General features: G+C 39.4%; 1 protein-coding gene across 2 annotated transcripts; it reads right to left on the bottom strand.

Moving 5' to 3' along the window:
• LOC109849927 lies at positions 7717-39083 on the bottom strand. Of its 2 annotated transcripts, none has more exons than XM_020419806.1 (11): positions 38814-39083; positions 38537-38694; positions 34816-35503; positions 34598-34682; positions 28551-28638; positions 20242-20426; positions 9221-9353; positions 8987-9123; positions 8390-8464; positions 8055-8171; positions 7717-7978 (listed from the first exon to the last, which is right to left on the bottom strand). In XM_020419806.1, the coding sequence occupies exons 1-11, from the start codon at positions 38855-38857 to the stop codon at positions 7937-7939; spliced, it is 1752 nt and encodes a 583-aa protein (XP_020275395.1). In that variant the 5' UTR covers positions 38858-39083; the 3' UTR covers positions 7717-7936. The 2 variants fall into 2 exon arrangements, with proteins under 2 accessions (XP_020275395.1, XP_020275394.1); XM_020419805.1 differs by having other exon boundaries at positions 7717-7955.

Below are 66565 nucleotides of genomic sequence, written 5' to 3'. Positions count from 1 at the left end.
GACCCGGGCCCGGGCCCGGACCCGGGTTTTGCCCGGGTTTCCGGGCCCGGGCCGGGCCCGGGCCCGGGCACGACCGGGCCGGGCCGGGCCCGGGCTCCGGGCTTTTTGGACACCCCTAGTTGTGATGCTTGGTTAGAGACTCTCCAAATGTGGGGTCTTTTCCTCCATTTCCAGCCTCTTTATGCATAATCTCCTTTTCCTCTATATTGTCTGTTGGCTTGTAAAGAGTTCACTTATTCACTCATCACATGTAATCGGTATTCCAGATGAACACAAGGTCCATCTTCTCTGTGCATTGCATCCATCTCACACAAATCTCAATTGCCACATATGAATAGGCGATCGTGAACCTTAATGAGTGCAGTGGTTTCTTAATTGCAAATAGACACCACGTAGTATCACCTGGTTGCAGTGGCGTAGCCAGGATTTATTTTGCCCTGGACGAAAAAATAATCCTGGCTGGCAATGAATCCCAAGGCGCAAACATCGGCGAAGGAGATGCCTCGTCCTCCTGCTCCTCCGTCATCCGAGTCGGCACAAAACCTAGCTTTGAGCGGGGAAGCGAGAAGAAGCTCCTCGAGCTCGACCGTCAAGGGGCTCCCCTCGTCGGAGTCGACGACAGGCCTCTAGAAGTCGACGACGGGACTCCTCGATTTTACTTTCTTGCCCTGTGTAGCTACCCAGGGCAAGCCCCATGTGGCTCCGCCACTGCCCGGTTGCAAATGGATCCCATGTAGCTCTATTTGTGCGAATAGAACCTCCTCCCTCCCCCTGAATTTATTACTCCTGCAATTGTTTAAAATAAAATTTGCGGAGAATAGACCTCTTATTATTCTATTGGTGAGCAGAGATCCCTAATTGGTAACTTTTGCGAGAGTTTGATAAGTTCATTAATAGGTGTATTTGCCCTGAAGTATATACTATAGGGGGGCTTATTCACACAAATTGAACTACATGATGTTTATTTGCGATTGGGTGCTACTATAGAGGGTCAATTTGCAATTGACTCTAGCTAAAGTAACTACAACTTTCAAAACTCTAACTACTTGTGAATTGTATATAGGTGATTTTTTTAAAAAAAAAGACCATTTTCAAAAAATAATTAGAAAAAACGATCTTTTTGCTAAATAATTAGCAAAATCGATCTCTTTTTGGCTCACTCATTAAAACTAGCCAAAAAGAGTTCGATTTTTGAAAATTTTGATGTTTAGAATACATGAGAATATTAGTCACGTGTGTTATTCCCATGTGTTTAGCGAGCGTTAATAAAGTACATGGGACTAGTAGTCCCATGTGAATAACAAAGACTACCTAGTGCGAAATCTATATACACGGGACTGTCAGTCCTGTGTATTAAACAGTGTCAGTCTTGTGTATTAAACAGAGACACCCATGGGGTTGCCAGACAAGTACACGGGACTACTAGCCCAATGTATTTGTCAAGGTATAACTATATCCAACCGTGCCAAAAAATTAGGGCACAATCACATCTCTCTTGTTCTCGTTCTCTCTCTCTCTCTCTCTCTCAACTCTCTCTCAAGATCTCTCTCTCTCTCTCTCTCTCTCTCTCAAGATCTCTCTCCCCCCCCCCCCCCCCCCTCTCTCTCTTTCTCTCTCTCAACTCTCTCTCGATCTCTCTTCCATGCCCCCATTCATCCTCTCCCACCAATTTGCATGGAGAGCCAAGTTATATAGAGAGCAAGAGTTCCTCCCATATGCTTTGAGATTGTGGAGATGCATGTGCCAGATCACATGCTTAGATAGTTCACTTTGGCACTGTACATTCCACAAGAAGTTAAAAGAACAGAGAAAAATGCCGAGAAAGGTGGGCATTAGATAAACTGGGCAAATGCACATCATCACTACATACACAGAAGGACTGATCAACATTTTAGTATTGTGGAGCAGATTGATCCTTCTCAGCAGATATCAGATTATACCAGGTGATATTGGGGAATACTAGAATGTGGATAATAATTCAGACCACGGCTCCACTCAATGAACACTAAAAACACGCCCTACAAAAAAATACGTGCAAAGGGGTGTAGATGAGAAAGAACTTGTAATTAATTTACTATGAAGTCCACTTATTTTGTATTATTACAATTTGCTTATATATGTAACTTTTTGACTTAATTACATATAGATGTTATTGATAATATTAAGGGCATTGCAAATGAGGGTCTAGCATTTTCTATCGCGGGAATAGATCCAGAGTACATGCATCTCTGTATCAGTGGATGGTGCAAATGGTTCGTAGAGCTTTGAATCGAACTTTTGAGGAAATTCATAATGGTCTCGAGGTGATGGCACAAGAGGATCTCTTATACACTTACCGACCAAATAGATGCTGACGAGATCGATCTTGTATGAATGATAATTAAGCTAGATCGTCACAATGACACATGCAACTGGAGAGTGAGCTCGTGCAAGCTCAAGTCCGTGAAGGACGACGACAATCTGAGCGGGCACGAAAAGGGAGACAAAGGGGAAGGGGTGGACTTCTAGGTTGTATGTGATATATTTATGAATTTTCTATATGGACTCTATTTAAGTTATCGATATAGGTTATTTGTAAATAAATAAACTTGATATATTTGGATTTGTTGTAATATTTTGGTATATGGATATAATATGTGTTGTCGTGAAATGTTATCTATTGTGTTTTGTTGTGATGTTTTTGTTGGATAGCGGATTCCTAATCTATTTTGGTAACATGAGATTATTAGGATTCCTAATCTATTTTGGTAACATGAGGTTATTAGGATTCCTAATTTATTTTGGCAATAGGTTATTAGGATTCCTAATTTGATTTGGCTTTTGGTTTAGAATTCCTAGTATGTTTATGATTTTAGGATTTCTATATATATGGAACAATTGGAAGAGAGAATTTGGAGAAGCAAATTGGGGATATTTGAAGCATAGAAAAGAGGTATTTTCTGAGCTATTTGTTTAGGGTTTTGTTTGGAGAGATTAAGAGCTTGTTGGTGAGATTAGTTTGTTCCTTCGAGTGAGTTGTAATCTCAGTTTGTACTCTTTCTCTATTAGTGAAAACCCCATCCCCTTTCTTGCCCCGTGGACGTAGGCAACCGCCGAACCACGTTAAAATTGGTATTTTGTTTGTGCATTGATATTTAGTTCATTTGGCTCTCTTGGATTGGCGTTTGGTTTGGTTCCTCGACACAGCTTTTGGCACAACAATTTGGTATCATAGCTCAGGCTACGCTTAGGCTATTTGGAGGAGTAGATCGATTTGGGAAGCTCGTCTAGGGTTTCAGTTTGTGAGAAAGGTGGGATCTTTTCGGTAAAGCTTCTTTCTTTTCTCAGTTTTGGATCTATTCTTCGTTTGTTTTCGCATTGGTTGTTGGTGTGTTGAGGATTATGGCCGAGAAAGAGGGAGTTGAGGGTAGTTCTTCAGGTGTGAAGACTGTCCAAAGTTTGAGTATCCACTCGATGAAGATTGACGTGGAGAAGTTCAATGGCACTAATAATTTTGGACTTTGGCGATGCGAAGTCTTGAATGCGCTCAATACGTAGAATTTGGAAGATACGTTGGAGTTGGACGGGAAACTGGACGACATTGATGATAAGGTTTGGAAAAAGTTGAATCGGACAACATATGGTGTGATTAGGTCTTGTCTCACTCAAGATCTAAAATATGATGTGATGAATGAGACTTCCGCGAAGAAGATTTGGGAGGTCCTAGAGAGCAAGTAATTGACGAAGAGCGTTGAAAACCGCTTGCATTTGAAGAGGAGATTTTATCGCTTCCAATTGAAGAAGGGGACATCCATTAGTGATCACATGAACCACTACACGAAGCTTCTTGCAGATTTGGCGAATGTAGATATCATTGTTGAAAATGAGGACAAGGCGTTGCTATTGTTGAGTTCCTTGCCCGACGAGGAATATGAGACGTTTGTCCTTACTCTTATTAATGAGAATGCATCTCTTTCATATAGTAAGGTCACCGCTGCATTAGTGAATTACCAACTCAGGAAGAAGGACAATGAGACTTTTATTGAGCCGGTAGCGGGGGCATTGGTTGCAAGAGCAAAGGGTCCAAACCGAGGTAGAAGGTCACATTCTAGAGGAGCACATCTTGGAATTCGTAGGAATCAGTGTGCTTTTTATAAAGAAGATGGACATTGGAAAGCTGAATGCTCGTAGGAATCAGTGTGCTTTTTATAAAGAAGATGGACATTGGAAAGCTGAATGCCCAAAGTTGAATGATTAAATCGGGAAGAATAAGGGGAAAGCTATACAAGCTTCAGAGGTGAATATTGTTAAGACTAGTGGCAACAATTCAGATTCGAATTCTTCAGGCTACTCATTATCTGTACTGCCGTCAGTTTGTGTTGCCTACTCTACAGAGTGGATGTTGGATTCGGGCGCTACATACCATATTTGTCCTAGGAGGGATTGGTTCTCCAGCTTTTAGGAGTTGGAAAGAGAAGATTTCGTGCTTATGGGGAATGATCATAAATGCTCTATTGGTGGTATCGGTACCGTTCGAATCAGGATGAGTGACGAGGTGATTCAGGAGTTAGTTAGAGTGAGGTTCGTTCCTCAGTTGAAGAAGAACATCATTTCACTTGGAGCTTTGGAGGCAGCAGGCTATAGGGTGACCTTAGCGGATGCACGCTCAAAGGTTACATTTGGGGTCCATGATTGTGATGAAGGACGTCAGAAAGAGTAACTTATACTATTTGCTTGGGAGCACGATGATTGATAGAGCTTTGACGACTTTATTGGATTTGGCTAGATTGTGTCGTTGTTTGGTGCTGGGGTATTTGATTGGTGATGTCGTGCATAGGTTGTTGAGGAGTGCTTTGACCTGTAGATGGAAGTCCTTTGAGCACATTGGGATGAGCAAGACCGAGGTGGAGTTTGGCACTCCTATCCATCGAGCGAGGAGTCTTTTAGGAGGTGTTTAGTTAGGCATTTGGGGGCCTTCCAAGGAGGCATCATTGGGAGGTAATCATTTTGTAGTTTCCGTAGTTGGTGATTGTTCTAGACATTATTGGATCGCGACCAGTTCTCGTTGGTGTAAAGTCCTAGAAGTCAACAATAATTAGAAGTAGTGTATTGGCAGAAGGGTAACTCGTTGTTCTAGCTTTGGTAGGGGTCCTTTCTTGCGTTTGTGTCGAGCTCACGGCAATAGGAGACACTTCATTGGTATGGAGACTTTAGGGCGACAATATGAGATGACAGTTTCGATGGGTTCCTTTCTGGAGGAGGATCGGCGTTGGTTGTCAAGCATTGATTCTGAAGCTTCGACATATTTGGGTCATCTTAGTCATAGGTCGCCGACTGCTGTATTAGGAGTTATTAGATCTGGTGGAGCTGCTTCAGATTTTGGTCGACGTCGGATATTTGGTTACCCAGTATTTGGTCACATCGAGGATGTGAGATTTGATCCGATTGCGCGTTTGGGGTTCGGAGGCTCAGTTGATTATCGTTTGGGAGCTTCTGATTTTGTTCTGAGCAGGTATGTCACTTTTGACTCTCGGCAGGTGGAGAGTATTGATCAGATCGTTTGGATATCACAGCAGGTGGAGAGTGATACTACTCCACGTTGGGTGGAGATTACTCCACATACTTCAGATCATACTGCGTCATTTGGGATTCCAGCTGAGGTGACACAGGTTGGGGATCATTTGATTTCGGATGCAGATGATGGATTGGTTTTGGATTCGGTTGCAGCTGGTGGACATGATTTGGATACGGCCATTGGTTCACCTCAGATGGAGGTGTTTGATTTGTATCAGTTTGGGGCCGCTATCAGTTGCAGATCCGTTGGCGATATTGGGGAAGAGTTGCAGACTTTTCTATTTGATTGAGAGCCTTTGGAGGCCGTTTGGATGAACTACGTGAATGCTTGATTCCTTGGGCAAGAGGATACGTAGGCAGTCTTTATGATGCAGCCGATTTAGTGAGTAGATACCGACGTTTGGGTAAGTGATCGCACTCCCGTTTGGGTCTCGACTTGTTGTGGATTGAGTCCGTTGTTGTTGATCGTTTTACTTTGTACTGGACGCAACAAGTGAGGCATTTGGTTTGGTCGGTGTCGGCTCAGTTTTGGAAAAACTTCGTCGAGGTGAAGAATTGTTGGATAGCGGATTCCTAATCTATTTTGGTAACATGAGGTTATTAGGATTCCTAATCTATTTTGGTAATAGGTTATTAGGATTCCTAATTTGATTTGGCTTTTGGTTTAGAATTCCTAGTATGTTTATGATTTTAGGATTTCTATATATATGGAACAATTGAAAGAGAGAATTTGGAGAAGCAAATTGGGGATATTTGAAGCACAGAAAAGAGGTATTTTCTGAGCTATTTGTTTAGGGTTTTGTTTGGAGAGATTAAGAGCTTGTTGGTGAGATTAGTTTGTTCCTTGGAGTGAGTTGTAATCTCAGTTTGTACTCTTTCTCTATTAGTGAAAACCACATCCCCTTTCTTGCCCCGTGGACGTAGGTAATCGCCGAACCACGTTAAAATTGGTATTTTGTTTGTGCATTGATATTTAGTTTGTTTGGCTCTCTTGGATTGGCGTTTGGTTTGGTTTCTCGACACAGCTTTTGGCACAACAGTTTTGGATTGATTAGATGTGTATTAAGTTATGTTTATCTTTATATATATATATATAATATATATATTTATATATATATAATATAAGTATAAATATATATATATATATATACTATATATATACTATATTAATAGAGATGAACGAGAGATGAGAAGAGAGCAGAGAGAGAGAGATGAGAAATAATGGGTACTGCTTAGTGTGGGTGCACAATCCGCTCCACTCATTCAAATGGGGACCACATCTCACATGTGCTTAGAGGCTGAGATACTGCCCACACCATTTGAATGAGTGGAGCGCAGATTATGTCATCTCACTACCAAAGCATAAATTTTGTCTTGGTTACCAAACGCACCGATTTTCTCAATATATATATTATACCGTATAATATATATATATATATAGTATATACAATGATATATATTATATAATATAGTACAAGGTGAATTTGAATATTTTTATGCACAAGAAATATTGTATTTATGCAGGAAATAAGTTAAAACATATGCGTGCATGTTTTGAGCTGTCTGTGTTGAGAAAACACATGGGAGTACTAGTCTTGAGTTTTTTCGACTTTGTTTAAATGCTAATTAGCGCTTGCTAAACGCACAGGACTAATAATCCCGTGTGTTTTAAACATCAAATTTTGCAAAACCGACTTTTTTTTTTGCCAGTCTTGGTGAGCTGACAAAAAAAATCGATTTTGCTAATTATTTAATAAAAATGTTATTTTTATTAATTATTTATTAAAAAGGGTCTATTTTTAAAAGTTCTCCTCGTATATATCACCCTCTATCTGAGGTGTCTTGATAGAATCTCTATTCGCCGCATATTTCATATGCCAGTTCAATAGGATTGAGTCTCCATTTTCTTGCTAGGGTCCATCATAGTCTAGCAGTTGTTGGGAGAAAGGAGACAAAAGAAAATGCACATCCTCTCCAACCAAAGAAATATTCTATAAACTGACAATCATTTATATTCCTCTCCTAATAGGTTAAATCTACCTATCACAATAATGGGATAAGTTAGGAGCTGCAATAACTGCAATCTACGAAATGCTTGAATATAAGTTTCTGCATTGAGGATAAGAAATTTCTTAAGCAGAAAGTGCAGATCAGCCCTGATCAAACCCAAACAAAATATCCACCTTGCATCATCAAGTTTCATATTAAAATTTGTCTATGTACATTTTCCTTCGCGAAATTATGTACAGGTTTGCTAAAGGAACACAAATCTCAGCATGATGTGTGCTGATGACAACAAATATGGCAATTTAGCAATAGAAAGTGCAGATAAACATCAACCGAAACAAATTGTTAGGGATAGTTATCATCCTCTCCAGTATCCTCAGGCTAACCTCCTTTGTCTAGCGTTGCCCATATGGGAAACCTGCACAATTATGGAAATTATGTATCTAAATACAAATATCTTGGCTAAATTTGATGGAAGTGTTCTCGTGACTTACAATGTGAGATTTCCATTCTCCTTTGCTCTGCTCAACTCTAGCTGGAGAATTAGGCGGGCTGCGTACATGACGGAATATGTGTACGAGGACAGCAGCATCAAGAGCAGCATATTCCATCTGCAAATAAATTATCAAACCCAATATAATTTGTTAACTATTATGAACTATCAATGATTTCTGAAGGACATTAAAATTCTCTCCAATCATTTTTGAAGCTATCTTGCTGATTGTCTTGACAAGTATGAAATTATATGAATTTGTTCAACAAGCTATAGCAATGGATGAACATGTTATGGAACGTGGCATCTTGAAACCAATCATTTGCATTAGCTTACCTGATTCTGACTTAGGGGTCGTTGCTCCCAATTACTATTCCTTCTTGTCTTGTTCAAACCAGCACCCAATATTTTCTGGTTAATGACCAAATAGCACAAAATGAGCTAATGTCTTGACATATAAAATCTAATCAATCATCGGAACTTCCATGGAGAAAATCATTAGTGAATGAAATCAAAAAGAAAAAGAATAGGGTAAATTTCACAAAACCACCCTTAAATTCGTCACAGAACAAAGCTAACGGAGCTACTTCTACCTTTCATAGTTCCATTCTAACTTTAGGGGGGTACTGTGAAGCTTCCTTTTAAGTGTGGGCATTTTTTGAGACAGCTCCCTTAACTTACAAAATGTCACAAACCCCTTAAGTTTTGTCAGAAAATCCACCTAAACTAACACCATTGAGGGGGTTTTCTGAAAGAACGGTTGAAGTTGAAGGCTGTCTTCTGAGAACCCCAAAACATGGGGTTTCGTGACATTTTGAAAGTTAAGGGGGTTATTTGAGAAATGCCCACACTTATGCAGGATCTTGTGAAATTTAGCCCCAAAAAATAATCATGTATACTGCATAAAAATAAGGATATTATAATTCAGATTACCTGAGCTAAACCAGAGAGACCACCGCTACGCTCATTGAAAAGTTTTTGAATGTCAAGCAGCATTTCATAGTACCTAAAACACTCAAGCTCTCCATAAGAATGAGATAACTGATGAAGATCACATTGCAAGTTGTAACCTGTATGAGCAAAGTTTTCACAGCCATCATTCAACAGATTCCACTTTCATTTATCAGAGGGGGAAAAAGATATGTGACTGCAATTTGAAGTATCTACCAAGCTTCAGAATGTTGGGTGAGCATAAGATTCGGCTGAAACAGTTATTTAATGCTTTTGGTTCGTCTTGATACAACTTTATCAAGTCAAAAATGAAAGCTCGGTTCTCAGATGCAACCTGCATAATGGATACCTGTAACACAATTTGTGCAAGAGCAAGTTAAACAACCATAGGATTTAGCTACTATAATTAAAGCTGACAACAATTTTCATTTATTCCCTGTACTTACAAGAGATTGTACTAGCCCTGATAATTGCAATATAGTGCACCAGAAGAATCAGACTATCAGCAAATATCTAAACTGCAACTGCTAATGTATTACATAAGAGACATCGACAGAGATACCAGCACAGATGTCAACATGGCACTACTTAGGAAAATTTTGTAGCATAATAGAAAGTAAACCTTGTATAGGTTTCCCATGCTAGTTCAGTTTATATCATGCAAACTCAACAAGTCTTTTTTTATGTTGTTTTCTTGCTAACCTCCTGCATTGATAGAATTAATAGCACATGGCCACAATTTAGTTATTACTTTCTCACATCTGATTGTGATTAAGAAAAATTATCATAATTCAGTGTCACTAAAATCAAACTAGTCCTTTCTCACCTAATGCTCCAGTTTTAATACTCTGTCCTTCGGGCTTAATTGAAGAAACTCTCACCTGATGGGCAGTTCAAGTGACCATCAGACAAAGGTCACTGCAGCATTGTATTTTTGGTATAAACATATGTATATAAAGGCTAAAGGTAGGTCAAATATAATGATACTCCCAAAGAATTCCAATAACAAAATTTCAATCATTTAGAGATTTTAGCCTTCCTCTCAGTTCTTATTATGAGGTAACCAACAATAGAGAGGAATATCAAATTGGAGAAAGGCAGTATTGATGCTTGAAGAATACATTGTTCCCATTTCTGAAAGCACCTTTGCTGTCCTGAGAATATAAACTTATACCCTTCAATTCTCACCACAACTTCCAAGTCTGGTGCAAGGGAAATGGCTTTATTACTATCAAAATAATCCATATTCAAATCCCAACTGCCATGCATTAAAATCGTATTTTTGAAATATACTATGGCATAAAATAGTTCAAGCTTCAGCAACGAAAAGTCCATTTAAACTCTGAGGATATAGAGTACAAAATTATAATTTCTCGAGTCTCACCACAACTTCAGGGTTATGGTTCGGCGGAAGGTACTTTAGGAGATGTGATACGATCCTCATGAAATATGGGTATTTTTTACTATATTTTCTTAACAGTCATAAAGCCACGTGTAACTAAAAGTTAGAGCAGCAACAATGCCTTGAACCAAAGTTTTGGGTCGTTTGCACAAATACTTCTCTTCCATTGAAAACTAGTAAGGGTAATTTCCTATTGTAAAGTAGTGCATCTTCTGGTTTCTATCCATCTTGATTTACACTTGTTTTTTGTCCTTGTTTCTTCATTAACTGCAACATAATTCTTGTGAAATTTGAGTATTTTGACTAAATTTTATCTTGACTAAATATTTTTGATAGTCACAAACGCCACGTGTAGCTAATAGCTAGAGCAACAACAACAACGCGTTTAACCAAACTTTTGTGTTACTTGCACTAATAAATCTCTTCATTCAAAGCTAATGCGGCAATTTCTTGGGCTAAATTGGTTTCCATCCGTCTCAATTTACACTTTGATGGGTATTACTGTGATCAAGTAGAGCATCCTCGGTTTCCATCTGCCTTGATTTACACCTACTTCAGTCCTTATTTCTTCATTAATTGCATTCTGATAGCTCCTCGCAAATGACATACTTATTAGTCTTTATTGTGCATGTTCAAACCATCTCAATTGATTCTCCCTCACTTTGTCAATAATTGGAGTTACCTCTTAACTTCTGACAGATGCAGAATTTTTTTTAATTAAGTTTAATGCAATGTTGCCTATCCTTATTAGTATCCTGACCTATAAATCATTGTGGTATTATAGCCCTATTATAAAATTCTTCCTACAATCTGATGGGTATTACTGTAATCACATAATAATTCAGAAGGAATTCACAACGTTAATCAATTTTTTAATCCTAAGAATCAAGTTCTCCTCGATTTTCCTATCACGATGAATGGTCACCCTAAGCAGTAAAATTAACAATTTCCATGTACTTATCAGCTATCAAGATGCAAAACATGCTCACTATCTAATACATATCTACTAAAATTACCATTTGCAATCATCATAGTCTAAATTATATTGTCTTGCTCAGTACCTCTTACAGTTCTACTAAGATTACTAGTTCCAATCATCATAGTCTCAACTTATCTCCATCACCAGACATAATATCGGGAGCAAACAACATAACTGCGAGACCTCATTTCAGTAGTGCCTAATAAGTTCCTCACATAAACTAATGCAAAGAGATAATTACTTAATATCAAAACCCATGGTAGGTTAATGAACTTCGTCTGGCCTCCAATTGTGTAGGCATTCATATTGCTTAACCGTACAAATCTCAAACTACATGAATAATCATACTAGATGCTCCCCTTCAGACCCTTCCTCCACCTTACAACTACTGCATTGTCTCACTAGATCCCTATCATAAGCTTTTCTTAATGTGATTAAAAACCATAAGATCTCTTTTTTCTCCTATATCTTTCTATCATCTCAGTAAATGAATATATCTCATGATTTCATTCTCGATAAAAAAAATGAAGACATGTTTCTCTTCTTAGTCTTCAGCCAAAGGTTCATCTTTCGTCTCATAAACTTGATTCATGAAGGTGTGTCCAGATTTGTATTTTATTTATTCTATAGATATATCAAAGTACTTATCCATCATTTATTGCCTTCTTATAATCTATAATTTTGTGGAATAAGTTTGCTATTTTTCTTAGTTCTCCCCCCAAAGCACTTCCAAACTTCGAAAGGAATGTCAACCAGTAGCCCTCCCATTTTCCATTTTCTTTAAAAACATATTTAGCTTCACTTGAATAGACAAGAGGGAAGGGAGAGGGATGATTGAACTAAACCTAAGGGGAGAGGATGCTGACGGAGAGTGCGTGATGGAACTAATTGTGTTTGGATAGACAACTAGGGGATGGAGAGGGAGTGAGTGTGATGAAACTAATTAGTATTTGTTTAGAATAGAACATGGAAAGAGAAGGGAGGAAATATGACCAATTAACTCAAAATCCAATCCCTCCCCTTACACTCACTTTAGGAGGGTTAAGAAAGTGGGTGAATTTGCTACTTTTTAGCCATCCATTCTCCTTTCCTTACTAATTAAAAACTGTAACCAAACCCAAAATTTGGATGATTAGCACTGAAACCATCCAATTCCTTCCCCTCCCCTCATCAAAAAACCTGTCCAAACTCACTGTAAGCGTTTAAAAAAAGAAAAGAAAATAAAGGCAGTTCCTATTAACGATTGGGCAGTCTAGTTCTAATTGTACCTTAAATTTCAACGGAGATTCTCATCATTTAAGAAAACTTTACCTATCTTTAATATATAGTAACTTTGTCTCTCCCATTTCCCATGTTCTGTAAAGTACGTATCCTTTATTTACTGAACATCTTCTTAGTATCTATAATTTCGTTACGCTCTTAGTTCCTCCCCCCAAAAGTGCTTCCAAACTACATAAGGAATACCATCTTCTTAATACCTATAATTTCGTTACACTCTTATTTTGTTATAGCTCTTCTGTTTTTTCATTTTCTTTAAGGGCCTGTTTGGTAATCAGGATTTCATTTCAAATACTGTATTTGGCCCAATTTTATTGTTTGGATCCAAAAGAATTTGAATACTAGATATTGGCCCAAATACATTAACATTTTAAACCTATAGCAAGCCCATAATTCTAAATCCCAACCAGGGGGCTGTCATTTGCAATTCCATCGTTTCTTCTCTCTCCACTTCCGCTCTCGTGATCTGCCCCCGCCCGCTCTCGCGATCTCTCTCCCTCCCCACTTCTGCTCTCAACCGCCGCCGACGGCGACGACGACGTGGATCGGCTCTCTCCCTCCCCACTTCTGCTCTCAACCGCCGCCGACGGCGACGACGACGTGGATCGGCTCTCGCGATCTCTCTCCCTCCCCACTTCCGCTCTCAACCGGCGGTGGTGACGACGACGAGGAGATCCAGTTTTACCTGTAAGCCCTAATTTCACCTCCGGCGACGACGACGATCATCGATAATGGTGAGAACTTGATCCTCTATCTCTAGTTCCACCGAAACCCTAAATTCTAGATTCAAACTCTATTCTCTCGATTGATTTCTCTACCGAGCTCCGTCCCAGTGAAAATTACAATTACAAATCTACTAAATGAGAGATCCGAGTGATGTAGCAGGTCCAATCTCTTCTTTGGTTACAAAATTTAACTCCAAAAAGCAGTTGTCAGTGAAAAGGCTTACGTTCCCTTTAGTAATTGCTTTGAGAGGTTGTGATATGTTCATGTTATATTCATTTAATATTGTCGATGAATTACCCTGTCTATTAAGTTTATTTGATTTATTGCCTCTCCTGCAAATGAATGTGTGGAGATTGCCTAGTGTTTTATATGCCTTAGCGAAAGATAATTGTAAACAGGATTATCCTTTTAGAATGCTTCATATTATGGAGAAAAAATTTCATTTGTTTACTTATAAAATTGAAATTGTTCGAATTTCAGATTGATGTTGGTGAAATTATCGCTATTAACTGTTAAGTTAGAACTTAATGTTAACCAAAGAGAAAATAACATGAAAATAGTGGTGGCTGAATACTCAGCCATTTGTGATCCTGAGTTGTATACATTAATCGTATAGAGTGAATATTAGCCATAAAGACTGACCCAAATATAGTCTATTAGAGATTATGTATGTTTGTATGTTGAGGTCCACATCTGTTCTAGATTTCGTTTAGTAATTCTAAAATTTTAATTCTTTTCCTTTACATTTACTCCATGTTACATGGTTTGAATCTATCTCTTAGATAAGTATAGTTTTACACATTAAATTTTGATGATGAAACAGCTTAGAAGAAAATGTCAGACCAACAAAGTTTACATGGTCAAAGGAAACATGCAAGGGAAGAAGTAGGTGAAGATGATGAAAAAAAACTAGTTATCATAATTGTGACTTTCATAATAATGGTAGTTGGAGCATACCGTCATAGAAAAAGGTCTAGCATCAAGGAGATAACATGGAGTGAAGATGTACGTGCTCATAAAAGAGCCCTCTAGATGGACACATTAATGAATGATACAATATGTTGAGAGTAACTACGTCTTAATAGGCGTTGTTTTGAGAAGTTGTGTGCTATTTTACGATCTAAAGGGGGTTTGGTGACTTCTAGAAATGTCACGGTTAGAGAAGCTGTGGCATTTTTCCTACATGTTATTTCTCATAACTTGAAGAATCAAACTATTAGAGCAATCTTTTTTCGTTCCGGATATCTACAACACATGTTCATAAATCTTTGTCTTAGTATGTATTTGTTTGATTTTGTCCAAATCTTCGGTGCGGGTAGGAAATTTGATGTTGTCACCTGGGTAACCTGTGACCTATGAACAAAACTTGGACATTATTCCAAGTTGAAAACAGATAACAAAATCACCTAAATTTTAAGGTTATACATGTTGTACTTATTTAAACAGCTACTTATTGACGATCATGTAAGATGAATAAGGTTGTAGCTGCTCCTCGATCGTGCTCCTTGTAGAGTGGCTTCAACTGTCGAGAGTGACAATTCTCCCTAATTAAGAAACTAATTTAGTCATTTGTATATTGGCCTTAGCTTTAGTACTTAGTTAATTGGTCTTTCAATCATCTTTATATGCTTTTTGACTATATATGCTTTTTGTGTGATTGCGGCAGGAGATAGGAGCACAATTTGCATTGTATACGCTGCTTTTAGAGGGAGTCTCAATGGCTGCCAGGCGCAATATTATTTGCATTATACTTCTTTTGATTTCAGAAACTAGCTAACTTTTTTTATGGCTGTCAGTGTACTATGATATCATCCGTTTAAGCAGGATATTAATTGTCCTGTTGATGGCACAATGATAAAATTGCAGGTATATCTTTACAAAATCCTGTGAAAACGCAACTAACAATCAAGGGCCTTGTGCTTCTTATATCCCGAAATATATGGTGTTGTGTTACTAGATTGTCTCACTATGTTTTTGTATGTTCTCATGCTTGCATAGGTAAATTCAGATGCCAAGGCATATCAAAACAAAGCTATTGAGAATTGGGGTGATATATGTGTGTTAGTGGGCACCGATAGAGCAACTGGCGAGGTTGCAGAACAAATTGATGATTCTATTGCAGCTATGGATATGGAAGGTGCGAAATAAGGGGAGAGCTCTAGAAGGGTGAATTCTCTCTCCTCCCCGTTCTTATGAGTGTGGTTTCCTTGCAAGGTAGCTGAGCAAGCAGTAAGGCGACCGCGCCGGTGACCAGATCTCGCTTATGGATCCTCCTTTCTCCGGTGAGCCTCTTTTGTTTTCTCTACTTTTCTTATTTTCTATTATTGGGTATGTTCTTTTTTTTATCTCGATCTGCTAGATTGGATGGAATTTAGGGGGAATTATCAACTTGGGTGTGAAAAAGATTTGATTTTTAAAGATCTTGTGAGGTCTTTATTCAGTACTTGATTAGCTGGGTTAATGGGTCTGTTTGTGAGTCGAAAGAGTTTGATGATTCTCTTTCTGTATAATCTGGGTTTTTTCCCTTCTTATTCTTACTGCGAGACGAATTTAGAGTTCTGGTTTTATCTCTTTTTGAATAAGTTTATGCATTATGTTTGAAATTAATCTTCAATGACATTTGTGCATGGATTTGGTATTAGGATTGGAGCTGTAGTTGTGGTCTAAGCAACTATAAAGAAATTGGTGCGTGTTGGGTTTAAGAAAGTCAACTCTTAGGTGGATGATTAGTTTATGTTGTCTTTTAATCTACTAAATTTTTATGAAGTTTGCCTATTTGTTAATGTAAAGTGAAATATGGTTTAACTGTTAATTTAAGATGAATACCTTGAGGATAATTTTATGACTTAGTTATAAACTGCAGATGTCAGGTAAAGCATGTTTTCATTGTGTAATTTTATCATTAAGTTGCTCCTCATTAAATGTAAAATAATAGTAGGGTATATGATGAAAAAACATAAAACAATGGGATTGTACAGGAGTGGCGACATGAAATCAGTGAGTATCCAGAATGGGGTATATGCAGCAATAGTCCCATATTTTATCTGCAATTTTCATTTTTAAGTCTTGGGGGTTTATATGCTAATAGATTATTTCCATGGTTATTTTTCTTTTGTTTTCTTGAGATTCCTTTATAGTATCACACTTTAAAATGGAGCTCATTTGGTCTTCTTATTGTTTCAGGTGATTTAAGACCTCGCAAAGCAGGACCTCTTGAACTGGGGAGAGAAAGCTATAATAAGAAATACAAAGCAACAGTGTATAAGCATTAGAAAGAAACTCTTATTTGAATCAGATGCAAAAGTTTTAAAGAAACGAGAGCGAGAGCAATTTAAGAATGATAATGTATAACGGGGAAATATTAACTAAAATTGTAGCTCGAACATATTTTGGATCTCTAGTTTGTTGAATTGTTATATGCAATATTTGAAGTTTCTACTTTATTTATTGTTTTGGTTAGTGGTGGACAAGTTTACGAAGTTTTATTGATGAATGATTTCGGTTATTTTTATGATGATTATTAGGTGAACTATTGACATCACTGCATTCGAGGTTTTAAAGTATTTAATCTATATGCCTTGTTGGTTGGATATGTACTATACTATTTGAGGCATTTATTTCCACCAATTTCGATGCAAACCTTATATAATTTGAGTATTTTATTTCTAAATTATCTTCGAGCTACAATTTTAGTTTAGAAATTAGAATTCTACTAGATGACAAACAACTCAATTGAAAATTTTAAAATTAAAATTCTAAAGTTTGCCAAACATGAATTTCAAATTGAATTCTGGAATTTAAATTTGGATGTTTCCCAAACGAAGGAATTGAATTTGAAATTCTGGATTTCAAATTTCAGAATTCAATTCTGGAACTTGAAACCAAATTCTCGAATCCAAACGCAACCTAAAGCATATTTAAATCACTAACCTATTTAAAAAAATAGAGGCAATTCCTGTCGATGATTTGATAATCTAGTCACAATTCTACCTGAAATGTTCATGGAAGATTCTTATTGAACATTTAAGAAAGTAACTTCATCATATCTTTAATATGCTGTTCTTTAAAGAGGGTTCTCAAAATGAGGATGAAATTGAAGAAAGATGGAGATATTTTCATGAGAATCACAAGAGAATTTAGGGTAGAAAATATTTTTTCATGGAAAAAAGAGTACAAAATGAGGATGAAGTTGAAGAAAGATGGAGATATTTTGATGAGAATCACAAGAGAATTTAGGGTAGAAAATGTTTTTTCATGGAAAAAATAGTAGATATTGTCAAAGTGTATTAAGCGACTGACAATGTGGTAAAAGTTAGAGAAATAAAGAAATCAATGGCATAACGTGTACCTGTCTCTCAAGCTACACAACCTTCCAAATAATTTATAAATCATAAAAGTTAATGTTAATAGCAGCTTGAAAATCAGGGTCCAAGAATTATCAAGGAGATTCAAATTGTATAAACTAGAAAGGAAACGCAGTTATAAACTATGCCAATTCCCATATGCAGTTTGGCTTGTCAGTTCTGCAAATATATACCTCCAAGATCCATTACTATCTATTAATGCCTAAAGATCTTTCACTACCATTAACTAATATCTAGAGTCTAGACTACCTCCAATAAAACAGAGTGGAACTAGAAATAAAGTCTTCCTACTAACAAGTTTGCAACATTAAATAGAAAAGTAATAACTTTGTAATTGCTAACATATCTTTTTAACTTTTATATAGTTGTGATTGTAGCATTTCATAATTTTTGCTAGATATATGTGAATCGAATAAAGGGAGAATGGATATACAACGTATACATCACAAGCTTAAGACCTTGTTTATTGATAGTCATGATTTAAATCCTGGATAGCATTGGAATTGGGAACGAGCTAATAAGAATTCATTCAAAGGCCCAAGTTGGAATGTGATAGATTGGTCAGTGTCCTACAAACCCAAGAAATATAAAAGGGAAAACCCTAATGGTGTTTGGGGTGCAAATATGTTACCCATTTATCCTTTCATCTCCTTCCTCAATTTGAAACTAATCCCACACCTTGTATCCCTTCAATCTAACTCAAAGGACCAGCCTGAATAGGTTATTCTTTCCACTAAGCCAATCAGATATGAAACATCCCAAGATTCCCCACAAACTTCGTGGCGTTTCATACCAACGCAGATACGGTACAATTGATCCCTTTACGCATCAAGTTACACTTAATTTTGTTTTCAACTCCTAGCGACAAGTATGCAGAAATAACTTAACAGCATATTTTTGCCTCCCTGATTGTGGAGTACATTTCTTATGGGACCAATGCTTTTTAAGTGTTATGGTATGTGGCCATCATGTGAGCCATCTTCATCCTAAAGCCTAAAACCATCACAGAAAATTGCATGTATTGACGAAGCTACCTTTTGCTTTAAGCTAGAGGCGTCCAACCCTTATGGCCACTCTTTAAATCCCCAAACACAAATCTTTTTTATCTCCCTACTCAAATGGGACAGAATTTCACGCTTTTCATCCCTTTTTATTGTGCTCAACTACAGTTTGACTATTTTCTCATTTTCACTAGGTCGACTTGAGAATAGAGACTTAAGGACACACTATTTAGAATCTCCAAAACATAACTCAAGATATGCCCACGAGCAAATGGACTAATTTATAGGCTTTGAACCTAACTTGGAGCCGGAAAGGAAAAATTCTACATATATTTTGGTTCCAGACTTGCAGTCATGTTATCTCCCTATTCAACTGGGACAGAATTTCACACTTTACATCCCTCTGTATTGTGACCAACCACTACTTAACACTTTACTCATTCCCAGGAGGTGCACTGGAATGTGAGAACAATTTCACCACCACGCTTATTTTTCTTATTCAATTGCCTCCGGCATAGCTGATAGGCTGTTAAAAGCCAGACCTAGGCTTGACTTCAGTGTGTGTGTGTGCGCGCGCGCCCATGCGTGCTGCACTATGTCCTTTATCATTATCTTCCTACTTCACTTCAGAATCCAGATCATTGTGTTATTCCTAATGAATGATTCTAGATCTTTTGCCTAGTTCCTTGTCCCTCTCTACTCCCATTATTTTGATCCGTCACTTGCACACACTGTGACGTGACTTTAGTCTTTCTTATACATTATAAGTTGATTTTGAGTGCCTATATATCACCATGGTGTTCTCAAGCTTCTGAATAAAAAATTAAATAAACCTTGGAGTATCAAATGTAAACCATCAGAGCACAAGAAGTTTTTTTTACCAAGATGAATAACATATGCTAGAAAGAGGATTGTTCACTGGTCTATGACCAGAAATAAGCTTTAAGCCCAAGCAAACTGTGCCTTAATCATTCACTGTCACTTATTCAATCCCTAGCACAATTTATTGAAAAACAGATTATCTATTTAATCCTGTGCAATCAATATGACAAGGGCCATCTCCGATATCCGAGCTTCCTAAAGCATTTGCCACACTAAAACTCTTTTGATGTAATGATATTGCTAAATAGCTAATCATCAAGTGCAAAATGCAAGGTGGATGTACCAGCTTGGTCAATGTGGTAATTTTCAGAGTACTTACTATATACACATCAACAAACTAAATCGGCTAGAATTACTACTTGTAAAGCATAGATGCATATTATCTATAAACAGACCCGAACAAGTTAAGTTTACCAGCCCCACCTTTGCTGACAAACTAACAAGCAAAAGTCCACTTCAATACTATACCATACTCTTCCTCATAACAAATTTGAAAAACAGAGCTCTAACAAAATTTTATAAACAATGATATGACAAATGTTAAACTCCAATAGAAACAGAAAATAAAGCTAGGTATCAATTTTCAATTAAATACGTAATCTTACCTTATTTGGCTGACATCCCTTTTCAATGTTAGGCTTCCACTCACAATCAAGACCAATAACTTTACATCCCTCAATATAGTTAGTAGCAGCAAGTAACCCATTGATATCATCCACCCATATAATATCATCCAAAATCAAACTACTAAGATCCAAGAATTGAGAGGTGCGAGAGGATTCATCCGACACTGCATATCATATGCAAAATTAACCCTAAGTATAAACCTACAGGATGTAAGAGAACTCATGGAACAAATTTGACTAATCTAAACGATAATTAGTGGGAAATACAGTGAAAAAGAAATATAGAAATTAAAAACTTTTCAGATCTTTAAAACATACCCAACATGCAAAATGGTACATGGTAATTGCAAATTAATTATGTTAATGCCAGGCTTCATACAAATTTCCACAACTAAGATCTAAATGCATTTGTCTTGGTGGTTTTTTTTGCACACAAGAATCATCTAGATGTCCCTTCTCTTACTCTTCCTCTCACATATATTCCTACCATAAGGTTTCCATAACAGTTACAGTCATTCTGTAATCCAATATAGGACAGAACAAAAGGTAATCTATAATTTCCCTTTCTCGAGTTTCTTCAAACCAACTATCTTAGAAAGAAAACTTTCTACGGTCATGTACTCAATAGAAAAAAAATGCAAATAATTTTGGTTTAGCATAAATATGTACTATGATTTTGATCAGAATAAACATGGACAGAAAATAAAGTTTATGAAAAAGTACAGTATGCAATAAAATAAACATTGTGTGGATGTGTGTTGTATGAGTGGCAGGAAAACAAACGCGTCATAGCCAAATGATTCCATAGTAATGCCTCCTCGTGGGGCATGTTTTCAAGTATAAAGAATCAAAGACAGATAACCAGCCAATCTGCAATCTCTCTAACAATATGAAAGAAGCCAAAACTCCTTGTTGCCGTATCCTTAATTGAGTTCAATGCCATTGTAAATGATATACATTCTGTGCTAAGTGGTTCACTACAAACCTAACTAGCTCCATAATAATCTTTAAAATTAAAGAAGCGAGCAAACACAAAAAAGAGAAGAAAAGAACAGAAACTTAGCTGATCAGAGGAATCTAAAATGACATAAACGCTCAAAAAAGTTCTATTATAACCTATTCCTCCATAAGTGGATCTCAACAATCTCTCCTCAGAAAAGGGGTAACTGGTCCATGATCAAATAGGGATCAACTGTGACATGCTTTTTCTGTGTACTCTGCTCATAAACCTCTCTACTAGCACAATCTTTGACAACATGATCATTATCATAGCATCAGAAACAATAGAGATCTTGATCATGAAAATTTTCAAAAGTAAAAGCTACTTTGTGATTCTGTACAAACTCTACTCTGTGAGCCTGCAAGCCTGCAATCCAACAGTATGACAGACACCAAGACTTATCTATTGTCTTGACCTTAATTGAATATGATACTGTTGTAAATGATATAGATTTATGTCAGTGCTTAAATATAAACTTAACAAGCAACCTAATAACATATAAAATATAAAAAAGGGCAAATATAGAAGAAAGTAAAGAAAGCTGATCATAGGAATTTGAGGCAAAACTCTAAGAAGCTGTAGAATAACCTGTTCCTCCTAAATAGATCTCAACATTTTCTTCCTACAAAGGGGTTAGTCTGGTCCAGGATCAAATAAGGGTAAGAGATGAAATACTTTTCCTGAGCAATTTGTAGGTAATCTCTACTTTAGACATTCTTCATATAGTCAACAAGACCTTATATTAGCATCAGACCCCCCATGTGACAAACTATACGCTGACGTCGGAGATCAGCATCCATTGTCTATTAAAATTCAAAATAAACACTTAATAGGGACTTGTGAGTGTGGGGCCCAGCCACCACGTGCGTGAAGTGCTGCAGGTGAACGAAGCTCGCGTGAAGCAATCACGCGTGAAGAATGCTGCTGCGGCCCACCCGATTCATCTCATGCTTATAAATGCACACGGAAATTTCTACTAGGGTTTTGTGCATAAGGAGGCTTTGGCTGCGGTCTTTTGCGGCTACAAAAGAAAAAAAAAGTGCAGAGAGGAGTTTTGACAGCGGGTGTGCAAGGAGTAAATTGCAGAGGCGGCGTGTGGCTTCGTGCGGGTAAAAAACGCGAGCAGAGAGTTTGAGCAGTCCTTTTGCAGTTGTTCTTTGATTTGTGCATCCCTTTGAGAGAATATTTGTGTGAGGGATCTGAGAGTTTGTGAGAGGGTTTTATTTGTGAGATTGTAAACCCCAATTGTATCTCTCCCTCTATTAGTAGATCTCCCCCTCCTTGCCCCGTAGACGTAGGTTATTTGCCGAACCACGTAAAATTTGTGTTCTTACCGTGATTTGTAATAGCTTGTAGGTTCCCTCGACGCACAGTCCTAGAGCTGACGAGAGGAAGAGCTGATATCTCACTTTGATGAGATATCTGGTTTTTGGTTCTTGTTATCTTTGAGAAACGAGAATTTCATTGTGATCTAATCTCTTGTTGTGCACCTTGCGCACCGGAGGTGCTGCCGAAATTTTCGTTGCGCACAACAAGTGGTATCAGAGCTCCGAATTGGATTTGGAAACTTGTTCGAAGGATTCGCTGAAGAATTCCTATTTGAAGAATTAGATCGACAACATTGGAGAAACAAGCACATCGGGATCGTCTCTTTCGAAGGCGATACAGAGTCTGAGCATCAATAATATAAAAATTAATGTTCCGAAGTTCGACGACAAGATCAATTTCGGTTTGTGAATGTGTCAGGTGATGGACGTCTTGGATACACAAAATTTGAAGGAGACTCTTGAGTTACAAGAGAAATCCGCTGATATGGAGGACAAGGTTTGGAAGAAAATGAATAGTAGGGTTTGTGGAGTTATTCGGTCATGCTTGACGCCGGATCTTATTTATGACGTAATGAACGAGACGTCGGTGAAGAAAATGTGGGAAACACTCAATGAGAAGTATCTGACGAAGAGCATTGAGAATCGGCTTCACTTGAAGAAGAGGTTTTACCAATTCAATATGAAGAGGGGAGTTTTCATTCGGGAGCATGTTAACAACTTCACGAAGCTAATTTCGGATATGGCTAATGTAGATATCATGGTTGAGGATGAAGACAAGGCGATGCTACTATTGTGTTCGTTGCCGGAAGATGATTTTGGAACGTTTGTTCTCACTATGATAAATGAAAGAACTACGGTTAGCTACAAAGAGGTGACATCAGCTTTGATGAATTATGAGTTGAGAAAGAGTGATGGCGAACCCTCCGAGAAGGCATCGGGAGATGCATTAGCAGTTCGAGGTCGTGATCCAAACCATCGTCTAGGTGATCGCTCAAGATCGAAATCAAGAGGTGGCCATAGAAATATTGGTAGGAATCAATGTCGCTTTTGCAAAGAAGAAGGACATTGGAAGAACGACTGCTCAAAGTTAAAAGATAAAGCCGGGAAGAATAAAGGGAAAGTTGTACAAGCTTCGGAAGTGAATGTTGTCAAGGCTAGTGATGACAATTCAGATACAGATTCTTCAGGCTATTCCTGCTCTGCACTATCGTCAGTTTGTTACGCTAACTCTACGGAGTGGATGATGGATTCTGGTGCTACATACAATATTTGTCCTAAGAGGGATTGGTTCTCTAGCTTTGAGGAGTTAGAAAGAGGGGATGTCGTGCTCATGGGTGATGATCACGTATGCCCTATTGGTGGTATTAGTACAGTACGGATCCGGATGTGTGACGGGGTGACTCGGGAGCTGAAGGAAGTGAGATTCGTTCCTCAATTGATGAAGAATATCATTTCGCTTGGAACTTTGAAGGCAGCTGGTTATAAGGTGATCTTGGAGAATGCGACTCTGAAGGTCACAAAGGGGTCCATGGTGATGATGCGTGGTGTCAGGAAAAATAACATTTACTATTTGAAGGGCAAGACAGTAACAAAGGGTCTGGCAGCTTCGATTACCACAGAGAAAGATATTACCAGTTTATGACATATGAGATTGGGACACACTGGTGATAAGTCCCTGCAGGTATTAGCGAAGCAGGGGCTATTGAAGGGTGCGAAGACCTGCAAGATGGAGCTGTGTGAACATTGTATACTTGGAAAGAAGACAAGAGTAAAATTCGACACCGCTATTCACAATACCCAAGGTATATTGGACTATATTCACACAGATGTTTGGGGCCCTTCCAAGCACACATCACTTGGTGGGGCCAACTATTTTGTCACTTTCATTGATGACTATTCCAGGAGAAATTGGGTATACCCGATGAAACATAAACATCAGGTTCTGGATATTTTTGTGGAGTGGAAGAAGAAAGTGGGGCTGCAGACAGGTAGAAAGGTAAAGACTCTACGTTCTGATAATGGTGGAGAGTATAAGAGTGATCTGTTTCTGTAGTTTTACCGGGATCACGGCATTAGGCGACACTTCACAGTACGTGAGACACCGCAACAGAAAAGGGTGGCTGAAAGGTTAAATCGTACATTGCTGCTTGCTGGAGAAGGTGCGATGTATGATGACACAAAGTGGATTGTCAAGATCCTTTTGGCCCGAGGCATTGGTTTATGCGAACCATCTCATGAATAGGTTGTCGTGCACTGCGATACAGGAGAAGACTCCGTTGGAGCGTTGGTCTGGTTCGGTAGCTAGTGACTATGAGTCGCTTCGGATATTTGGGTGTCCTGCTTATTACCATGTCAATGATGGTAAATTGAATCCGAGGGCGAGGAAAGCAGTCTTTGTGGGATTTAGAGATGGAGTTAAAGGCTTCAAGTTATGGGATCCACAGGACAAGAAGATAGTTATTAGCAGGGATATCACATTTGACGAGATGTACATGATGAAGCCTCAAGTCCCTCAGCAGGTGGAGGAAGACCAGATTCAGGAGATATCGTAGCAGGTGGAGGATGATGTGACTCCACCCACTCCAGATAGTATTGTATCCATTGAGGCTCCTACAGAGGTGACACTGGGAGAAGATGAGATGACAGCCGGGTATTTAGAGGATACAGTGGATGTTGGGACTCAGGAACAGGGTCATGTTCAGGAGTCCATTGCAGCTAATAGACCAAAAAGAAACATTCGTCGGCCAGCTAGATATGACGATGTCATGGTTGCATATGCTTTATCAGCAGAAGTCGTTGATGATTTGATTCCTTCTACATTCAAGGAAGCAGAGTCAAGCTCTGATTCGATTAGGTGGAGGAAAGCTATGGAGGAAGAGATGCAGTCTCTTCATAAGAACGACACTTGGGAACTTGTAAAGTTACCAAAAGGTAAGAAGGCTATTGGATGCAAGTGGGTGTATGCAAAGAAAGAGGGATCTTCTATTGGAGAAATTAGATTCAAAGCCAGATTGGTTGTCAAGGGATATGCACAGCTAGAGGACGTTGATTACAATGAGGTATTTTCACCTGTTGTGAAGCATTCGTCGATTCGTATTTTATTGGCATTGGTGGCACAGCTGGATTTGGATTTGGTCCAGATGGATGTTAAAACAGCCTTTCTACATGGGGATTTAGAAGAGGAGATCTACATGACACAACCTATGGGGTTCAAAGCTGCAGGAAAAGAAGAATTGGTATGCAAGCTGAAGAAGTCTCTTTACGGATTAAAACAATCGTCGCGACAATGGTACAAGAGATTCGACGGCTTTATGATTGGCCGAGGGTACACGAGAAGCCCATATGATCCGTGTGTTTACATGCACAAGCTACAGAATGGTGAGTATATCTATTTGCTGTTATATGATGACGATATGCTCATAGCTTCCAGGAATACTTTAGCTATTAGAAAGTTAAAAAAGGAGCTGTCATCCGAATTTAAGATGAAGGATCTTGGAGAAACAAAGAAGATATTAGGTATGGAGATCGAGAGAGACAAGGTGAAGGGGAGGTTGAAGTTGACACAGAGGAGTTATTTGCAGAAGATGCTGAAGAAATTCAGTTATGATGGAAATGTCAATGCGGTGAGTACTCCATTAGCTCCACACTTTAAGCTATCAGCTAAGATGTCACCTGTTTCAGTTGAGGATCGGGAATACATGTCTAAAGTTCCATATGCTAATGTTGTGGGTAGCTTAATGTATGCGATGGTGTGTACAAGGCCAGATTTGTCACAGGCCGTGAGCATGGTATCCAGATACATGCACGTGTACAAGGCCAGATTTGTCACAGGCCGTGAGCATGGTATCCAGATACATGCACGACCCCGGGAAGGGTTATTGGGAGGCCGTGAAATGGATTCTACGGTATATCAAAGGTACCGTGGATGTTGGTTTGGTATTTCAGAAGAATGAGAAGACAGGGCAGGATTGTATTGGTTACGTGGATTCTGATTATGCGGGGGATCTGGACAAGCGTCGGTCTACTAGCGGATATGTGTTTACACTAGCAGGAGCACCGATGTGTTGGAGATGCACATTTCAGTCTACAGTGGCTCTCTCCACTACGGAGGCAGAATATATGGTGTTGACTGAAGCTGTGAAGAAGGCTTTGTGGTTGCAGGGATTATTGGAGAACTTGGGGATCGTACAGGAGACCCTTCGGGTATATTGTGATAGCATGTCAGCTATCTATTTGGCGAAGAACCAGGTTTATCATGCACGCACGAAGCACATCGATGTCAGATTCTATTTTGTTCGTGATGTTTTGGATGAAGGAGACGTCATATTGGAGAAGATTCACACGAAGGACAACCGTCATATTGGAGAAGATTCACACGAAGGACAACCCTGCAGATATGTTGACCAAAGTTTCAGGTGTTAAGTTTGGTCATTGTTTGAAACTTTTGAATATTCTTTGGTGTTGAGGTCTTTGGAGGCCATTTTGGTGAACTACGTTCGGCTTGATTCCTTGGGCAAGAGGATACGTAGTCAGTCTTTAGATGCAGCCGGTTAGATTAGTTGGTTTTGATGGGGTTGAGATCGTTTGGACTCTCTTTCGGGTTCTTAACTTGTTGTGGATTGAGTTTGTACTGGACACAACAAGTGGGACTTTTCGTTGCTTTGGTGTCGGCTCAGTTTTGAGAAAAACTTCACCAAGGTGGAGAATTGTGAGTGTGGGGCCCAGCCACCACGTGCGTGAAGTACTGCAGGTGAACGAAGCTCGCGTGAAGCAATCACGCGTGAAGAAAGCTGCTGCGGCCCACCCGATTTCATCTCATGCTTATAAATGCACACGAAAATTTCTGCTAGGGTTTTGTGGATAAGGAGGCTTTGGCTGCGGTCTTTTGCGGCTACAAAAGAAAAAAAAAGTGCAGAGAGGAGTTTTGACAGCGGGTGTGCAAGGAGTAAATTGCAGAGGCGGCGTGTGGCTTCGTGCGGGTAAAAAACGCGAGCAGAGAGTTTGAGCAGTCCTTTTGCAGTTGTTCTTTGATTTGTGCATCCCTTTGAGAGAATATTTGTGTGAGGGATCTGAGAGTTTGTGAGAGTGTTTTATTTGTGAGATTGTAAATCCCAATTGTATCTCTCCCTTTATTAGTAGATCTCCCCCTCCTTGCCCCGTGGACGTAGGTTATTTGCCGAACCACGTAAAATTTGTGTTCTTGCCGTGATTTGTAATAGCTTGTAGGTTCCCTCGACGCGCAGTCCTAGAGCTGACGAGAGGAAGAGCTGATATCTCACTTTGATGAGATATTTGACTTTTGGTTCTTGTTTCCTTTGAGAAACGAGAATTTCATTATAATCTAATCTCTTGTTGTGCACATTGCGCACCGGAGGTGCTGCCGAAATTTCCGCTGCGCACAACAGGACTTTTGTGCAAATCCTACTCTGGGTTTCGATGATCAAACTGTGGATTTTTTGTGCAAACTCTTGACAAACAAAAGAGCTTATTTAAGTGGAATATAGATGGGATAATGCACTAGCTGTTAAAATACCAAATTTAACCAGTCACATAGCATGGGAAGATTACCACAGGCTAAAATATGTCCTTAACTGTGCTATCATTTTAAATTATTTTGGAGACCATTATATCCTCAATAAACAAGACTTACATAAATAAGTTATCCAAGACAGATTAGTTGTAACCTTAGTAGAAAAGTTATCAAAGAGTATATACCACAAGTAATAGATAACTAAATCGTCTACAACGCCATCAACATCTAGAAATAAACCAGGTGCTGTTCTGCATAACCAGATGGCATTTTATATTGTTCTATAGTGATCGGAATAGTGGTGGTTCATATTAGATAACAGCTATAAAGATGTAAAACAGAACAGGACATATCAATATGAAATAAAAATGGATATCTGAGTCTAGAGTAGCATACTATATCATAATACTATACTACATAGCGAGCATACCAGAAATTTCATCAAAACCTTCAAGGGTGTAACGGTCACATATTTCTTTGACCTTCTCAGTGTAGCCAGCTTCCAGAGCCAAATAAACCTTTAATTAAAAGCAGCAAAGAAAATTATACGATTGCTGAAATACGTGCTCAAACCAAGAAGCAAGTAGATAATATTACACACACTCCTCATCAGAATGCTTGCTGATAAGGAAAATTTTAATTTGCTTCTCTGAGCTAATACAATAACTACAATAATACGGCCTTTATCACAAAATTTTGGAGTCGGCTCCATGTTGATTGTTTTAATGGGGATAAAGCACATATTGAGAAAGCATTACAGTTTGCCAATCATGAATTTTATTTATTTGGCATAAGCATGTGCAAGTAGTCTTTTCTTAAACATAAAATAGAGTGCACAAAGTCTGTTCCACCATCAATCTCAACTAAGGCCATGTAACATATAAACTGCATCGAGATATGGTTTGCAGTAGGTCATATTAATTAAGCTTATACCAAAATTTAGGTTTACGGATTTTCAGCTGGCCACTTTATAATGCATTTTCATGCGGCCGTTTTCATTTTAGTTTAGTTATTAAGGTCATTTGATATCATTTCAGCTCTGTGGCTAGACAACATCTGGTAGGATAAGATAGATGTATATAAATATAGGATTCAGAAAATTCAAACAGGTAAATTCATTTAATATGCATCATCTCAGGTGACTCCCTTGAAGGATGAATTTATGGATGCGATCTTCAATGACAAAGATCCATCGACTTTATAAAGAAAATGAATAATTATCACCAACTCGGTCTTGTTATCATAAAATTGAGCCATCTATGGAGGCAAAAGTGGAAAAAGTTCCAGAAAAAGAATCAACTGGTTTAAGACCAACTACCTAAGTCCCAGCAAATGTATATGTGTGAACACCAAAATCTTTGCTAAGAAAACTATCAGCAAGAGAAGACAGAGCCATATAGCATTAAGGTGGATTGCCACACTGGTGGTTCTATCGTAACGGAGTCAAATATTGAGGGACCTGGAGCAAAATCTCTAACTTGCAGTAACTAGGAAAGAGGATGGACAAATAGGTAATATTTAAGTCCTGCTATATGGAATCACGGTCTTATTGAGTCATTACATGCTACTTAGATGGAATCACATTCCGAAACGGATAAATACGAAAAAGAATAATAAAGAACAAATCATTTAGTTTGAAAGGATGTGCATTTGAACTTGGACAAACCAGGCGACACTAGTTTCTTTCCCCTTAATATAGAACTAATACATCCTAATAGTAATTTGTCAGAAAAATATACCATGACTATTAACTGTTCAATTTCCATGAAATTATGGGAAATAGACTAACTAATAATTAAACATTATAGAATTGAATAATAATTTAATTAAACACTAAAAGAATTCAATTATGATTTAATTAAACATTAGAAGAATTCAATTACGATTACAATGTGATGATAAAGTGTCAAATAACCAAACAAGAAGTTCTACCTTGGCAATAGAAAGATTGAAGATATCAAGTCCTATGTCAGTGGTAATTAAGCAGCTAAAAAGTTTGAACTTGGCGGCCAGCTAAGAGAGAGACAAAAAATTTGGGTCAGGCTTGTGACAGTTCAAACTGAACTATCTGTGTTGTTAAATCATTTCACTGTGGTAAACTACTCAGAACTCTCAATTTAACATTCATCACTCTAGTTCCTAAAGTTTTTTGTCCAAACCATGCTTCTGATTTTAGGACGATTGCATGTGACCATGTCCTGTATAAGTGTATATCAACTATGCTTACAAATAGACTCAAGGGGGTTATTAGTTCTCTCATCTGTGAATCTCAAGGGGCTTTTATTAAAGGGAGGAATATTGCACATAATATACTTATGGCTCAAGAAATTCTCCATATGTATCGCAGAAGGAACATAAGCCACAGTGTTGCTATCAAAATTGATTTGAAAAAGGCTTATGACTCTTTTCGTTGGGACTTGGGAGTTTCTGGATAATGCACTGGTTGGACTTGGTTGCCCTCATAGATTCAGGAAGTGGATCATGTCTCGTGTCCAATCAGTTTCATTCTCTATTTTAATCAAATGACAAAACGAGACCTACTTTTCTGGGGCTAGAGGGTTGAGGCTCGGAGATCCAATATCTCCGTACTTATTTGTACTAGCCATGGAGTATTTGAGTGGAGGTTTGGCTGATCTTCAAAAGGTCAAGGACTTTCATTTCCATCCTTTCCATCCTAAGTGTAAAAGGATGAAATTAACTCACCTATGCTTTGTTGATGATCTAATGATCTTTTTTGTAAAGGTGATATTTCCTCTATTAACCATATTGTGGACAGATTTCATCACTTCTCACAAGCTTCTGGTCTGCAAATGAATCAAAGAGCCAGGTTTTCTTTGCCCGAGTATCTGCTAATACAAGGCATGAAATTCTGAGTTTTCTTCATTTTGTTGAGGAAAAGTTACCACTAAGATGTCTTGGCATTCCTCTTACTTTCAATGGTTTATCCTCTCATGATTGTGATGTCCTAATTGGCAAATGATTTCTAGAATCAGGTATTGGACATCTAGATTGCTTTCTTTTGCTGGAAGACTCCAGCACATAAAGGTTGTGCTCTTTAGTATGCAAACTTTCTTGGGGAGTATATTCATGTTGCCTAAGGAAGTTATTAGAGAAGTGGAGAAAATATATAGAAACTTCTTGTCGGCTAGTATGATTGATAATAATAGAAAGGTTAAAGTGGCTTGGTTTACTGTTTCTGTCCCTAAGAACTATGGAGGACTGGGTTCGCATATGATCGAGCTCCTTCAAATATTATGCTATAGTGAGCAATCTAAGTCTCTTATAATGAAGCTATGTAGCACAATTCTAAACTAAAAGCATCCTCTTAAACTTTTAAAATGGTTATCGACTAATCATTTGAAATCAGACCTTTAAATTGATATTTATTCTTGGTTAAGCAAGCTAAAATTCATGAAAGCCCATGTACTAATTGATCAAGCTCATGCAACCAGCTATCATATTTGACATCATACGAACCATATGTGTTGGTGAGGCACTCTAAGGAAACTATGCATTGTTTTTAATATCCCTAATATATCTGATATATCCTTACATAAGACTACTCAAAATGGTATGGTCTCAATATCCGTTACCGCTTTTTAGCTTTTTTGGGCGATATATCCTGACATGGCTGATATGTCCTTTTATATGGTTTTTCATAGAACAATATAGTTCTGCAAAATTCCTTTGATGTTTTTTAATAAAAATTCTAGCCCTATGAAGCTTTTTAGTAAATTCTAGTAGGCTTTTCCCTAAGTAAGTTTCTATAATTGGTCAGTGATCCTAAACATACATTATTTGCATGTTTGAGTTCTTAGATATCATTAAATGTGTTAAGATTACACTTTAGAACATTATATAATATATGCACATCAGTCGATATGGCACTCTGATATTTACTTCATTTATCTGATATCAACAATCCAACATAAGCCTGCGTGCCCGTTGCGACTGGGTTCGAATCCCCGCTACCGTATTCACCTGGCTCCTGTGGGTTTAAGGGTGGGGACAGGCTACCGTATTCACCTGGCTCCTGTGGGTTTAAGGGTGGGGACAGGATCCCGGGGTTTTACTGGTCACTTAGGCTCAGCCCGTTGTATGCTCACCAGGTCGCGTCCTTGTGGTCCACTGCCTGTTCGCCCACACTGTGGGGATGAGCCCCTGGTAACAAGGGTAGCTCCTTGCAGGAAATTGGGGACCACAGGGAATCGATCAAGGGCCGCTGGCGGGACTCCCAAAGGGAGTAAAATTGAGCTGGGGTGACCAGGTTTCCCTTGCCAACAAAAAAAAAAAACAATCCAACATCAGCTTCGTTTGTCTGATATTTCTCCAATATCCGATATTTAAAACCTTGCAACTATGGTTGAGAAAATGTGTTTCCATGAAATCTTAAATACAGGTGGCTGGAAGAAAACTACCTAATTGATGGAATTATCGAGTTCAATCTCATCCAGCCAGGAAACAGCCTTCCAAAACTCCCCAGGAGTAAAAAATTGGCTAGATAGAGTAGGAAATCATACAAGTTTCTAACATGCAAGCATCTTCAGGGCGTAATATAAGCTAGCAAACAAGTCAAAACTAATTCCTGACGCATCAGAGAGTGACATGATAATGTATGTAAATCCTGCTTTTCATTACTAGAAAGAATAATGATATGAGTTACTTATGCCAATGCAATCCAACATGTGAAACCTACAAATTCCTGTTCAATGCAAAAATGTGTAGCTATTTCTGCATTAATTTTCGAAGATGATAATACCTGCACGATAACTAGAAAACCCTAACAGAGTATTACTGTGAACATCAAGAAACGCAAAGTAATTATGTGTTTCAAGTCACAAAGACAATTTGTTCCATCAGATAAAACCACCATAGCCCTCAATGAACACTCGCTTACTTTCAGCAATTGTTCAGGGAATATATACGAGAGCAACGCGTATCAAGGTTTACCCACCAAAAGTTTAATGCACTCCATAATTCCAGTCAAATATTCTTCAAGAAGAACAACATATTTTGTACCATAGTTTCTCATAAATATTTTAAGAAAAATGTCATGAAGATATAGACGAACTTTTATTCGACAAGAACTCAAGCAGGGTATCTTCATTCCTCCGTGAAGGAAGAATACTAGTGACCAAGAAAAGTTTCATCACTGAAATTCCAGTTATATATTAGATTAAACTGTAGTTTAACTCAGTTTAATTGCCTACACTTCCCTTCTCTCGCACTACATGTAAAGTAGGAAGACAGTCTTAGTTTAAGAAATCACAGTTACAGAAGGTTCTGTAGTCAATTTTGTACTGCTAAAAAATTCCATCAAAAAAATCTCCATATCATAGTGCATTTGGCATGGCCAGTACAGGGTCTTTTGTATAGTATAAAGTGAATTTAAAATATGCTGCTGATGTCTATTTGATATACTTCGTTTCAGAGATGAAGAAGAAAAGCGGAGGCGAGTAACTTATAGTTGTGTCTTCACCTACACTCTTGAGAGGGTCGTTTTCCCTTATTTGCTTTGAATTACTAAGAGCATCTCCAACCCAAAAACCCAAAATGGTGTAGTTTTTACACCAAGTTGGTGTAGTTTTTACACCAAATCACTATTTCATCTTCAACCATTACACCAAATGTTACACGAAAAAGAATATTCATTTTATTATTCTTATCTTTTAACATTTTTATCCATTTAAAATATTTAACAAATTATATAATTATATAATACATTGCATATAATTAATTATAATAATATATTTTATGAATAAAATAAAAATATAAAAATTAAATGCTAAATCAAATTAAAAATATTACTTTCATAAATTCAACTAAAGATTTACATTTAACATCACATATAATTAGTTATAATAGTGTATTTAACTATTTTTTTATGTCCTAATGTTTATGTTGTATTTTTTTATCTAAATGGTGTAGGTTATCTTATTTCTTCATTTCGTTCTAGTATTATGAAATTTTAAGTGTTTAGATTAAATTATCTATTTTTTTCCATTTTTGAATTTTATTTTAATAATTATTTTATACTCTAATTTCATTATAATAGTTAATATAAAATAATATATATTATTAATACAAATATAAATAACAAAAGGAAAAAAAGTTTGTTTCTACATTTCTTCTCATAAGACCTTCCATAAAAAAAATTCACAAAAAAAAAATTTAATTGCGCCAATGCTACAGTGTTGTGCCATTTTCTGGCACAATACTGTAACATCCCGCTATTTTAGCGGGATGTTTGGTGTTCCATTGGAGCGCCAAATCACTCCAAAATGAAGTTTTGGCGCTCCATTGGAGACGCCCTAAGATTTAAGAATCTGATTTAATATCCTTCTGGGTCAGATAAGAAGTTAACAACGACAAACATTCCTATATCCTATTAAGATTGTTGCACAGTTATACAACATTTCAACAATTACAGCTGCAAAACACAGGCTTTCCAAATATCAAGCAATGCAATATTTTTACCAGGTATTTCAAAAGTTGTCTGTCCTTCTGAGCTCTAAGTTCTGCAATGTCCCAACATCCTTTCTCAGCTAATTTCTTTAGTAAACTGCAGTTGGATGAACAATAAATAGTAACTGTATACATTAACAAGAATACTTCGGCAGCATAGTAATGAAATGGCTAAGTTCAACATACATAATGGAACTTGTTCAAAATAAAAGGAAATTCGACATAAATACCTTTCTTTGTAGAGATGATGCACATCTGGAAATTCCTGCTTAAGATTGTTTGTCTTTATCATTTCATAGGCACTCTTCAGCATTTTCATGTCCAGATATTTTTGGATCACTAAACATACCATCGGCTTCCCCATTAATGTGGCCCACTTTTCTGCTGGTTTGAATTGATTGTTTTCCATCATTTTCAATAGAAAAAAATCACCAGATGGGCAGATGGAGAAGTGCTCTGATAGCGTTACAGCAGTCACATAAGATTCTGATTCCATAAAGGCTAGTATATAATGCTCAATGCGTGCCTTCGCTATATCCAAGACATCGGTTCTCAAGTCCACACCACATATTGCCTCTCCAACATCTTTCAACTCAATTTCAAAATTTTCTAATATCTTTATTAGAATACGCTCTGCATGGACAACCGCACCAGCAAGAATATCGAGAAATAAATGTGTCGCAAGGCGCTTTGCTCCCGGAAAATCATTTCGACCAGATTCAGGAGCTCTTGAAATTAATCGGCGCATAGAGGACGTCAGTAGATGACTGAATCCTTCACCATATGGAAGACCTAATAGAGGCACTACATAAAGACATTGAACAATAAACGTAGCTGGGCCTGGTTGGGGCGCATTATGGAGTGCTTGAAAAACATGCTGCTGAAGGACTTTGAACTTTTGAGTTGCTGTACGTGTGCCTATCAAAAACACAGACAAATTAAGCAAATCACATCCAGTATGACCACTCATTCTAGATGGAGATACTTATAAATACAATCAAAAGGGAAAACATCTTTAAATAGAAAATTATCTCTTGGGTATACAAATTTGAACCGAGCTTCAACGGTATATATGCTATCATATCAATAACCAGAAAGTCTCAAAGCACCTTTGAACACCACTATCGCCTTTGATAGTCTTGCATGAAAAGAGGAATACACTCCCATACTTCTACACACCTTACTGATTTAAGAATTAAAAACATATTACTTTTCTGCAATAAGAAACACTAGCTTTATCAACTAAAAATTAGAACATTAAAATTTTAGATTTCAAACATAGAATTGACAATAATTAATATAATGCAAAGTTAAGAACATAAACCAATAGTTTTTTTTCACCTTATCTAATGGAAAAAAAAATTACGCTGGAACTATGCGTATAGCTAGAACTTGCGTAGGAGAACTATTAACAGACTAACAATGAATCACGGTGTTTTTTCTGACTAGCCCACCTGCCTGGAAAAATTCACCTTCTAAAAGTAATGGTCAAGTATTGTTTCCAGTTAATCCTGTTATTGCATTACATGTTGATTCTATTGGACCAAATGTTGTTTCCAGTGAGTCCTGTCATTGCATTACATGTTGATTCTACTCGACCAAAGGATTTCGAGTAGCTTCATGAAAGTAGGATTAATCAAGTTTTATATAAAATAAATACAAAAATGTATTTTAAAGTTATAGACCTATCTTGTTCATAAATCAGTATCTTCATTCCCATCTAATCTGAATTCAGAAAAAATCCAGCGGCTACTCTCTAAAAATTTGAGGAGATTTAGTAAAAGAATTAGTCTTGTTATGTAATTCAAGCCCTGGCATGAAGTGTCAACCGACAGAAAAAGAATATGATCTTTCCTCCTTTATTTAGAGGAGAATGTCATCCACCTTATGCAATCACATCAGCTCCCATTTCTATGAGTGATCTTGCAGGGTTCCCAGCTTGATCTAATAAGAGTATATCTGCTTATGGACATTGCTTGAAACACTATTATGCTAGGAATTCAAGAAATGAAGAATGATATAAAGGTTCTTTAATGTCAGATCAACATATTCTATTTTGAATAGGGTATTACAAAACATTATATATTTGTCCTCAAACCAACAAAGTAAATCTTATAGAAATTTTATGGCTTCCCACAAATTTTCAAAATGTATATTTATTCATCAAAAGAAAGTGACTCAAAGTCTTAAGTTTGTCATTGGAACAAGCAAGAGGAACAAGAAAACAACAGAAAGGGCAAGGATGGTCAGTTGGAAACTTGTATAGCTAGTGCCACAGTCATCTTATAAATCCAACATCAACGGATAGCTCGATCTAACACCAGTTAGGGGCATGCAAAAGCTCAGGACATGTCTTGCTCAGTTGCTCCACAACCTTGATAGAATATGCATTCATCAATTTGCAAGATGTTTAACAGAAAGTAAGAAATGATCATGGATGACTGGATAATGAAAAAAAAAGTGTCTTCGGCATACAAATGTAACAAAGGTTTGGTCATACAATTCAACAAGCATCATATCATTCGTAAGGTTCCAATTGGTTATCAGGACGTCTTCTGAAGTGTACCAGTGGAGTTGAAAGTTTCGTAGTTAAGCCCCATTAATGAATCCTGGCACTAAGGCATTGCCTACTATAAAATAGAATAAATAAGAATCTAATAGAAGGCCATATCTGAAAGCAAATATGATGCAAAATGAAAAAGAGACGGGGTAGGTAAGAAGTACGCTCATCGTGAAGAAAGGGATGCACAAAGGATGAAAATTGGATTTGCATCTTCAAAAGCAAGCATGGTATATATATATATATATATATATATATATATATATATTATATATATATATATATATATATATATATATATATATATTATATATATATATATATATATATATATATATATGAGAAAAATGGAGAAACTTGGTACCAAGTTGCTCCAAACAACTTGATAGTGATGTGACCTAATCTTGTCCCTACATCTACATTGGAGTTGGTGAAGGGTGGTTGAGGCTCTATCTTCGAGGGTGTGATGTAGGGGCAAGATTAGGCCACATCACTACCAAGTTACTTTAAGCAACTTGGTACCAAGGTTCTCCATATTTTCTCTCTCTCTCTCGTCTCTCTCTCTCCTCTCTCTCTCTATATATATATATATATATATATATATATATATAATATATATATATATATATATATATATATATATATATATATATATATATATATATATATATATATATATATATATATATATGACAAAACACATATTTAAGGTCAGGTTAAGGCTGACGAAGATAACTACAGAAAGCTCATGAAAAGTACTGTTACGACCCAATCTCTCAGCACATTTGCAGACAATCGAGTTACAGGAGTTTTACCGACCTGATTTTAACGAAAAAGAACCTATAAAAGAAAATTCAGGACCATATACAAGCAGAGATAAACAACACAACAAATTTGAAGAGTTATCTCATAATTGCAAAACAAGGATTCTATCATAACCCAAAAAAAAAGGAGCTTCTGAACATTTCGATGAAACATCAACCAAGTGCTTTCTTTTCTGCAGCAAATCCTATAGAAATAAGGAAACACGCGGCAACGAGAGCCAAGCCACAACAAGCTCCTACCTTCAAACTAGAAATAATAGCCTAATTTCAAATTTGAGAATGCCTCAACAACCCTTTAAGCCTCAAAACATCTCATTTAAAGTTCCACGCTCAAACCTTGAGCTTTATAGATTATAAAGCAACTACCAAACTAGTGTACAATAAAGCACTTGAATTGCCCAATGCCATAAGTACACATACTAACCCACAATAATAAGAAGAGAAAAAATTAATGAAATCCACACAACATATCCATTATTTTCCACAATAGCCTAGATACAAGTAAATCAATAATCTAAAAAAATAAAATTACCAATAGGAAGGAGGAGGGGGGCAAAAAAAATTTACCAGAAAGGTAACATTCCTTCAAGAGATACACAAATACAGCTGGAGGCACATGCGACATATCCGCGAACGCATGCAAACAAATCGTCCAGCTCTTGCCCCGCTCGCTGATCGATATCCCTCTCCCAGATTCCATTCTCACATTCAAAGGGTTAAGCCTCCTAGTAAATTACCAAAAAAATAAATAGCAAAACTGATCATTATTTAGGGGGGAGAGAGATTTGATGCTTAATAATAATAGTAATAATAATTTAAGGAGAAAGGGAGAAAATGAACTGACCTCGTCGTTGCAGCTCCCGAGGTCTCTCGAAGCACTGAGGCCATGGCTCGCCGCTCGGATTCTATCAAGGTTGCTGATCTTGGAAAGTTTTAAAGGGGGGGGGAGTTGCATGTGTCTGGGAAATGAGAGTATCGTGGCAACAATTTGGAATCAGAGGTTCATCATTTTGTAGGGAGCATAGGCGTGAGCCCCGTCCAATATTAAGCACTTATTATATTTTGAAATTTAGAGAAGGCAAGAGGATGAACGAGTCCACAGGACCAAACCCGAACGAAATGAGTACGGGTTTTAACTTTTAAGAAGAGGGTTATTGGTATTAGCCCCTCAAATGTCAAACAATTGTTCGTTAGCTCCTCAAATCCTAAAGGTCTTGTAGTTTGGTCCCTCGATGACCAAAACACCTCGCTTACGATTTCTCGCTTTAAAATCCACTTTGTCCCCCAAAGAAAAAGAGTTACTTGCACGTTGGTATTCAAAGTGTATGTTTTCTACTTTAATACCCCTTTTTTTAACACTTTGATTTGATATCTTAAAGTTTTCAACTTTTTTTTTACTTTGATATCTTGACAATTCGTTTGTTACGGCATTTTTGTACAATAAAGTTTATACTTTTCCGATTTTGATAATCTAAAGTTTTGTTCTAAATAGTTTGACATCCCAAACTTCAGAGTATCAAAGTAATTAAAAAAAATTAAAGTTGTGAACTTTGAGGTATCTCAAAGTTAAAAGATGTGGAATCCTTAAGGTATGAAAGTTAAAAAATATGTAAACTTCGGGGTATCAAAGTATAAAAAATTAGGCTATCAAAGTTTAAAAAAGTGTCAATTTTAGAGAGCCAAATTGTAAATAACCCTTCAAAGAAAAGTTGTGGGTATTTTGGTCTTTAAGGGACTAAACTGTAGACTAAGAGGCAATTTTATAGATGTGAAGGACTATTTGGAATTATTGAAGATCCAGGGACTAGTACTAAATAACCCTTTAAGATATTAGCCCCTGGAATCTTCAATAACTACATTTCAGTCCCTCAAACCTTTGAAAAATTGCTCTCAAATACTAAAGGTGCCGATTGACAAAGGGTATAAACTTTATTGTAAAGAAAATAATCAAAATTCTTGTTATTCCCAAACACGAAAAATAATCATGAGAGCTAAAATAAAAATTATATAACAGATTAATAATTTAGTCCTTCGGATTATCAAATTGACTAATTATATTAATCCTTCGGTTTAATTCTTTTTCCTTAACCATTTGCCAAACAGTGTCAAAGGGTGTTGCAAATTGGTCCCTTAATGGCCAAAATGATCCTCACCGATAAGTTTAAAATTTTTGAGGGACTGACATGATGAAATTATCGAGGAACTAACGTCCAAGAAACCCTATTATAGGTTGGTGAATGAATGGGGCCAAAGGCACAATTTACTAAGTTGTCTGTTTTATAGAGAACAGACGGATATGTAGGGCCCGTCCTTCGCGTTCGCTAGCTAAACCGATTAGTCGCACTCGGGTCAGACTGACCAGAAAGTATCTCGGTTTGGATTCATTGTATAAAATAGGGTGTCAAAAGTATATACACTGTTGAATCAGAGGATATATAAAAAAAAGTTTTTTTTTATTTCTTTGGAAACCATATTAAGAATATGGTTTATTCTTAAAAAGGTTATTATTATGCAGAAACTATTTTTTATTTTTTAATTTACGCATGAACCATTTCTAAAGTTGATTTTTGTTGCAATCAACTATCTCCTACTCAAGACTTTAACTGATTCGATTGTGTTCAAATTTTGTATGCTAAGTGTTTGTTCTTATGCTTAAACATTATTAAGTTTCTTCATATTTTCGCCTTCAAGGAGGTGGGCCAGTGCATGCAACTTGCAATTTTTATAAGCTAGGGAAGTAGTCAGGTACAAATAATCTTAGTTGAGTCAATGAATCTCATGCTAAAATGTTCTAAAATACTAGGAAGCTATCTGACTTAATCAGCTTCTACTTTTGTCATATGATAGTTATTTTATCATTTTAACTTTTAGCAAGAAATATATTCTTTGGAGCATATGGATGGCCTGAACAATGTGATGTGAGTAATTAGATGAAACCACTGATCATTATAACATTTTCCTTGTTCTAAATGTTACGGTCCCTTATTTTTTAAGCACTGTATTTTGAACTTGCATCCCTCTAAGTTTTAATACATTTGATTTAATTATTGTATGCTTAAAATTAGAAATCATATCTATTCATCTATATTTAAAGAATGATCTAAGTTTTAATACATTTGATTTAGAAATTATATCTACTCCTCTTTGCTTAAAGAAGTTTCTAAGTTTTAATACATTTGATTTTCTTTACTGTTTATGATACCGTAAATATTATAGCATGAATAGTAACTTCAATTATGGATGAGCAGATTTGATTTTCTGTTCATGATACAATATCGAGCGCAGAGTAGCAGATTCGATTTTTTGTTCATGCTACAATATTTTACTGTAGCATAAACAGTAATTCTTTGGATTCTCCTTTTAAGTATGGAGGAGTAGATTTAGTTACAAATAATCGACAAGTGGAAAATATTCATTTTAAGGATATTCATAGTGACATATCTACAAAGTTCTTGTTATCTATTGAGCCATCTCATACGTACTTCTCTATGCTTAATGATTTAACTAATCAAACATTCTTCACTGGCAGTCGGTGTTGATCGTCATTGGCTTTATGACTTCTTCAATGGAAGATGTCCTGATGCATGTAAGAATGAAATCTTACCACCAAGCTTCCTTTCGATATTCTTCTCTATTTTCTTTCATTCTACGCTTATTGTTTTCTTTAAATTCCATGCTTATTGCTTTCCCCCTAATTAATATACTTTAACTTGTGACTATGTTCTTGATTGGAGAATTGTCTTTGCTTGTTTTGATTTGCTCAAGAAATGTTGTGACGTCTTGGCTTGTTTGGTTCTTTGGTTATCAATTCTCAAAATTGACATCAATAATTTCTAAGATACCTCTATATGCCTTCAGCTTTTCTTATTTCTAGTGATATCATTTTTCTGTCAATTATTTTGGGATTTCATTTACTAGTTGATTACCATATTTTATAGATGGAATCTCCTACATGTGATGTTTGATTACTTACCCCTTTCTTGCTTTTAGATCTAACTATTGATTTATTAAAGCTTCGTGCACTTACATTTATGAGCATAGCTCCCTCCTTTGTAGATCTCTTGCTACTATTAGAAATATTCAGACTGAAGGTTTACATATTTGAGTCGACATGAATTGAACATTTTCATCTTAGAAGGTTCTTGTATTTTTTGAGTTTTTTGTGTCATGATTCTTGCGCTGAGATTTATTTATCTAGTGAATAATAGCAATTATATGTGTCATTTTATGAAATTGTTGTAAACTTCGTGAACTAGGTATATTGTATAGTTTCTTCTATGATATACGTTGTTTTATGATATCTCTCAGTTGCTAAAAGACATAAATTTACTTGTGCCCTTCTTCTGTAGTAACTCATCGCATTTGTATGGCTTTAGAGTTGTAATACATGAATAAGCATTGGTATAAGATGACAGCAGGTTACGGCATATTCATTTTTTTAAAAATTCTTCAGCATCTTAGATGGACAATCCGTTTAGAATGAACATTTTGGACGGATTTTGTCTAGGATGCCAAAACATGCTAGACAAATTTTCTGTTTAGGATGTGTGTCACACCTCATGACCTAAACAACACGTGACTAGGCTGGCAACACACCATCTCGATGATGACGTCATCGAGATAATATGTTTAAGCCTATTTCAATGTATGTATTTTATTAATTTATGGAAAGGTCACTCGAAAAAGATTTAATTTGTGACATAAGACAACTATTTAATTAAATACAAAATCCATTTTGACCTTTTCATGTACTGTCTTCGACTAATCCAGTTTCACAATTCGGCACACATCAACCACCTAGAGAAGGGGAAAACAAAATAAACTGTCAAAGCGGGTTCAACAAGTACAACCAAAGGAATGGATCCAAAGGATGGACTTGTGACTGATAATAATTCATAATAAATAAAATAAATGAATGATAAGCTCAAAATGATACTGAATAAGCAAAGATGATAAATAGAGGAATACTAACGGATATGATCAGGAACATAGAAAGATATATGCATAATTGAGGTAAGGCATATAATGTACACCGAGTAAGAGGTGAAGTAAAATTTCAACTTATGCAAGAAAAATCCTACTCAGTTGTATCTCTCATGGTAAAGGTAGATATATATGAGTGTCAATGAGCTTGCTAATATTCTAAGCTAAGCTACTGCCACATTACTACACTAAGGGGCTGTTTGGTTCGTTTTCTAGATACGTACGAAAACAGAAGTTTTGAGTTTTCCAAACTTTTCCAAGAAATAGATTGTTTCGCTTTGGTTCGCACAAAAAAATGGTGGGAAACCAATGTATTTATTTTTCTTGCATTTGGTTCGCATGGAAAAAAAAGGAAAAACTTTTGTTTATATGGCAAAAAGCCGACGTGGCTATAGTTTTCATCGATTTCACAAGGTTGTGGAAGGAATTGGGGGAGAGAAAAAATCTGATGTGACAGCGATTTTCACTGAGTTTTCCTTCTTCAACCCTAGCGAACCAAAGATGGAAAAAAAACCAACGGAAAGCTTATATCCTACGTGGCCACGAAAAATCTGATATGGAGACGGTGTAAAACTTTTCCACCGAGTTAAAAACGAACCAAACAGCCCCTAACAATAATGATAAAGCATCTTGCTAGAACTACCAAAAATTTACTCCTACCATTTCGTCTATTCACGATGAGTATCACATAAACTACATTGTATATCAACAACTCATACAAACATATGCATGGCAATTAAAATCCTAGCATACTTTTAGATGTTTTAAGGTTGGTTGAAATTGGTTAATATTAATAATTAGTAATATAAGGGTGGACAAAAATAATAACTCGAAATATTCCAATTGAATTGAATGAATCACAGTTAAAAATATGATGGCCAAAAATAATATCAACACCTTAAATAAACTAGTTATTGAAAAAAATTCCCATTTAAAACCCCAATTTGCAAACAACTTATTTTAGTTAATTACACAAGATGTTATATTGTCCCAGCTTTTCTAAATTCCGTGACCAATTATTGAGTGGAGAACCCGACGTCAAGACGTGAAGGGAGGTCTCAACAAAAGAGCGCTCCAAAAACACAGCGGGAGTGGATGTGATTGATCTTGACGATTGAAACCAACCCAGGGTTGTGGGTGAAAGAAAGAGGACATTTCGTCATCTTTCACTTCGCAAGAGAATCATGGTTACCAGGAAGATGTAGGTGACCGTAAAAGGTTATGGCAGCTTGCTCCTAAGTGCGTTGAAGCAGATAGGATGTGCTTCATCCTTAAAGGATTTTAGAGTCACAGTGAGAGTTTCGTGAGGGAAGATTGACCTGATGAAGTTATTGAATCTCATCTCGACGAAAGAGTGCTCGAAAGGTCACAGTGGGGGGGTTTTAATCATCTTAGAAATAATTAAATAGCCATAGTGGGAGGTTCTTAATCATGATTAAGAATGAATTATTCTGATGATTGGTTTTTACCTTGAATAATCAATCGGTTTTGGGTTATCCTTAAAAATATCATGTTTAGTATTCTCCAGGAACTTCCCATTGAAATGAATTAAGGTATTCTACCCCCGGTTCTTTGCTGAATCTGAATCCAATTATATTCGGCCATATTGTTGGGTTATCCTTAAGAATATTAAGAGTAATATTCTTTAGGAACTTTCCGTTGTTAGAAATAAGGGAAGTAGTTTAACCTCGTATACCCGTCGGACCTAAAGGAGAAGCAGTTTATACTCTTATACTCTTCGGAGTTATATGGAGAAGCAGTTTATACTCGTATACTCTTCGGAGTTACATGGAGAAGCAATTTATACTCGTATACTCTTCGGAGTTACATGGAGAAGCAGTTTATACTCGTATACTCTTCGGAGTTAATACTCTTCGGAGTTACATGGAGAAGCAGTTTATACTCGTATACTCTTCGGAGTTACATGGAGAAGTAGCTTATACTCGTATACTCTTCAGAGTTACATGGCGTCCTTATTTGGCTTGTTTTGCCATTATGACACCAGAGTCAATTAAGACTTGGATTTTGTTTTTGAAGCCAAAGCAAACCTTGATGGGATGAAGAAACCTTCTATGGTACGCACAATAGTTTGGATCCATAATCCTCTTAGCTCCCTCCTGATCTTTAATAGGTGGTAGCTCGATTTTATCGTTGGCGAGGAGATATTTCAAGATGGATGGAACTTCATCATCTTCGAAAGAATACTCTTTCGGGGACTTCGGATCAGGAGTCTTCTATTGCCTCCGGGGTTGCTATTGTGACATTTGATTGGCGTTCACAGCGGTTGCAAGTGCCGTCAGCTGGCTTCTTTCAGCTTTCTTTCTTTTAAGAAATCGTTCAGCTTGTTCGCCACGTAGTTTTAACTCTTTCCAAGTGGCTGAAGGCACAACCCCCAAGGCTTCCGGGACATTAATGGAGAGATTATTATGGCATGTCTGCAGGATAAACTCCTTTGTGACAGGATCTCTGTATTTCATTACCTTGTTACGAAAGTGCTTAACAAAATTATCGACTGACTCTCTGTCTTTTTGCTTCCTATCCAGAAGGGTTCCAATTGACACTTCGGTGTCATCATCGAAGAAATTACTAAGGAACAAACTTTCCATGTCATCCCAACAATTGACGCTCTCAGGCTTGAGACGTCGGTACCAATCGAAGGCGGCCCCACGAAGGGTGTCAATTAATGATCGGACCATCAAAGTCTCGTTTCAGAGATCATGCCTAAATGAGACTTAAAATAAATCAAGTGCTGAGTAGGCGAGCTCTTCCTGTCAAAAGGTGTGAAGTTAATCAGATTGAATTTTACCGGGTACGGGATTGAATCCTATTCTCTTGGATAGGGACACAGAATATCCATCTTCTATACTTCCTGAGCAGACATCAAGGTATTTACCTTATTCTCCAGCTCTTTCATCATCTTGTCATCACCTTCATCTCTCTTCGAGCAATGTTGAGCAGAAGCAATTGGGTCACCCCCCGGTGTTTTTGAGTGGTGCAATTGAACCACCCCTAATATTATTGTTGAGAGGATTCATTGAACCACCCCCAGCGTTATTATTATTAGGAGGTGTATCAACCATAACAACTTCGTCCACTTCTGGATCACTATCATCTACAACATTCTGAATGTGACGGTTGGATTCAGCTCGCTGACTAGACTAAGGAGGTTAAAGTAGTTAAGCTTGCAATTAGGGGTGGAAGTGAACCAAATATTTAATAAACAATTCGGCTAATATTCATCCAGATATTCAGTGATATTCGATCCGATAGTTCATTTAATACTAAATGAATATTTTTCAGTATTCGGCTTATAAACGAATAGAATTTAACTAAAGATATATTTGATTCAGCTGATAATTAACTATTCGATAACTATTTATATGTTAATCCTATTAATTAAACTTGTTGTAAATATTACTCATCAAAATTTTTATTACAACTTCTGCCCATATATAAATAGACATGTTAAGGGACCTAGGGACTAGGGTTTCACATATCACTATTAGTCTCCTTTGGATCATCAACCAACGGTTCAGATTTGTTCCGAACCCAATATAAATATCTTTCTTCTGCCATCTCATTCTCATAAACCTAGATCTGAGCCGAACTCCCCGTCCCCAACCCAAGTCCCCATCTCTCTGTTCGTCGGAAAAATCGTTGCTTTCTTCATTGTTGATTCCATTGCAAATTCTTGTAATAGTTTATCGATTACAAAAGATCCGGTCTTTTTTAGATCCGGTTACAATGAAAGTCAAAAATAAAGAAAATTAAAAAAAATTACAACTTTTTATCCTTCTTCGAACAAATCGCGAGCTCCTGTTATTCGGTCACTCGCTTGCGTGGGTTGTTTGCCTGCGCCGGGGTTGTTTGCCGTGGACCACTGCGCGATCTAGATCCGAACAAATCTACGCAGTATAACGGGTATTATTTCACGAAGGAAATAATAGCCGGGGAGGATTGATTCACCAAGGAGAATTTTATATTCTATTTCCCGGTCTTCTTTTAGGGTGAAGGCGAACCCGAAAACAAGGAAGGAAGAATTTTATATTCTATTCCCTGATCCTGGAAAGGAAGAATTTTATATTCTATTTCCAGCGAGGAAGAAACTAGAAGTGGGGTGTCCACTCCGAGAATCTGGAAGATCTAGATAAACTTACCTTTTATAGGATTGGTTATCTGATCGAAAGATGAATTCTTCGTTTATCGAAGCGAAATTTCAACTTTGATTATAACTATAAAAAAGTTTAACCAAAGAGAAAGGAGGGGAGTTCTTTCGTTTATCGAAAGGGGACTCCGAACTGAAAATGGACTTCTTGTTCATGGACGGAATCAAGAGGGCCGGATAAACATTTTTGTGGATTCACCGCCAGTTGGACTTGATCAGTGAAAGATTTTGGTGGTAAAGATGTTTTTGGGTTATCCTCTAGAATATTGAGTGTAATATTCTTCGAGGAACTTCCCGGTAAATGGGTTATCCTGAATGTACTAGGGATAGTACTTTTTCAGGAACTTCCCATTTATTGGCATTAATTGCCTGGCGCCTTCTTGAGTAATCAGGCGATATGCGCCGTTTGAATAGACTGTGTCTATTATAAACGGTCCTTCCCATTTGGGTTCGAATTTACCTTTCTTCTTGGAGGTGAGAATTATTGGTCGGCGAGCAGCGAGGACCAGATCTCCTTCCTTGAAGCTTCTTCGGCGGACTCTTTTGTCAAAAGCCCTTGACATCCTAGCCTGGTAGAATTCGATATGTTGTTGAGCTTCCAAGCGCTTTTCATCCAGCCTCTCGAGCTCTTCGAGACGCTTCTGATGTTGTTCTTCGGTCGTCATCTCCGTTGCGAGAGCGATCCGAAGGGAGGGAATTTGAATTTCCAAAGGTAGCACCGCTTCGCATCCATATACTAACGAGTACGGAGTAGCTCCCGTAGGAGTGCGTATGGTGGTGCGATAAGCCCAGAGTGCCTCCCCAAGTTTATCGTCCCAGTCTCGTTTGTTGGTCTTCACGAGCTTAGACAGGATCTTAATGATCGTCTTATTGAAAGCTTCAGCTAATCCGTTTGCAGCTGGATAATACGCTGTTGACGATACATCCTCGATCTTGAATTTATCACAAAACCTGATGAAAGCGTTGCTTATGAACTGTGGACCGTTATCGTGGATGATCCGTCTCGGCACGCCGTGTCGGTATATGACATGATGCTTGATGAAGTTGATGACGTTGTTTGTCTTCACTTCCTTAAGCGGAATCGCCTCAGCCCACTTTGAAAAGTAGTCAGTGATAGCGAGAATAAACCGATCACCTTTGACTGAAGGGGGAAAAATTGGACCGACAATGTCCATACCCCAAGTCTCGAATGGCCAGGATGTAGTTGATGTGTGTAATCGTTCTGGCGGTTGGTGCATATAATTTGCATGCACTTGACAGGCGTGACATTCTCGTGCATATTCGATTGCGTCACGTACCATTGTTGGCCAATAATATCCCATTCTTCTGATTCGATCATATAGCTTGGGACCAGGTTGATGCGCACCGCATTCTCCTTCGTGCGCTTCCTTAAGCACTTCTTTTGCTTCTTCGTTCGAAAGGCATCGGAGGAGCAAATCGTCATACCCCCGGCGGTATAACGTACGGGTCTCGATATTGTAAAAGAACCGTGGTGCTCTTCGGCGAATAGATTCTTTTTCTTTTACATCCTCCGGCAAGATGCCATATTGGACGTAGTCAATGATAGGAAAGCGCCAATCTCGGGACTCAGACCCGATTTGAGTTGAGTTCACCTCCTTGGTGTTTGGGCCCCTATCATCTTCTTCTTCCTCGGTACCCACATCGTATAGGGGTACGATGAGTTGATGCGATCTTACTGTGACTAGTAACTCTGTTTCAGGCGGTAGCGCGAGGGACACTGCTAGTGCTGCCAGTGCATCTGCATAAGCGTTCTGGAGGCGAGGGATGTATTCAATGAAGAATTCCTCAAAGGATTCCGCCATTTTGATGGCCTCCTGGTGATACGGTATCAGGTCTTGGTTCCTGACTTCATACTCTCCACGGACTTGGTTGACTATTAGCTGCGAATCTCCGAAAGCTTCAAGATATTCGACCCCCAGCTCTTTGGCGAAACTGAGTCCAATGAGAAGCGCGTTGTACTCGGCCACATTGTTGGAACATGGACCCGTTAGCGAATAGGCTCGAGGTATTACATGCTTTCCCGGAGAAACTAGGACGACTCCAACTCCGGAGGAGACTGTAGAACATCCGGGGGTTATTACCCTATTAACCGCTCGGAGACTGTAGAACATCCGGGGGTTATTACCCTATTAACTGCTCTTGAAGCACCATCGAAATATAGTTGCCATATTTGTTGATGCGACGATGTAGTATTAACCTCGTGGGTTTCATCCGGCAAGTCATCATATACTTCCGCCGTATCTGTGGTCGGGCTTGCCGCCAAAAGATCACAAATTGCTTGTCCCTTGACCGACTTCTGCTGTTTGAAGTGCAAATCGTACTGGGATAGGAGGAGGGCCCATTTTGCCAAACGCCAGTTCATCGAACCCGGTTGTGTCATAAATACTCGCACGGGATTAACGCCGGAGATTACGTAAATCGTCTGTCCCACTAAGTAATGCCGCATCTTTTGCACTGCGAATACCAATGCGAGACATTCTTTCTCGATCATCGGATATCGGGACTCAGCGCCCACCAAAGTCCGACTTAAATAATAAACTGCCTGTTCGTGACCATTGTCATCATCTTGTGCTAACAAAGCACTGATCGAATGGTTCATCGCCTTGATGTAAATCAAGAACGGTTTACCTGATTTTGGTGCAACGAGAACAGGAGGATTTGTTAGATATGTTTTAATATCTTCAAATGCTTTTTGACAGGCGTCGTCCCAGATGAATGACACCCCTTTCTTGTTTAGCTTAGAAAAAGGTTGGCATTTCCCAGAAAGATTTGAGATGAACCTCCGGATATAAGCTAAACGCCCCTGCAATCCTCTAAGCTCTCTCAGATTCCTTGGAGGTTGCAGTTCGTGTATCGCCTTTACTTTATCGGGGTCGATGTGTATACCTTTAGTGGTAACGACGAATCCAAGGAATTTTCCGCTGGACATTCCAAGGAAGGATTTAGTAGGGTTCATCTTCAACTGGTGGCTCCGCATGAGATCGAACATCGTCTTCAGGTCCTTGATGTGATCCCCTTTGCTGCGGCTTTTTACAACCAAGTCATCAACATAGCATTCGACTGTTTTCCGGAGGTGCTCTTGGAAAATCTTAGTCATCGCCCGCTGGTATGTGGCACCGGCATTCTTCAGGCCGAAAGGCATCACTGTATAGCAGAAGACACCGAGAGGTGTTCTAAACGCCGTATGCTTCTCATCCTCCGGATGCATCTTGATTTGGTTATATCCCGAAAAGCCGTCCATGAAGGACATCCTCTCAAATCCGCATGTATTGTCGATGATGACGTCCGTGATTGGGAGAGGAAAATCATCTTTTGGGCATGCTTCATTCAGATTCCTGAAGTCGATGCAAATCCTGATTTTGCCATTTTTCTTCATGACGGGAACGATGTTGGCTAACCAGTCTGGATGTTGTTCCTCTCGGATAAATCCTGATTCGATCAACTTCTTAACCTCTGCCTCAATGGCTTCCATAATCTGCGGACGAAACCGTCTTTGCTGTTGTTTGACAGGTTTGGCATCCGGCTTGATGTCGAGGTGATGCATTGCCACATTAGGATCAAGCCCTGGCATATCTTCGTAGTTCCAGGCGAAGACGTCGATATATTCCCTGATGAGGGCGATTAGTTCCTCTTTCTCATCTGGGGGAAGACTACCGCTGATGAATATGGGTTTTGGATTGGCCTCATCGCCCATATTAATTTGGACTACTTCATCTTCGGTTGGTGGTTCTCTCTGTTCGAACCTGTCACCGTACTGCATACTTAGATGATGCTCGGGAATCCGCGCCAGCAGCTTCGGGCTCATGGAGGTTTGGTGGACGGTCTTCGTGCATGGTTGTGGACCGTGACAGGCTGCACTGGTGCTAGGTTTAGTCTCCCGGGTACTGAGCGACAGTTGAACCTCACTTTCTTGAGCTGCAGGTGGTTGTTAGCAGCTAATAAGACTGTCCCTGTGAAGCCTATTGAAGAGTTGGTGGCTGAAGAAGCTTCTCAGATTGACTCTCACGTGATTCGGGATGGTGCTCGGTCACAGAGGGCGCGGGGCAAGACCCGCCGACTTGATGCAGAAGGTCATAGGGCCTTTAGTTCTGCTGAAGAGGCTTCAGGCGGAGATCCTGAAGACTACGAGGCAGATTTCGAGCGAGGTTAGTCACCCATCTTTTCTTTCTGCATTTCCGAATTGTCAGTCCTGACCACTATCTGATATTTCAGGGACAGCGACAAACAGTGAAGAGGAATTCCGTCCTTTTGCCCGGGCAAGACCTTCGACTACCGTCCATGCTGATAGGCGGAAGAGATTAGCCCATAAGCCGCCTGCAGGTTCGCGGGCATCTGAGATGGACTTGGCTGGTGATGATCCTGCTAGCGACAGAGGTAACGTCTAATCTATAGATCATTCTCTTGATTGTTTAGATTTTTAGGCTCATGCTTTCCCATTCCATGCAGGAGAGCGCGAGGAAGGGGAGATGAGTTTTGATCCTGCTCCTCATGAGTTTGTATCTTCTGGTGAGCCTGACTCACCTTACCAGGTAGAAAAACCTGCAGAAGCTGCTGACTTTAGGGAGGCTACCAATGTAGGACCTGATTCAGTGAATCCAGATGTATCTACGAGAGGTAACCTATTTCCATTGGTCATATTCTCTTCATTCTTCTTTCGTACTTACATTTCTTTGTGTCAGATTTTTCGATTGATGATTTCGACGAGGCAGGTTTGCCTGCAGACACTTCTATGTTCCACTTCATATATGACTCTCCTCAGATCGATGGCCCGCTACCCGAGAGTACGTTTCCTGAGCCCGCACTCCCTCAGGATCCCGAGAATGGTTCTTTTGAAGGTACGTGCCTCTTCTCGTGTTAATTATAGGACTAGCCAATTTTTTGACTAATGCAGCTATAATGTGATGTGTCTGATCGTTCTGTTTTGTGCTTAACAGGAGCTTTTGCCGAGACTGATCCTGTCGAGCCGGCTTTTGACTAATGCAGCTATAATGTGATGCCTCTGAGAATTCTGACTTGTATTTAACAGGAGTTTTTGTTGAGAATGACCCTGTTGAGCCGGCTATGGGACCAACTACACCAGTTGATACACCCCCAGCCGTTACACCTCCACCACCCCCAGTGACTCAAGAGGGTATGAATACTATTTATTTACTCTTCAAGGTCTTTTTCTGACGGTTTTTTTTTTATCGTGCAGGGAATTCTTCTCGTCTTCATATTCTGGCGAGGGAGTTGTTATCTGATGATGATCCTGAGAAGATTGTCATCTGCATAGAAGTCCGCTCCTTCTTCTCTTTCATGAATGCTATGATTGGCAAGCTTTTCCATGGTGGACTTTCTCTTCGCCAATTCAAGCCTTTCCTTGATTCTAAAGTCAATTTGATAAGGGAAGCGGGACATCCAGATTTGGCACAGGCTATAGTTGATGACCTTGATTGCCTAGAGCATGAGCTTCAGATGTTTCGTGAGCTCCGAGATGCAGGTGTTTCCTCATTTATTGCTGCCGAGCTGGACACCCGCTTACAGTCATCACGCGAGACTCGGATTTTTGCTGAGCTCGAGATTCAGATGCAGCGGGGCCGAGTAGATCGAGTTAAGACGAGCCTTGCTACTAGATTATCTTCGCTTGCCGAGCTCGATCTTTCTATTACCTCCTGTGCGACCGAGATAGACCAGCTCAGAAGAACACTCCGTGAAAAAGAGGAGACTTTGGATATTCTTCAGATGACGAAAGTACAGGATCAGCAAACCCACACTGCTTTATCTGATGAGTTGAGATCCCTGGAGCAGAAGCTAGCCGAGACAGAAGAGATTGCTGCGAGGACTTCAGCCACCACCGAGGAGTCCATCAGGGCTGAACTTAGGCAAGCTTATGATGAGAAGCTTTCTAAGATCAGTCAGCAGATTTTTGGTCATGGTCTTGATGTATGATTTTGTTTGTTGAACACTTTGACTTTTGATTCTCTTAGTGAAACTTGCTTTCGTCTTTATTATGATTCGTCATTCCATTTGAAATGATTGACCACAATACTCATAGGATTTTTGGCAAACCCTCAGCCATCAACGGGTTTGATGAGCCTTTACCGACTACCGTTTGAGTCGGGCTAGCATGCGGATTGTTTAAATCCGTTCGCATGTAACGTTTTGCTCGGGGATCGAATTCTCCAAGACTTTATGCTATGATGTTGAATACATAGACTTCGCCATTGTTACGGGAATAAGCTACCCGGCGACACGTGTTAGGTGTTGACTTCAGGATTTTTGGCTAACCCCCAGCCTTCAACGGATTTGATTAGCCTTTACCGACTACCGTTTGAGTCGGGCTAGCATGCGGATTGTCTAAATCCGTTCGCATGTAACGTTGCGCTACACTTAGAGACTGAATCCTCTAAGACTTGTTGCTATGACTTTGAATACATAGACTTCGCCGTTGTCATGGGAATAGGCTACCCAGCAACGTGTATTAAACGTTGACTTATCCCTCCTTAGGCTTCGGGATAAAATACCCCAGAATCGGACTCTGGTGTCTTTTTGTTCGGAAAAAGACTAAACCGGCGACGCTTGTCAGGCGTCGGCATATCCTTTCTTAGGGTTCGGGATGAAATTCCCCATGCGTGTAAGGCATGGATTCTGGTGTTATTAATGACGACCTGCCACAATGTTGAATATGTGGACGGGTGTTCTTTTTAACGGTTAAGAACTAACCGGCAGCGCGTGTTAGGCGCAGACTTATCCCTGCTTAGGTTTCTGGATAAAATACCCCAGACTCGAACTCTGGTGTCTTTTTCTACGGAAAAAGACTAATCCGGCAGCGCGTGTTAGGCGCAGACTTATCCCTGCTTAGGATTCGGGATAAACTTCCTATGATGAATCCTAAATTGACAAATTTTGGGAAAAGATTGGTGCGGGAAAGGGAGAATTTTATATTCTATTTCCCGATCTTCTTTTAGGGTGAAGGCGAACCCGAAAAACAAGGAAGGAAGAATTTTATATTCTATTCCTTGATTCTGGAAAGGAAGAATTTTATATTCTATTTCCAGCGAAGAAGAAACTAGAAGTGGGGTGTCCACTCCGAGAATCTGGAAAATTTAGATAAACTTGCCTTTTATAGGATGAGTTATCTAAACTGAAAATGGGTTCTTCGTTTATCGAAGTGGAATTTTCAACTCCGGTTATAACCATGAACAAGGTTTAACCAAAGAGAAAAAGGGAAGGAGTTCTTTCGTTTATCGAAAAGGGACTCCGAACTGAAAGTGGACCTCTTGCTCATGGAGAGAATCAAGAGGACCAGAAAAACATTTTTAGTGGACTCACTGTCAATTGAAATTGATCAGTGAGGGATTTTGGTGGTGACAATGATTTTGGGTTATCCTCTAGAATATTAAGTGTAATATTCTTCAAGGAACTTCCCGGTAAACGAGTTATCCTGAATGTACTAGGGATAGTACTTTTTCAGGAACTTCCCATTTATTGGCATTAATTGCCTGGCGCCCTCTTGAGTAATCAGGCGATATGCGCCGTTTGAATAGACTGTGTCTATTACAAACGGTCCTTCCCATTTGGGTTCGAATTTACCTTTCTTCTTGGAGGTGAGAATTATTGGTCGGCGAGCAGCGAGGACCAGATCTCCGGCCTTGCCCGAGCCACCCTGGGGTGGCTCGGCTTGGGCCGAGCCACCCCGGGTTGGCTCGGTTTAGGCCGAGTCCCCGGGTGTGTTCCGTTTCGCCGTTTTCCGGTGTTTTCCGTCTTTCAGTTCTTCGTTTAATTCGTTCGGACTTTGATTTGATAGCCCGGGTCTTTATTTGGCAGTATTTCCGCCTCGGTGTTTGAGTACAAATCTATTTTGTCGTTGGACGACTCGTTGACTTTCCGAACTGTTGGATTGGTTCCACAGGCGAACATATGCCGTTGTTTGTGTGCTTTATCGCCTCGTCGCTCGAACATCCGTTGATTTGTCGAACCATCATGCTGAACCATGCTAAGGGACCTATAGGTAATTTTATACGCCTACAGTACTAGCCACTCGATGGAAGATTTCGATGTTTAGTGATCAGGAATTAACATGTCGATTTCAAAGATTGCCAAAATTGGCGGGTGAAAATTTGTTGGACCCACTTGTCAATTGATTTGATCAGTGAGTGGTTTTGCGAGGAAAGATTAATCTGTCAAAAGGATCGAATCTCGTCTCAACAAAATAACTCATGAGAGTTAGTGAATTTTGATAATAATAAAAGGACATATTCTGACATTCAGAGTTTAAATGTGGATCTCTTATTTATCACTTTTATAGTGATTGGGTTATCCCTAAGAATACCACACATGGTATTCTTCCGGGAACTTCCCGAGACATTGGTTCTCCTGAATGTACTAAGGATAGTACTTTTTCAGGAATTTACCATTTATCGGCATCATAAGCCAATCGCCTTCCTTGGTGATTAGGCGATATGCGCCACTCGAGTAGACTGTCTCTACTACGAATGGTCCCTCCCATTTGGGTTCAAATTTGCTTTTCTTCTTGGAGTTAAGGATCATAGGCCGCCTTTCAGTTAAGACCAAATCTCCCTCTTTAAAACTCCGTTGTTGAACCTTCTTGTTGAAAGCCCAAGAAATTCTGGCTTGGTAAAATTCAATGTGCTGTTGAGCTTCTAAGCGCTTTTCATCGAGCATCTCGAGTTCTTCGAGACGTTTCTAATATTGTTCTTCGGTCGTCATCTGGGTTGCAAGAGCGATTCGAAGAGATGGAATTTGTATTTCTAACGGAAGGACGGCTTCACATCCGTACAATAAAGAATATGGGGTTGCGCCAGTAGGTGTGCGAACTGTGGTGCGGTAAGCCCACAGGGCTTTACCGAGTTTATCATCCTAATCTCATTTGTTAGTCTTCACTAGTTTTGATAAAAGCTTGATGATAGTCTTGTTAAAGGCTTCAGCTAATCCATTTGTTATGGGATTATAAGCTGTTGACGAGACGTCTTGAATTTTAAACTTCTCGCAAAACCTGATGAAGGCGTTGCTGACAAATTGAGGACCGTTGTCATGTATGATTCGTCTTGGGACACCATGCTAGTAGATAATTTGGTGTTTGATGAATGCAATAACGTTGCTTGTCTTAACTTCTCTGAGTGGAATCGCTTCAGCCCATTTGGAGAAGTAGTCAGTAATTGCCAGGATAAATCGGTTACCTTTGACTGACGGGGGATTTATAGGACCAACAATATCCATTCCCCAAGTCTCAAATAGCCATGATGTAACCGAAGGATGCAGATGTTCTAGGGGTTGGTGCATATAATTCGCGTGTATTTGACACGCATAACACTTTCGGGCATATGCGACTGCGTCATTCATCAAGGTAGGCCAAAAATATCCCATTCTTCTGATGCGGTCATAAAGTTTAGGACCGGGTTGGTGTGCACCACAAACCCCTTCGTGTGTTTCCTTGAGGACTTCTTCAGCTTCTTTAGTCGATAAGCAACGTAGTAGCAAACCATCGTACCCCCTGCGATACAGCGTTCGACTCTCCGTGTTATAGTAGAATATCGGTGCTCTTCGTCGGATTGAATCCCTCTCCTTCACATCTTCTGGTAAGATTCCATGCAAGACGTAATCGATGATAGGGAAACGCCAATCTCGGGGTTCAAACTCGACTTGAGTTGAATATACCTCCTTAACATCCTCTTCTTTGTCATCTTCATCGTAGATTGGCACTAGGAGTTGGTAAGTCCTTACCATAACAAACTGTTCTGTTTTGGGGGGCTGCGCTAGGGATACGGCTAACGCTGCTAATGCATCTGCGTAAGCATTCTATAACCGTGGAATGTGTTCGATGAAGAATCCTTTGAATGATTCTGCCATCTCTACGGCCATCTTATGATATGGTATTAAGTCCTGACTTCGGACCTCATACTCCCCTTGAACTTGCTTCACTATTAGTTGAGAATCACCGAAAGCTTCGAGTTCTTTAGCAAAATTGAGTCTTACGAGTAGCGCATTATACTCGGCTACATTATTTGAGCATGGCTCGGTCAACGAGTAGGCTCGAGGCATGACATGTTTTCCTAGTGAAACTAAGATAACTCCAACTCCAGAAGAAATCTTAGAACATCCAGGAGCACTTGCTACATTAGCTGCTCGAGAAGCGCCATCGAAGTATAAGCGCCACACTTGTTGGTGCGAATTTGCATTGACTTCGTGGGTTTCGTCTGGCAGATCATCATATATCTCGGCAGCATCCATAGTTGGGTTAGCTGCCAGGAGGTCACAAATGGCCTGTCCTTTTATCGACTTCTGTTGTTTAAAGTGCAAGTCATATTGGGACAAGAGCAGGGCCCATTTTGCTAACCGCCTATTCATGAAAGCCGGTTATGTCATGAACACTCGGACTGGGTTAACTTTGGAGATAACATAAATAGTCTGTCCAACCAGGTAATGCCGCATCTTCTGAATTGCGAACACCAAGGCGAGACATTCCCTTTCAATCATAGGATACCGGGATTCGGCACCTACAAAGGTCCGGCTTAGATAATGTACTGCCTGTTTATGACCGTTATCGTCATCTTGTGCAAGTAGTGCACTTAATGAGTGGCTCGTCGCCTTGACATAAATCAAGAACGGTTTGCTGATTTCGGTGCAACAAGTACAGGAGGTTTTGAGAGATATTCTTTAATACTCTCGAATGCTTTTTGACAAGCGTCATCCCATACGAATGATACGCCCTTCTTTGTGAGTTTGGAGAATGGTTGACATTTTCCTGAGAGGTTCGAGATGAACCGTCGGATATAAGCCAACTACCCTTGCAATCCTCTGAGCTCCTTGAGGTTTCTCGGAGGTTGCAACTCATTAATTGCCTTTACTTTATCAGGGTCGATGTGAATACCTTTGGTGGTAACGACGAATCCAAGGAATTTGCCGCTGGACATTCCGAGGAAAGACTTGATAGGATTCATTTTCAATTGATGGGTCCGCATCAGATCGAACATCGTCTTTAAGTCTTTGATATGATCATTCTTGTCATGACTTTTTACGACTAGATCGTCCATGTAGCATTCGACAGTCTTCCGGAGATGTTCCTAAAAAATCTTTGACATAGCTCTCTGATACGTGGCACCTGCATTCTTTAAGCCGAAGGGCATGACCGTGTAGCAAAAAACACCGAGGGGTGTTCTAAACACGGTATGCTGCATTCTTTAAGCCGAAGGGCATGACCGTGTAGCAAAAAACACCGAGGGGTGTTCTAAACACGGTATGTTTTTCATCATCCGGATGCATCTTTATTTGATTATAACCAGAAAACCCGTCCATGAAGGACATTCTCTCGAACCTGCACGTATTATCGATGATGACATCTGTGATGGGAAGAGGGAAATCATCTTTTGGGCAAGCAGCGTTGAGGTCTCTAAAGTCGATACAAGCCCTGATTTTCCCATTCTTCTTAATGACCGGGACAATATTGGCAAGCCATTCGGGATGTTGCTCTTCCTTGACGAAGCCTGAGTCAACAAGCTTTTTAACTTCGGACTCGATTGCCTCCATCATTTGTGGACGAAACCGTCTTTGTTGTTGTTTGACAGGTTTGACATTCGACTTAATATTGAGACGATGCACTGCTACATTTGGATCGAGCCCTGGCATATCTTCATAATTCCACGCGAACACATCGATGTATTCCCTGATAAGAGAGATTAACTCTTCTTTCTCATCCGGCGGGAGGCTGTCGCTAATGAATATTGGCTTCGGATTATCCTCGTTACCCATATACACTTGGACTACTTGATCTTTGGTAGGAGGTTCTCTTTGTTCAAACCTATCATCGTACTGCATATTCAGGTGATGAACCCAAGGATCTTCCCAAGTTGGTATTTGATCGTCTTCCTCTATTGTTGCAGGGTCAACCGTAGCCATGTTCGATATTAGCTTTTTGAACATTTCTCCAAGACTAGCGTTGGAATCCCAAGCTGAAGAATCAGAAGAATATCCATTTTTATCCTTGTTAGCAATTTGATCAATGACTTGCCAGCAACACTCATCGTCGGATGAGAAGACATAGCCTAAACCTCTTCTGTGGCGATAATAATCATCGGGTTTTCCTTTTGGTACATAGGACATTCGAGACGAAACTCGCGGACCTCGACCAAAACAAAGACCTTCTCCGAGCGTGAAGTCATATCCGTACTTCTCCATGAGATCACGCGCTTTCGTGTCATATCTAAATAGATGCGGGGCGGGTTTATCATCATCGTCTTCTTCTTCTAAGAAGTGGTCTGGTATCGGAGATTCTCTTCCTTTACCATAGATAACTTCCTTTTCACCCCCTGTCTTTGCAGGGATGATAAGTGTCATTCCACATGGATCCTGTACCTGCTTTTTTATCATACAAAATGATTGAAGTGGCATATACAAGTCAGGGTTATCATACAGTCCCTTTGTGATATTCTCAAGACACAACGAGTACTCTAAATCATCATTTATTGATATTTCTTCGGCAAGTTGCCACTTACAACTACTTTTCGATGATTCTTCATCGTCAAGATTAATTACAATGGGTAAAATATCATTGAATACAAAACCACCATCATAATAAAACCCAGCTTTGGTATCAGCTTCATCCCCGCTGTCCGTTCCTTGGGCCGATGGTTCGGTATCGGATTCGGCGCCGTATAGAAGGGAGTCGGTAAAATAGTTCTCCAACCCCTTAAACGGTTGCTTATCCGCAACCACCGTCTTGACTTCATTATTGGTGTCCACATATTTGAGACACTGATGAAGAGTTGATGGGAGTATAAGATTACCATGGATCCAGGGTCGACCCAACAGTAAGTTATAGGAGGTTTCCATGTCAATCACGTAGCATGTGACTTCTGACTTCAAATTCCCGATCTGGCACTTTACTCGAATTTTTCCCAATGGTCTGGACCCACTGGTGTTGAATCCGTAGATCGTAGTGCCTGTCGAGGCTAGCTTACTAGCCGGTATTCTGAGATTATACATCAATCGGAGTGGCATGATGCTGACAGCAGAACCAGGATCGACTTGGATCAGGTTGACAACGCTGGAGCCAATGTGCCCGGTAAAATACAATGGTCGATCATGCCTTGAATTCTTCGTCTTCATGTCTTCTTTGGTGAAGGAAATGCAGGAAAAATGGTGCGCCGCGAGGTTGCAGTGTTGGGCTAGCGGCTCTGGTTCTTCAGGAGACGGCTTAATCCGAGTCAGGAAGGCTTCAGAATTGGCCAAGGCTTGTTGTAACGCTTCCCTTGTGTCCTTTGAAAGACGCAGCAGCTCATATAAGGTTATTCTAGCCGGTATATTAGCTAACTGCATCATAATATCGAAGTGGGGTGGAGAGCTTGAATTTCCCGGTTTGTCTCTCCCAATCGGATGATTGAATCGAGTCTGCCTCGGGTTTTGACCTTCTTGGCATAAGGGTTCTTTCCCTTTTTGCTTTTGTAGGGTCTTTTCCGCAACTACTGGTATTGGGAGAGTTGTGACAACTCCCATTTCTGCTAACGTCTTAGAGGGAGCAGTTTGGTTACGCCTTGCTTAGCTAATTGTTCAGAAGCGTCTGGATACTTGAAGTGATATTCATTCCCACTCCGGGTTACCCGATTCATCTTCAGAAAGCGGGAAAGCAGGAATTCTTTCGTCATCTTCACCTGGAATAGCAGAGGCTCCGCAACAAGACTTTCCTTTTCCTTTTGACTTTCTCTTAGAAGAGGATCCGGTCCATTGTTCATCTCCAATCAGATCGGGGTGAACGCAAAGAATCTTGCCATTTGGGGGCTGTGTGGGGTACAAGTCCTTTCTGGCGTTGCTTGTGAGGATCATCGTTAACGGTCTTTATTGCCGCATATATCACAGGCTCAGGCTGAAACCAATTCAAAGGAATGGATCCGAAACTAATCAACACTACATTCGCACCCACTTTCTTCTCCTTAGGTTGCTTCATAGTGATGACCCCGACATCGATTAAAGCTTGGATTTTGTCTTTGAGGGCGTAGCATACCTTGGTAGGATGATGCACTGCTCTATGGAACGCGCAGTACTTTGGATCATTAACTCTCTTCCTGATCCTGGATCGGAGGCAACTTGATCTTGTTGTTCTCTATAAGGTATTTGAAAATACCGGGAACTTCATCCTCTTTGAATGAGTAGACCTTCAGGAATTTTGGTTCTAAAGTCTTCTGTTTCTGAGGCTGTTGTTGCCATCGTGACTGTTGAGTTGCCATTGTGACTGTTGAGGCGCCTTCTGCTGCTGCTATTGCGGTTGCGCTTGCACTTCGAATGTTTGGTTCACGTCCACTGCATTCGCTTGTGCCTTTCCTTTACCCTTAGGGACAAAATTCTGTTATGGAGGATTAGTTGCCGTCTGACCCCTTTCGGCCTTTTTCCTTTTAAGGAATCGTTCGGCTCGTTCTCCTCGTACTTTCAAATCTTTTCAGGTTTTTGGCGGTGTCATTCCCATAGCTTCGAGGATGTCCAATGAAAGATTATTATGACAAGTCCTGAGGATGAAGTCTTCACTGACCGGATCTCTGTAGTTCATTGCTTTGTTCCGGAATCTTTTAACGAAGTTTTCGACCGACTCTCCGTTTTTCTGCTTCTCGTCAAATAGTGTACCGATTGAAATCTCGGTGTCATCATCGAAGAAGTTTGTTAGAAATAAGTCTTCCATGTCATCCCAACTACTGATACTCCCTGGCTTAAGACGATGATACCAATCGAAGGCTGCTCCGCGAAGAGTGCCAATGAATGACCGCACCATTAGAGGTTCATTCCCGGAAATTATTCCTAAGTGAGACTTAAAATATATTAAGTGTTGGGTAGGGGAACCCTTTCCGTCAAATGGTGTAAAATTGATTAAATTAAACTTTGCCGGATACGGGATTGACTCCCACTCTCTTGGGTACGGGCACGGTATTCCGGACCTTTTTACTTCTTGAGCACTCATCAATGCATCGATTTTGTTCTCCAAATCCCTCATCTTCTTATCTTCGCTCGTATCTTTCTTCGAACGATTTTGGGGAGAGGTAACGTGGTCTTCCTTTGCATTTTTATCATCCGAAGGACCACCCCCAGCATTGTTATTGACAGGAGGGATGTTCATGTTAACATTTTCATCCGTTTCCCGCTCATTATCATCTTGGTTGGGATTACTGCGACGGCTAGACTCTCCCTGATGAGTTGTTAATGCCGCGATTTGCTGGTCATGCATCTCCCTCATTTGCTGCATAGCCATTTCCATTTCAAATTTAAAATTGTCTTTCTTCTTGGCCAAAGCGTCCTCAAGTATATTAGCCATTTGTTCGGCGCTAATCATGAATGATTCATAGGATTATCCCGTGCTGGATTCGGTATCATCAGAAGCCATCGCTGAGCAAGCATCTGAGCAAACATCCGACGTCTCCTCTTCTGAAGGAAGTCCCTTTTGCATTCTTTGGTAATTCTTTTGTCTGATTGTTCCCGATCGCAATCGGGTCATACGTCGGGATAATGCAGCAAACTGATCCGGGCTAAAGTGTCACATTGACTTCCCTCTCCCAGTCATGTTGACGGACATTTCTGGCAATTCATTGTCTCGGAGGACAGGTTTCCTCCTGCGGAAATGCCTTGGTTTGGTCTCGGATGTTCTGGTGGAGATTCTCTCAAACACCGAAACTCTTCGTGGGGCTTTAGAACAGCAGCATTCTGATAATACTGCCTTGATTATATTGGCACACGGACAGTGGGAATCCGTGTCTCAAACATTTCTCTTTCTGGATTTGTTCGCACCCCAGCTTGATAGTACAACTCGTCAGTCTGATGACTAGAGCAACCTATCAGCACGACTTCCCAGGTATAACATCATCATCGGACGTGTATGTTTCCTTCTGGGGATATGACGCTCTATTGGCGTTTCCAAGAGTCACTTGTTCAGATTTACGCTTTTGTGAGCGTGAAACTCTAACGGGCTCTTAAACTTCAACTCGCAATCCAATACGGTCGGTAACATGGGCCTTTCCTTTATTACTCTTGGGGGGATTAGTACGACCCCCAGTCTGAGTTGTTGTCTGGGAACCTTTCAATGGTCCCAATCGTTCCTTCACCGGTGCTTCACCTCGATCTTCAGGTAGAGGACCAAGGCGATCTTTCAAAGGGACTCTAGATTTGGTGAGATCCACGCTACCACACAGCCCTGTTGGAGGTATGGGGACATGGGAAACGGGATCTGAAGTTGACGAGCGCCGGGCTATAACTTCGTCCACTTTTGCCTTAGACGCTGACTTCGCCTTCGGCACCCACACCTGTTTGTGCTTGGGTGACTTATTAATTGTCTCTTCTTTCTGCATCTCTTTCGCTTTCTGTAGAAGGACTTGGGCATGCGCGAGCAATGCGCGACGCTTATTGATTCGCTCCTCAAGGGTAGAGCGAGTCCTCTTGACGCGAACCCATTCGTTCGTTTCTACCTTGGAGGAGGAGTTGGTTGCTCGTCGTTGTTGTTCTCGGCGCTGCCTAGATTTCAGATCCGCATCATAGTGGATCCCGTCCATTGACTCCGAAGCCTTGGCCAATTGACGCGCAAGGCGTTGACGCCGTCTTTGGCGTGCCCTCTTCGACAAAGTTGGAGTGCCTTCGTCAGTTATCTTCATGGCGGATGAGGAATCCGGATCTACAGGTTCGACCTCTTTGGGCGTCGCAGGGGCCCTGCGAGGTATGAGTGCAGCGGCGACGAGGGGATCCTTGATCTTCAAGCCTGAAGTCCCGCGAGTGCTTCTGGAAGAGGAGACCTTCCTACGCCTACTTGGAGAGGCGGATTTGGAGAAGGAGAAAGAGAGATACTCTTCAAACTTTTGCTGATCGAATTCATATTCGATCTCTTCATTCACCCGGATCTTGATTGCCGGTTGCGTCACAACAGCCTTGGCAGCGAGGCTGTTGGCTCCCACTGTGGTCGCCAGTTTGTTTTCGCTAAAAGTTACCTTCATTGCTGAATTCATTATAATTTTAATTGTTTACAAAGAATTCAAATTTTCAACAAAAGAAATAAAGGATTACAACTCTCTCGAAAATAAAACAAGATCCGTTCATCGTCTCTTGCTTACATGGGTTTTTAGCCGGTGACGGGGACGTCAATATCCGTGGACCACCTGACAATTAGATCAGATCCAAGACTTCATCGATCCGCGAAGGAATCTAGAAGCATTGGAAAGCCGGCGAGGAGATCTATAATCTCCGATGGTTAGATTATTATGGAGTAAACTAGGATACGAGCGGCGTTTCACCTTTTATAAGCGACGCGGGGCTCCCGATCAGTTTGTATCCTTGTTATTCTGAAACTCCGTTGCTTCACGTAGTTCGTCGACTCACTTTAAGCGTTCGTTGACGTCAATCAAGCTTCTGTGACTTGGATAGTGATGTTCATCATCTTCTTTTAGCTTCGGGCTGTTCGTGGAGACCTATAGGCAATTTTCGACGCCTACAATAGTGCCTCCTCTGTAGTGATAGAAGCTTTCATACCCCCTGTAACTGTCTTGCCCTTCAAGTAGTATAGGAAGTTTTCTATAACTCCTCGCATCACCACCATGGAACCCTTTGTGACCTTTACGATGGCATTCTCTAAGGTCACCCGATAACCAGCTGCTTCCAAAGTACCAAGAGAAATGATGTTCTTCGTCGACTGCGGTACAAACCTCACTTCTTTTAACTCCCTCACCACACCGTCATGCCTCCGGATCCGGACTAAACCAATACCACCAATAGGGAATACGTGGTCATTTCCCATAAGTACGATATCCCCTCTTTCCAGCTCCTCAAAACTAGAGAACCAATCCCTTCTAGGGAAAATATGATGTATGACTCCCTAATCTAGCATCCACTCGGTAGAATCGACATAGAAAAATGATGGTAGTGCAGGAAATGAATAACCTAAAGAATTTGAATCTGAATGCCCGCCAACACCTTTTGCAATATTCACTTCTGAAGCTTATACAACTTTCTCCTTGTTCTTCCCGGCTTTATCCTTGCACTTTAGACAGTCAATCTTCCAATGTCCTTCTTCTTTACAATACCAATACTAATTTTTACCAACACTCTTATAGGCACCTCTATTCTTTGATTTTGAGCGGTTGGCTTGACGGCAGTTTGGACTACGGCCTCAAACTGCTAATGCATCTCCCGATGCCTTATCGGAGGGTTCACCATCACTCTTTCTCAGCTTATAATTCACCAACGCTGAGGTCACCTCCTTGTAACTAACGGTAGTTCTTTCATTGATCACAGTGAGAACGAACGTACCATAATCCTCCTCGGATAATGAACACAAAAGTAGCATTGCCTTGTCTTTATCCTCAACCATGATGTCCACATTGGCCATATCTGAAAGTAGCTTTGTAAAATTGCTGACATGCTCCCTAATGGAAACTCCCCACTTTATATTGAACTGGTAAAACCTCTTCTTCAAGTGAAGCCGATTCTCAATGCTCTTCGTAAGATACTTCTCATTGAGTGTTTCCCACATTCTTTTCGTCGACGTCTCGTTCATCACGTTATAAATAAGATCCAGTGTCAAGCATGACCGAATAACTCCACAAGCCTTACTATTCATTTTCTTCCAAACATTATCCTCTATGTCAGCGGGTTTCTCTTGTAACTCAAGAGTCTCCTCCAAGTTCTGTGCATCTAATGCATCCATCACCTGTCACCTCCATAAACCGAAATTAATTTTGCCGTCGAACTTTGAAACATTAATCTTCGTGTTATTGATGCTCAGACTCGGTATCTCCTTCTTAAGAGACAAACCTAATGTGCTTGATTCTCCTATGTTGTCGATCTAACTCTTCAAATAGGAATCCTTCAGTGAATCCTTCGAATAAGCCCCAAGCCAAACCTAAAACTCTGATACCACTTGTTGTGTACGGCGGAAGCTTGAAACCATATGAACAAGAACGAGATAAATCACAACCAATAAGCTAAACACAATACCACAACAAGACAAACAAATTTTACGTGGTTCAGCAAGTTGCCTAAGTCCACGGGGCAAGGAGGGGGGAATTCTTACTATTAGAAATCAAGAGAATATAAATATGGTTCAAATCCCACTAAATAAACCCTAAAACAAAGCCTCTAGATCTCTCACAACTCTTCTACAATTGGATGTTGTAATCCCCTCTCAAAGACTGCTCAAAACATCCTTGTTTAACTCTAATGAATTAGGATTAAGATTATATATCAACTCATAACAAAATGGGTCAGAAAACCAAGCTAAACTGCAGACCCGACTCACGGTCGACCGCGACTAAGCTCGCGGTCGACAGTACAGAACGACGAAAACTTCCCAGAGTCTCTGGACTTTTGGCGGTCGACCGTCGTGCCACGCGCGGTCGACCGTGACCTGATACAGAACAGAACTTAACCTCGTGCACATTGGCAGTCGACTGTCATGCCACACGCGGTCGACC

Source organism: Asparagus officinalis, chromosome 7, assembly GCF_001876935.1.
Source record: "Asparagus officinalis chromosome 7, Aspof.V1, whole genome shotgun sequence".
In the NCBI taxonomy this organism is placed as follows: Eukaryota; Viridiplantae; Streptophyta; class Magnoliopsida; order Asparagales; family Asparagaceae; genus Asparagus; species Asparagus officinalis.
Note: the sequence above shows the minus strand (reverse complement) of the source record. Positions and strands in the feature narration are given on the sequence as shown.

What these genes read in the sequence shown, in the direction of transcription:
- LOC109849927 (XM_020419805.1), bottom strand. Translation starts at nt 38,857, where the DNA reads ATGGCCTCAGTGCTTCGAGAGACCTCGGGAGCTGCAACGACGAG. An exon ending in AGGTTTTGATGAAATTTCTG is followed by an intron (nt 20,427 to 28,550) that starts GTATGCTCGCTA and finishes TATGATATGCAG; the next exon opens with TGTCGGATGAATCCTCTCGC. An exon ending in GACCCCTAAGTCAGAATCAG is followed by an intron (nt 8,172 to 8,389) that starts GTAAGCTAATGC and finishes ATTTATTTGCAG; the next exon opens with ATGGAATATGCTGCTCTTGA.